Raw genomic sequence first — 62,634 nt, 5'->3', positions numbered from 1 at the left:
TGTTTTTTTAAAACTGCTTATCCATAATCATATTTTCAAAAGACTTCCCATCCTTTGTCTTTGCAAACCTAGATTACCATTGTCTTGATGAGAACATTCTAATCAATGCTCCTTTGTTGTCATTGAGAGAGATCCTAAACTTAGGTAAGATGTGGGAAAGCAAGTAATGGCAGATCCCACCAGATCTTTTCCTTTACTCCATTTTTCCTGCAACTTTGTAGTTTGCTGCATTATCTGTCACAGTAAGGGCAACATTTTCTTCATGAATCTCCACAACAATGTAATCTATCATCTTAAAAAGTCTGTCAACTGTTTTTACAAGTGGAAACAAGCCAACTAGGCTTGAGCCTAGCCAAGTTCATGATTACAAAACCCGAGTCTGACTTTTTTAATGTTACAGGCCAATTTTTAAGGCCTAGCCTGTTTGAAGGACTAGCCTAACCTAAGTCTACTTACATGGCCTGTTTTATATAAGGCTTATAAAAAGGCCTATGGGCCTTTAAAAAAATAATATTAATGACTATATCTTTTTATATTATTATTTGGAGAAGGGAGGAGATGGAAAATGAGGGAGCTAAAACCCCTCCCTTCTAACATTAGGAGGATTTTGAATTGGAAGGGGAGTGAAACTGGTTTGTAATTTTTAAGAGTGTACTAACAAAATTATTCTTGAAGTTCTATTTCCCTTTCTCTTCCCTTCAGTAATTCTTATTACTATTATTTTCCCTCTCCTCCCCTAGCTAACCAAACAAGGGGAGGGGAACCTCACTTCTCCCCTTCAACCAAACCAAAAGAGAGAGCCCTTTCTTTCCTTTCCCTCATTTGAATAATAGTGTAACAAAAGTAATATGGGCCTCCATCTTTTGATGATCCACCCATCCATCATTATGGTACATTTCATTTTCTTTCAATGAGCTCTACATTCTTCAATAGCTTCCATAGTCGTATTCATTATTCTTTAAAAATTTGACTCTACAATGTTATGGTAGGATGGTGGCTTAAAGTTAAACTGTATGCTATGTCTTGCAACAAATTCCATCAAACTTGTCAAATTCATCACCTAACCATATTGAATGGCCTGGCATCCTTGTAGAAAAAGGAAGCAATTGCGTTCTTCTTCTCTCAAATCCTTCTTAACAATGTTATTGATGGTGGAATGACTGCTTTCTCCCCTCTTAAAAATATTTCCCCAATGGTGGATCGATTTCTTCCTCCCCTCTTCAAAATGTTTCCACACCTCTCAACCTCTTCATTCCCTTTTCTTTTTTCCCTTAAAAATGGTATTGGTTTCCTAATTGATTTCTCTTGCAATAATAAAACAACTTCATACATTTTTTCCTCACTTTATCTCTAATAGATTTGCAAGACCCAACATTTTTGTGTTCTGGCCAAATGATGCTTCAATCAATAAACCCCACCAATTATTACCGTCTACATTGTTTGCATTTAATTTTTTGGGAATCCCCATCAACTGAGATAACACTTTCCATCCTACATCACTCCTATTTCCAGGAGCATTTTTCTGCATTTAAAAAACCCCACTCTCACACTCTCGGCGTCATCAAAGCGACCAGCAGCACCTGCAACACCATTAACTCTCACAGCACCACTACTCCCACATGAAAACATTTCAAACCAGCATGATACAACACCAAAACAAGTCAAAATTAGAGAAGCAAAGGAGAGAACAACTTTACAAGCACTTAACCCAGAAGCAAAGAAGAAAGCAAAAGCAAAAGAGAAACCAAACAACAGAAGCAATCAAATAAAATATACCAGAAGCAGTTGAACCAAAAGCAGTCCAACAACCCAATCATATAATGAGGCGGAAAATTAAAGAAAATGAACCTGGTCAAATGGAGAAGATGAACACAGAACAAAAATCTGAACGGTAAATGAGAAGTGGCACAAAGAGGTCAAAATGAGCAGGAAAACAAGTTTGAGAATTTTGATAATGTGGGGCAAGGGTGGGTCAAATAATGGATCTTTTTTTTCTTTTTTATGCCAAACTAGAATCAGCCTATTCTAAGATTTTAAGCTCACTATTATGCAATCTGACCAACCACCCCAAAACAAATTCAGCACAGCATAGGATTGTAGGGTGCTTGAAAAATCATAAGATCATGCAATCCTACACAATTTTTAACAAGCTTTACAAACCCTCTTACACCAACATCCATATCTGTATATTAAACAAAATACAGGACACTGTAAAGCAAAACAAATCTACATTGAAGTTTAAACTATACTTTAACAAAAACATTTTTTACATGGGACCACACACAATTTAAACAATAAACACAAATTATTGTTAAAAAAGAAAGAAAAAAACAAAAACTAAATGCAGAATGCAACAGTGCATTTATACAAAAGAAGACCACAAAGCAAAGCATTGAACATGCTTCAATAAATACAAAAGCAAAAGGGGTGTGGATTTTGCATTAACCTCAAACAACTCCCCCACCCCCCATCCCCCTTACATCAAAACTCCACCCACAACAAGATTCATCAACTCAGAATGGGATTGGAAGTTAGGCCTTTGTATGAGAATGGGGTAAATCAGTTTAGAGGAAATTTTGGGGGAGGAAGAGAGATGTTTATTGTTGGCTTTGTTGTTATTTACATGTGACACTTAACATACCAACAACAAAGTGTGTTGTTCATTGCTCCAAACAATAGCCATCCCATGTTTAGAACAAAAAAAGACAGACATATGCAATATTTGAGGACCTCCACATGCATATTTTTTAGTTATAAACATAGTGGTAAAGTTAATAATAAGATTATTTAATCAATCAAATCAAACTAATTGAGAAATTTATTTAATATTGCTAAGCCAAAGTTTCAACAAGTTAAAATTGGCCAATTCAAACATATTCATATGAACTCAAACCTATATGGACAAAACTCTATTATCAATGAGGATGGCCAGAAAAATATAAGTTAAAGGATACATCAGCTTTCACTAGCCACCACCAACTTAGAAACATAGGTCAAGGATAGAGAGAAAGGAGGCAAGTTTAAATAAAGCTATGCAAAGGTAAGTTTTTTAGAAAAGAAAAACAAATAAAGACAAAAAATAAAGAAAAATAGTGCTTTTGTAAACAAGAATTTCATATTCTACAATTATTCATCATAAAGCCCACCACCATGAAAACCGTTACCATTATCTTGATCGGCCAAAGATTTGCTCTTAGGTTTTTCCGATTTGCTAGATTTTGAAGGTTTCTTAACTTTTTCTGCTTGTAATTCCAACACCTTCTCTGAAGGTTTCCGCTTTCTTTTCATGCGCCCAGCATCATCTTCATATTAATAGAAAAATAAAATATTATTATTAAATGGATAAGAGGAGTCAGAAGTTCGTATCAGAAAAAATGCATAGACAATACATTGGCAACTCAACCACCCATTGGGGATAAAAAGGGGGACTTTTAAGTCTAATCTAAATAAAATTGGGGAGACTTTGAAACTTTTTCGAAGCATAATTAGAGACTAAATGAACTCAGATTCTAAAGAACTCAAATACTAAGCAACAAGCATATAATTCAAAGCATGCCATTACCTTCAAGAGGACTTGATGCATGATTCATCATATGTCCATTTGGTCCAGCTTCTTCTGAAAGAGGGGATCCAGTGTTATTGCTGTCCAACAACTTCGAAGAACTTTCTACACACTTCTCTTGCTGCTCAGGAACATCATGACTAGGGGTTGATGGCAAGTAACATAACTCTTCTTGAGACATATCAGAATCACTGAAAGTGGCATCTTTCTCCACGGTTACAATGTCAACTTCCTCATCTTCATCAACATCAGGTCCTTTAACCTGCAAGCATATAACATCAAGAAAGAATGGGCAAAAAGAAAGAATGATGTCCATGACCAATCGAATAAAAAACCTTTTACCTTCTCAGTCTCAGGAATCAGATCAAATTCATCTTCACGCTCTACATATTCCTCATTTTCCTCAAGCTCCTTGAAATCAGGAGCAAATGCACTCCAGTTCTCAGTATAATCTTTTGCCCATATATAAACTAAACCATTCAGCGAAACAGATACAACAATAGGATGCACAGGATGCCATGCTAAATCTATCAGAGCTTCCTTAGGTCCTTCCAGGATTTTCACAAGATGTCCAGCTCTATCCCATATGTAAATCTTGTGCTCACCTTTGCTAGCAGAACCACCAACTACCCACTCACCATCACCACTGAAACAAGGTGCTTTCCAGTGTACCTTTGTGATGGAATCTTGAAATTCCCGGAATAAAGTTAAACATTTTGATCCAACAGCCTTCAAATTCTCAATATTATTTAGATCGTTGTGGCTCCCACTCAGGTCATCAAGGGCTCTGACTTCATCTTTCAGAGGCAGAAGGTTTTCATAGATTCGTATTATTCGATCATTTGAATTCGTGAGCAGATACTGCCCATTCCTGCTGAACACAATGTTCTTTACAACAGAACCACCAGAGATCGGAACTACAGCACGCACGTCACCATTTTTGTAATCAATGACAAGAATTTCCCCTTTTGAGTTTCCCACATAAACCAGAGTCCCATACTTATTAAAACAAGCAGCAGTTGGTGTGAAGGAGGTAATTCCATCAGAACATTTATTACGTGAAGGAGGGGTTGGTCCATTGCATGTCTCTGAGACAGAAACTTTAAGTAAAGTTGTGTCTCCTGTATTCAGGTCAACAATCATTGGAGCACATGAAAGAGGACATGCTAAGCAGAGAGACGGGGTCGAGGATCCTGGATGAAGACGAGCTTGTAGAGGGGTTTGTTGCAGAACTATCCGCGTTATTTTCTTACCACTCATAACATCCCACAATAACAATGATTTATCAGCAGCAGATACAAGAATTCGATGACCATACTTTGACCAGCAAATGCTGGTTATGGGAGAAGAACATTCATCATCACGCAGAATTTTAGCAATGCCTCGGGTTTCAAAATCCCAAATAACACAACTTCCATCATTGCATCCAGCTGGTGGTTCAATTGAGCAAATCAAGATCAAAAGTGAGAAAATTGATATTGAAAATAACTCCAATAAATATTTAATAGTAGTTCAACACTTGCTATAATATTTACGCCACCCACATTCGAACAAATAGCACACAAACCCATTATTGCCTCACAAACTTATTCCAGTATAATGGTAAAGTAAACATCAACTACATCATACACACGTTTATCCAATGCATTGAGCATCAATTGCATCATTACTACGTTAGGGAAACATGTATGCATACCCTTTAATATTTCTTCATCGCCAAGCCAAGGCATGAAAAAATTAAAAACAGGACTCCGGCCTTGATGCTAGAATCCCAAAATTCCACATAAACCCCACAAGAAAAAGTGTCCAAAAAAACACCCTATACATACAATCTGAGTAAAAATAACGTCCTTTTCTTATCTGGGTCATCAGGGAAAAAGGGAATTACTCACTAAAGTTCGCTACTTCAACCTTGAAATCGACATTAAAAAACATAAAACTCAGTTTTTTACCCACAACCCATTTTCCAAAACCAAATTATTACCATAAACACAGGCTACCAAAAATCAAAAGATAAAAACTTTGCACGAAAATGCATCAAAGGAGAATACCCAGAAAGGACAGAGCAGCAGTTGAATATGAAAATAAGAGAGGCAGAGAGAAAGGGGTTACCAGCAAGAAGGGTGCCACGGCGATTGAAGGCAATGCATTTCATACAGCCATGTTCCAAATACTCCTCTATCACTTCTGGGAAATCGCCCTGCAATGGATCTTCAATATGGTGCACAATACAACGTCAGCAAAACAAAAAACAAGGAAGATGAGTGAAGTGTAGATAAAAGAAAAGGGTGCGAGAAAAAAGAAAACGAACCAATGATGGAGGCGTTCATGGTTTGTTGTTGCTGGAGAGAGTGTCAAGATGCACAACACAAGTGTAGCAGAGAAAAAAAGGGAAGAGAGAGCAGCAAAATTGAAAAAATGAGGGAAAGAAAGAGGGAATGAGCGAGAAATAAAATAAATAAATAATATTTTGGTGTTGCCGATGATGTCTATATCTTTGGTAAAAAAAAAATAAAAAAAATTAGAAATAGGATCCCGGACAAAAAGGACTTCCAGTATATTTTTTTTCAATAAACAAAAATAAAAAAGTGGACTAACGAGATTATATTTTAAATATAAATTAGACTAAATACGAACTAAATTATATAAATATGCATACTATTGTTTATTTTATTCATTTAAGGATTTTTTTTTTCAAATTAATTATCAAAAAAATAATAAAAAGTTATTTAATATGTGATTGGTTATCAATTCAAATCATTCGTAGTCTATAACAAAAAGTGTGTCCTTGTTTTTTAGGTTTTCGAATCTCATTTGCCTTCATTTTTAGGTTTAAAAAATTAACAAAGTTGTATTTTTGGTCTCCCATCTTATCTTCAGTTTAATTAAAAGATGAAATACATCGTTGTTTTCATTAACCAAACAGAATATAATACGTGACAGTCATCATTCAATAAGAACGTGACATGTGACAGTCAACATCGCTTACTAATAGTCAACGTCCAATTGTAGTATGGGGAACAAATCCGAAACTGGAAGACAAAAATACAATTTTGCCTAAAAAATAGAAGAAGACGCAGAAGCAAGGTATTTGTTGATGTTAGAAATCCAAGTTTAGAGTGACGCCTTATGAAACATGCTCAAAATATTACTTCTCCACTAAATAACAAATTTAGCTTTTAAATTTATATTTCTTATCATTTTAGTCTCTGAATCTAATAAAAATTCAAATAAAATTTTGATTTATTTTTAGATTTCATATGAGTCTCTAAAATTAATCTTTATCTCTCATTTTAGTCTCAAAATTTTATTATTATTAACACTCAAGTCCCTAGAGTTGGACCAAAATGAGAAAACTAGTTAATTTTAGAGACTTGAATGAAATGATGAAGGAATTTATTTGAATTTTTCTTAATTTCAAGATGTCAACTAAATATAAATCCAAAGATTAAATTGACTATTTACTATATATTGAAATGTGTTAAAGCTGGTTTGCAATGATAAAAATAGGTTCACAAATATGTTTTCAGTAGTTTAGACTATAATTTTTTGTCGGGCAACAAACACCACATTATTTTTGTCACCATAATATAATAGTTTTTGCCTTGTAACAAAAACTATCCCAAACCAGAAAATAATTTCTCTTTACATTTTTCAATAATTAGTTTGAAAAAATGCCTTAAACCTTCTTCCATTACTTCTTTCTGCATTGTTTCAAAAACCAAATTAAACATAAGGTGCTTAGGAAAAGCATTTTACCCCAAATGAAACATATCGATACATAAGAGAGACAAAATAGCTTGATCACACGATTATATGCTCTAGTCTTGCATACAAAAATCTACATAAACACAAACCAATGAAGATAAGTTTTTTTCAGCCCAAAGCAATTAAACTTAAGGTCATATCAAGGTATACTTGCTAATGAGCGTGGTTGGAAACACGTCTTGGATCCACGTTCAAGCAGCAAAACCACGTCAAAATGATGCAGAAGTTACATTTACTTGCTTCTATATGGACGGAACATGAATCTAATTCAGACACGCACTTAGTCTACATATAAAACAAATCATCAAACTGCATGCACCCAATTGTAAGACAAGTTCTGGCTACTAGTTTGAGGAAACAAAATAAAAATAGACAAATCATTCACTTCCACCTGCAGGACCCACAAGAACCCCCTGAGCAGACCCTTCCTTCCTACCAGATTCATCCTTCACCTCAGCATCAGCCTTCCTTATCCTGATTTTATATTTAGCCTCAAACTCAGAAATTTCCTTTTTCTTCTTTTCCAACGCCTCGTTAAGCCTTGCCACAACCTCTTCGAGTCCTTCTTTATTTCGCTGCACAGCAGGCAAGACCTCTTTGATGGTTCTCTCCACAAGCACCCCTCCAATCATACGATAGCATCGTCTAGATTGGTCAAGTGGTTGAATGGCATTGGTAACCAATGTGTGCTCACTAACTTCCATCTCCAGTTCAGTTATTTTGGAGTAAATTTGGTTGAGCTCAGACCTCATTGCAGCATACATATTTGCTACTGCTTGTTCATTTATTGGTTCCTTGCCACCTTCAGCTTTGGCCATGATTCTACACAAATGAAAATAAAGCATCCTCAAGGTAAAGAAAGAGAAGTGTAATAAGAATAAACACAAGTATACTAGGAAAACATTTCAAATATTATTAGCCTTTTCTTTCTATTAATTCAGTATAAACCATTTTTTACAGTGCTATCCATTATATGAAGAGATATAGAGTAAGATGCAATAACATCAACAAATAATATGAAAGCAAATCCAAAACAATGCTAAACTTCACGTGTTTTGCCTATACTTTCTTGTAAAACTCTATATAAGATGAACCGCAGACAGATAGAGTTCATTTATTTCTCAGTAATTAATCAAATTAACCCCTGATAATGAAAATTGTCTACTAACAAGTTTATGCATTCAGCAATTACATTTCAGTTGTCACCAAATTATCCATCAAGGAATGAACTTTGGAAAGTAAATCTACCAATAACCAACTTGGTGAATAAAAAAAGACAAGGGGGCACAATTTTTTAACTAGCACAAACAGACGCAAGAAGAGAAAACAGAACTGCTGAACAGATTTGAGACTAAATATTGTTATAGACCATACATCATTGAAAGAAAGAAGCTTTCACAATAATCCCCCAACCCTTGACCCTTCATGGGCACACCCAACTCAAGCACACACACAGTCAAACCCCCTTCCCTCCATGCACAGAAGTCAAATTAATCACTACTGAGCAGAGATTGGGAAGATGCAAGCGGTGGTGGTCTGGTAGGTGAACGGTGGGGTTCTATGCTCATGAATCTTGATGACGGGTGAAGCTACCAACTAAAGGTTTCAATTCTAAAGAGGCAGAAAAAAGTAACAAAACAGTGTTTTCCGAAGCCGTGTTGTGGCCGCAACTCTTTTCACTCCATAATACCATCCTGTAACGGTATCGCTGATGGGAAAAACCATTGCACTCGTTTTTGGTGTAACAGAACGATATTTAAAACCTTGAATGATCCTTTAGATAATTTCTACCCTCTGATCTATTATCCTGATTTTAGAACTTAGATATAAATGGAATAATTATATCAGTTAATACTAGCTTTTTAGTAAAAAATAAAAAGGTACTCATCTCTTCAATGACGAGAGAAAGGTGTCACAGGTTCTCAAGAAGGACCATTTTGATATGCAATCATAAATAAGAAAAGGATGTTAGTTAGTTCATTTACAGACCAAATATCTAAAGGCCAAATGCATTGCTTGGTGGGTGGTGGCCACCACTAAAAACACTATAGCAGCTGGCATAGTAGCCACTTTAGCAAAGAAAGTGAGAGTAACCAAAAACTTCATAAATTTGTAAAAACAGACATTAGATGGTCCAGGGAGTATTAAAAGTTAATAACTTTTATTTTATACCTTAGGAAGAAAGAAAAAAATAGCAAGCCAGATGGAAGAGGAATAAAAAAATAAAACAGCACAACGATCACACACACAAAAAAAATCATGCCTGGGTTAACTATATTATTATGAGCATAGCAGTAAAATCTAAAATCGCATTCAGCAGTAGTTATTAGTTATTACAAATACAAACAAATGACATGACCTATCCTTTGAACAAAAGGGAGGACAAGTACATAGACACTGATTTCTGATCCCTAATTAGTTTGAGGGTGTCAATGGATTAAAAGCACCTAATTCGTTGCAGAGCACTGGAAGAAGTGGATTAGGTTAAAGCAAGAAGTTTGACACCTCATAAGAGCATGATTCCATGACAGTTGATATCAAATGAGTACAACAATTTATGTAACAAATTTTCCACTGATCAAAGAGATAACAAGTTAGTAGCTTAATCATTAACTCAACTTCAACAGTAAAGTTTGAAACTTTAGATGAACAAAAATCAATCATGCAATCCAATACACCTCACAAGGGCATAGAATTAGATTTCAACGGCGAAAATCAATATCCAACAAACTCAAAAACCACAGAACCTCATCCATCAATTAGATTATTTCCATTCACGCAGTGCCTAACCTTCAACATGGAATCAACACTAAAATCTTTTCACGTATCTGAACACACGGTGTTCAATTGAAAATAAATTAATAAATAGAAGAACTTACGAGATTGAAGGTCAAAACGCAGAAGGGGGTCGTCGTTCTACCTCGCCGTTCAACACTGTTTTGTTTCAGCCACAATAGAATAACAGGAACGCTAGGGTATGCGGCACCAGCGTGATCAATTTCACCGAACGATCTTAATCGTACGGTCCAATAGAGCCTAACTCTTTAGGGAAAAGAAAAAAAAAACTAACTTTGATAACTATTTATTTTGAACCATAGTACTTGTTTCACGAAATATTATTGATTTCTGAAATCCGGAGATCAAAATATATATTTTGATGTTTGTTAAAAGGTTATAAAAAAATATTTTTGTTCAGAATTCATACTACACAAGTTTCTTTATCTTTCTAATTCCTATTCATTTAATATTTTGTTTTAAATTAAAAAATTCAAAAATATTCCTAGAAATTAAAAATAGGATAAAGTATGTTTTTTCATCCTTAATTTTTTTAAAATTTATTATTTCTGTCTTGAACTTTTCGGCGACAAGTCTTAGTCCTCAAACTTTTTATTTCATTTGGTGTTGTAGTCATTTTCTTTTATTTTGGATGCTAAGTAATTACATGACATTTGTTTTATTACATTTTTTTGATTAAAAATTGCATGAATAATGTATTCTTGAAAGGATTAACAATTTATGGAACCTTATAGCAGCCACAAATTGCAATGATCAAATAAAAAAAAAACCCATTTAAGCATCATTTCCTCAAAACACATTGTTCCCTCCTCCACCTTTCAATCTCATAACACATTATTTCTTTCATTCTTGAAACCCAAACCTACTAACCATTCACTACTCGAACTTGTCCCTCCCATCCCCACCCTTGAGTCCTCACCATGTATTCTCACACATACAAATAAGAAACACAATGCAGAACAACATAGCATAAACCTTAATGGCATAAAGTAAGATGAAATAAGTTTAGATCATTGACAACGACTTTGAGGTCGTCAGTAGTAGTGACGATGTCAACAGTGTTGTCATTTTAGTTAGAATAAGGTTGGACTAGACGCGGGCGAATAATGTGCTTAAGATTGAGCGTATTGGAATTGTAGGGCAAAAGAGGCAATGTATTATCAATGTGGTACTTAAGAGAGGAATTAGGATGGTGCATTTGAGGATAGGAAGAAGAAGTACCCCAAGAAGATCTTCATTGCCATTTTAGATCAAAGTGTATAAGGTTGGTGCATTTTAGATCTAAGCATTTTTTGTCTTCTTTTATGCAATTGAATAATAGATCTAGAGTTGTGATAGTAGTTTTGAAAAGTTCAAATGAAGCCCTTAATGTTGAAATAATAGATTTGGATTTTTGAATTTGGTTTTGGTGCTTAATGGGTTAAGTTTCTTGTTATTTGTCAGGGATATTTTGGCAAGTAATGTCATGGATCAGTCCATATATTGTTTCCCAAGAGACTCGTACAATATAAGTAATGCAACAAACTATTAACTTAGGCTTAAAAACAATACAAGAAAACACTAAAAACACAAACTTCAAGGAAGATTTGTGAAGTAACAAACATATCAAGTGATAAAGCAAGAAAGTATATACTTTTTATGTGGTTTTAAAACAAGAAAACACAATTAAAAGGATGTTACACGAATGGTAGAAGTTATTGCATGGGTCAATTTCACATATTCTTTAGTATCTTCATGCATTAACATGTCATACATACCTCATTCATGCTTTAATGTAAAAATCAGTCAATAATTTTTTGTAATCCTAATTCCCTAGGTAGAAAGAGCCTTAGATACCTCCCCTGAGTCAGGATTCCTAAAAAACTTAATGAAGGCACTAGCTTTAAGCTTTGTGATCATAAGCAAGGGCAAATCCAAATGGGTTCTATGTGCACAGGTACCTAATACATCTCACAGGAAAAACCCACCAGTAAGCTCCCTTTGAGAAGATGTTTACAAACTCTTTATGGCTAGATAGATTTGGCTCCAAATCAAGAAAGTTTGGGCTAAGGAAGCCTAGTATCAAAAGCTGAAGATATATATTTACAATATGAGTTTTGATCTATGTCATCTCTATACTATTTTCCTTCCTAACAAAGAACTCTAGTTGTATTTCAATCTCCTTATATAGGTTCAACCTTCTTATATAGGCACTTTGAAGATTACCATTGCACCTTGTCTCATAGGCCAAGGATATCCTTTGTGAGTTGTCTCCAACACACAACTTGTTCTTCCTCCTTCTTTTCGTTGTAATAGTTTGCTCAAAACTTTGAATTTTGAAACATGTTTGTTGGTGCATGTTGTTGCTCAATAACTCATGACTTCTCTTTTTTCCAGCATAGTCATGGTGAGGCTTGCCACTTCTTTAGAAAAGTAAGTCTTTTGCAGAATGGTGTTGATCTTTTCTTGATTGTTATAGATTGTGAGAGACTACATTTCACCTTCATGGTTGCCTTTCTTTTGCAAATAGACTCGTTAGATTAAGAAAGCTTCACTAAGCCATGTGCATCAGTAAACTATTACGTGACATAGATCTTCATAATTCTTGGTCTGTGCTTCTCGACTGTGTAGAAATGTTTGTCTTCACTTATTTCCTTTAACATTGCATCTTTTTATGATCCTTGTCATGTGTAGCATTTGATATCTACCCCTTGACTTAAACTACCTTCATAATCATGCTTATAGTCATGTACTACTTTTGATATTTGGGCTTTGACATAGAACTCCTAATTGCCCTTATGCTTCTGATGTTGGATATGCTTCATATTTAAGAATCAAGGTCATAGGTTGTTCACTGGTCGATAAGTGTACTGATTCGCACAAGTAGTATAAAATGACAAGATCAAGTATTGTATCCTCAGAGAATTTGTTTTACCTAGACCATGTACATTCAATATGTAAACACTCATATGGATTAAAATAAGGCAAATGTTGAGTTCTGAACTAGAAATTCTATTTGAACATAAACTAAATATCTAAAGCTATAGAAAGTGAAAACTATCAAGTTAAGAGCGTTGGAGGGTATTCTACTGAATTTCTCTTGATGTCTAAAATGTGTTTTTCTCTATTTAACGTTATTCTAGTGTTCTTATGCTGAGAAATTACTCAAACCATAATTCTTCACATGAATGAGCCTAACTCTCTTTAGACTTCGTCCTTAATCCCTCAACAAACTTGCTCTAAAAGAGTTGCACTAAGCCTACAACATAAAATGGACTAGATCATCGCACTTCATTCCTAGACATACAGATTTCTAGCTTGCACTATCAAGTTCTAAGGTTTTAAAGCATTTACCAAAACTAAAAAACCTAACTACACATACAAATGGGTGATCAAGCCACAAGCATGTAAAATAAGTATAAATAGAAACAATGAATATAAAAAAATAACATTAAATAGATAGCAAGAATATTACATCAAGATTGTTCAGAAGAACTCCCCAACAAAGAAGCTTAACATTCCATTACAAGCAAAGCTTCAAAACTAAGAAAGAAACTATCTTTGGTGAAACAAATTGGAAGAAGATGGTGGAGGATGTCTCCTCCAGCCTCTAAACCCTAAATCTCTCTCTTTTCTTGAACTAAGATCTCTTTGTTGCTCTAAACTCGTCTCCCTTTTTCAAAACTCCGTCAATCTCAATGTTTTAAAGGCTCTTGGACTATTAAACTTCTGAAGGCTCGCATAGCGAGCATGGCTCGCTAAGCGAGAGTTAGTGAATTTTCGCTTAACGAGAGTGGGCGCGCTAAGCGCGAGAAGAAACAACATTCTCGTTGGGCGGGCTGGTTGCGTGCTGAGCGCACAGATCTCTGACTTCTCCTCTTCTAGGGTTTCCCATCCGCTAAGCGGGCAAGATGTCTCACTAAATGGATGCATCTCGCTGAGCGGATATGCTTCGCTAAACGAGTCATCAGCTGCTTTAACCTTCTCTTCTTTGGCCTGAAAATGAGTTGGATTCAACATTAGGTCACAAAATTGGAGTTCCTAACCTATAAAATCACATAATAAAGAAAATTTGTACAATTCCTACAAAAAGAATCATAAATAGGAGGCACAATGCTATTTCTTTGCAAATATTCAATACCAAACTAACTCATGAATAATAACTAACATAGGCTAATGCTTCACAACTTTTCTTCTTGCTTCTTGATAAGTCTTATTTTTTGAAAGCACTTCAAGCCAAAATATTAGTAGCAAAAGTCTAAAGGACATAAAATTTATTTCTTTAAAGTTTGTTTCATTAAAACATGAAAATCATAAAAGGGTTATGCTTTAACAATATGTTTGATTCCTTGTCTAACCTGTTCGATTGACCAAGTTGAGTTGGGTTTTAAAATTGTTATAAATGTTCTTAATGAGTATTAAATGCTCTTAATATATAGGAAGATAAATGCTCTTAATGACCTATTAAATAAGAAGATAAATGTTTTCAGCTCCCGTTGGTCCGTTTTGTTTTACATTTCAACAAAAAAAATCATTAGATTATCATTTTACAATATTGATGAAGCATTAACCATTCTTTAAATCCTTAACCATTTATTTTGGAGCGAGAAAATAAAAAAAAATTATAGAAGAGACATAATCTATTGAATATGAAAGACAAGAGATATATTAGAAAATTGCATAATGTTTTATATAAAAATTTGAAATATTAACTAAGGAGGTGCAACTTAGTTGTTAAACCAATATTCATGAGTTATTCTAAACCAACTATTACTTGAGTTTGATTCTTATGGATTCAAAAACATTAATTACATTTAAAATCATGCACATTTTTTTTTAATTTTGACAACTCAAGTATGATCTAATAATTAATTTATTGTTCTTAGAATTTGAATAATAAATGTATTATTTTTTTAAATTGAAAGAAAAAAACTAAAATCAAAGGTGGACCACATTTTGCCATCTCTTTGACCTTCCCTCGTTTTCTCTTCAAGAATATTCCTCTTTTTCCCTATAAAAACCCTCAAACCTTGGTCTTCATGCTCATTCTTAGCGAGACGACATGAGGAAAACCAAAGTTAGTGACAATTATCACCTCATTAGCATGTCTATTATTTCAATTTCTTCTGGTTTGATCTTTGGGCTGAGATTCCGTTTGACAAAATTTTGTAGAGGAGAAAAGACAAATGACATGCATGTAATACAGTCTATACAAATTTTGTGTGAAAGAATAGCTAGAAAGTCATGTCAAATAGTCTATTACCTTAATTTTTTTGGATCAGCATCTGGATCTAAATTAAGACCTAAATCATACATGTGTTTTGTCTATTTTTTTTAATGATTTTTTGGGTCTTGATTTTGACTCAAAATTGATCCAAAGAAATTTACGCAATAGGCTATTTGATCCAAAGAAAGTCATGTCAAGTAGTCTATTCCTTCTAGACTTTGTCCACATCACTCGTCACACTATGGGAGCTTGCTGATAATTATCATTTAGTCCTACATTTGGTAGCCATTTTGGCATAATTATGTGATGTCTCTTATTCTTTTGAACTTTTCTATGTTGATTTTTAGTTAAGTTTTAAATAAATATTTTCATAGTTTAAATTTCAATTTTATTTCTTTCTGCACTTGATTTTTTTTTTTGAAGGAATTTGCCGAAAAACTAATTTGAAGAGGAACTTGGAGTACTATCAATGACATTAAAGGAAGATTGAAGGGGCTTGGAGAGATTTAAGCAGCAAAAAAGAGCTTAAAAAGCATTGAATTTAGCCCAAGAAATAACCACACAGGTGTGACAAGTCCCCACAACAGTATGGGTGTTGCTAATGTTAATTGTTATTCGTGAGTTATTAGTGTATTGAACAATTGTAAGAAAATAGCCTATTCACGAGTTATTAGTGTATCTTATCGTTTTATATACTACTTGTGCACATCGGTATACTTGCCGGTAGACGAACAACTAACATACATTTTCTACAGATTGAGCCACAATGTTGTGGGCAATCTTGACATGCATTTTCTCTTCTAGTGCGCCTTCCATACTCTTGTGAGCGTACCCACACCAATGTGAGGCATAGGCACAACGGTGTGGGGTGTGTCAGAATTATGTTTAAATATATTTTAATTCTGTTTTTAATTGGGCTTGGACCTATTCCTTATTTTTAGGCTTTTAAAGAGACCAATTAAATAGATAAAAAACATTCTAAATTGAACTCTCTTGTGACAACTTTGGACGTGTAGGGACTTATCTCCCATTTTTTCTCCAACAAGGGATTCTTCCCCTATGGTTCTGAGCAATTATCTTATCTTTCATTGGAGTTTAATGTAATTGGATCTACTTTTATGTAATTCCTACATTATTGCTATTTAATAAAATGTTGTTATTGTTCTTCTTCCTTTCTTATACCCCACAATGGCATATAATTAGATTTCAATAGCAAAAATCAATATCCAACAAACCCAAAATTAATGACGAAACCATAACCCCATCCATCAGTTAAATTATTTCAATTCATGCAATTCCTAGCCTTCAACATGGAATTAAGACTAAACCATTTCATGAATATGAACAAATTGTTTGTTCAATTAAAATAAATAAATAAACTTGAAACATTGAAGAGTTTCAAAATCGAAGGTCAAAATGCAAAAAAGGGTCATTGTTCTACCTTGTCGTTCAACACAATTTTGTTTCAGTGACTATAGAATAACATGAATGTTTCTTCTTCTTATTCTTCTTATAATCTATGTTACTTGTGTTGTGTGATGTTGTTGTAATTAGTATGCTAGGGTATGTAGCACTAGCATAGTCAATTTCACCAAACAATCTTAATCATTCGATCCAAAATTGTTGGGCCTAACTGTTTAAGGGAAAAAAGAATAAATATCCATTTTCGTACCTAGAAGTGTCAAGTAGTAACAAATTGATCATTGAAAGATCAAAAACATTAATTTTTAGTCCTCAAATTAAAAAGAAGTGACATATTTGTCCTTCCATTGACCCACTATCGTGAACCTTAATGTGAGCACACACATGGAATTTGGGTTAGTTACGTACCAGTCCTTCTATACAAACTAATTTAATGTAGAAGTTTTTCTTACTCAAACCAAGGAGTGAAGATTATAAAATACTCATTATTTATATGTTATGTATGGTGATGGTTTGTTATCTATTGTGGCTAGTTTATGGATCTTGTAACTAGTCCCATATTGTGTGGGTTGTTGTAATGAGGTAACACGGGAGCGATGCAAAAATATTTAAAATGGAATTACCACCAATATTTTTTATCTTGAGAGAAAATATTGGAAAACCCTTTTAAGAAATGGTCTTTGAAATTAAAGATCCGTTCGGGAGTCACTTACGCATAAAGAAGATTTTAACACCCTACAACCCTGTTAAGAAAATGATACCTATAAATAATTACACAAAATCTAAACAATCTCACAAATATTTATTTTACCCCAAAAGAAAATATTTTAGTTTTTTTACTGTCATTTTTATCTTTTTTTATATGAGAGAAATGATCTTTGCACAAAGATTTAAGCTAGCAAATTATTTAAATTTTCCAAATCAGGTAACATTGTTGCTTACTCAAATAAAATTATTTATTTTGTTAAAATAATAACTCTGTACCAAAAGCTTAGATAAAAAATGGTTATTTTATGAACTTTTATGATTTAAGTAAAAGGTAGAATTGCTACTCAATTAATATCACAAACCATTGCATAAATTAAAAAAAAACGTTATTTTTATTTGGAAACACAAACAATATGAATTAAGAAAAAAAGTAAAATCAGAACTTTTATACTACAAGGAAAATTATTCATCACTTTCTAACAAAAGGAAAATGAAAAAAAAAAAAAACATGTCCGTGAAACTAAATCATGACCTTGTATTCTTGTTTTTTTTTTTTAAGAAAGAAAATCAAAACTAAACTAACCTATACAAAGAAGCACATATTGCAAAGGACACAACCTTACATTTTCTTATCATTATTTTAATATTTCTAACTTAAAAGATAAAATAGCAAAAGCAAAAATAAACTTAATGAATAAAAAAAACCTTTCGTGCCTCTTGTATCCTAGAGTTATCATTATTTCTTTATCTTATAAAAAGTTAAACTTTCTTTTTAACTACCAAAACAACATATTTTAATATTCTAATCCTAAAATAAGAAAGAAACACTGCCTTTTGACTCATAATACAAAGGTAAACATGTGGTCACAATATATATATGTATTTTATTCAAAAAATAAACCTATGGGCTGCATACATACACGAATTCATGAAACCAACAATTAAATGAAGAAGCCAAACATAACAACATATGAACGAGGGAAAAGAAAAAGAACAAGGACTTGATCTAAAACATGTAACAGTAAAAGAAACATGCAAACTTGGACTTAATTTAGGATTCGGAATAAGGCGCTATTGACTTATGTTGCAAGTGTGGAACTACTTCCTAATTTTGTATATCAATTAGCCAAAGTGGAGATCGAATGTATGAAGATGAATGTTAGGGACACTGTTCCTCGTATATCAATTAGCTGTAGTTTCTTAGAGACAGATTGCTCTACCTTTAAAATTAAATCTTCTTAGTGCTTAGTTTGGATAATTTTTTAAATAAATATTTATAGAAACAGAAAATAAAATAAAATAAAATTTTTGTATAAGTTAAAATTGACAATGATTTTTGTATCAAGAACAAATCTTTGTTAGTAGTATCTAGAAGATATTCTGTTATTCTATTTTGTCCATTTCCTAATGCTGCCTCCTTTGTGGTCTGCTACTGTGGTATTGCTATCGGCATCTTCTACTTTTAGTTTTAGTTTGTGATGTTGATTCATGTTGCGGTGAGCTGATGATGATACTCATGTCCCATCTGTTGCATCATCAAGTAGGACCACAGGGAAAGACAGAATTCAATCATCGAGAAATAGAACATGAACTCATTGTGGAACCCAAACAACTGAACAAGTTAATTATCATGTATAAGTGATTTGTTAGCTTGTAGCTTCCTCACAATATATTAAAATAATACTACTAGCATAAAAATACTTGGTCCTACAAAGATCAGAAATAACTGAATGTAACATAATAATTAATATGTAATGATTTAGTCCACATAAAATGATAAATTAAGTTCATATGAATTTCTCAAGAAAAAGGAATAACACTAACAAGTTAGTTAAATACTATATGGTGGTAGGACAGGACAACTTGGACGTTCCAAGCCAAGTTAAAATCATTGTCAACTCTATAAATTTTTGTATCAAGAGAACCTTTGTGTTTCATTTTTTATTTCAAATACATAATAAAGCTCATGTGCTATGTTTACTTTATGTTAACATATTATCAAATGCCACAAAAAATATACTATGTACACCATGCAACCAAAATAGCATATTTCCCAAAACATAAAAATACTACAATTCCGTGCCTCTATAAATTTGTGGGTTGATTAAAGGGAATAGTTATAAGAATATAAAAAATTAAAAAGGCAATTTTAGAGATAAAATGATAAAAAAGTATATATAAAAACATCATATTATTCTCTATTCTCAACATAGATTATAAAGGAGAAAAGGGGGGAGAGGGTGGGTATTGCTTCACACACACAAACACAACAGTGTCTGCTGCACCCTACAATGGTTTCGCTACCAACATGGTTTCGCTACTTTCACCACAAGGTCGGATACTCCGTTTCCCTCGCCGTGAAGGTTCTTCTTCCCTTCCTTTACTCTCTCACCCTTTTTTTTTTCTTTTTTTATTGTAATTTTATTCTTCCTGATAATTGTCAATGGTAGTCGTTTATATTTGTTGTAAAGTTTTCCTACTTTTAATTTGCGCGATTCCTGCTTAATAAAAGGAAAATAGAAAGCGGTGTGCTTGCTATTACCCTTGTTTATTATTTGGTGGAGAAATTTCATTTGTGAGAATATCTGGATTTTATGAAGAGGGAAAGAGATTAGAATTGAAATTGAAATTTGCTTCGTTGTCAAATGGTATGGTGTTCTGCAGAATGTGTTTGTAATGTTTTCGTTTAGGTTCTGGTTTTTAATATTTTCAGTCTAGTCGCAGATCATGCCCGATGGTCGTGTTAGAGGATTTTTTATGCACACATGAATCTAAGCATGTGCCTTGATGACTAACCCTTAAAGCCATTCTAAATGGGATAGAATTCACTGTGCCTTGGTGACTCTAAATGCAATTGTGACTGGATCTTTTATGATGCTAAATACAATTCTACAATGAATCTAAGCACAATCCTCAATGGTTCTAAAATGCAATTACAATATGAAAGCAAACATGAATCTAAGCATATGCCTCGAAGGCTGGCCCTTAAAGTATATTAAACTGAGATGCATCAATGGCTTGGGGAAGACCAGACTTGCAAAGTTGTTGTTCAATGATAAGAGGATGGATGAACTTTTCCAATAAAAGATGTGGGTGTGTATCTCTGATTACTTTGATAAGAGGCAGATAATTATTAAAATCATCAGTTCTGCTTTGGCTTCAGCTCCAACTAGTGCTCTTGCTAACCAAGAAAATGTTAACAGCTTAGATATTAAGCAGTTACAAATTTATCTTAGACACAAGCTTTCTGGTCAGAAGTATTTACTAGAGATGGATGCTATATGGAATGATGACAGTGCAAAATGGATAGAGTTGAAAGATTTAATAAAAGTTGGTGGAATGGGAAGCAAAATCTTGGTGACAACAAGAAGTAGCTCAATTGCTTCAATGATGGGCACTGTTCCCTCCTATGTTTTAGTATCAAATGGGCATTCACTTTAGGAAGTTCTCTGTTCTTAAATTTTGATTTAGAAAGGTGGGAATTCGTACGAGACCATGAGATATGGAACTAGAAACAAAAAAAAATAAAAATGATGACATTTTACCTTCTCTTAAGTTGAGCTATGATCAAATGCCATCCTATTTGAAGCACTGTTTTGCTTACTCTTCCCTTTTCCCTACAGATTTTGGCTTTGCTGGTGCTCAAATTTCAAGTCTTTGGGCGGGACTTGGATTGCTTCGATCTCCAGTTGGAAGTCGACAGGTAGAGCATATTGCAGCACAATATATAGATGAGTTACACTCGAGATCATTTCTGGAGGATTTTGAGGACTTTGGCCACATTTACTATTTCAAACTACATGATTTGGTGCATGATCTTGCTCTGTATGTTGCAAAAGAGGATCTTCTAGTGGTAAACTTGCGTACTTGCAATATACCTGAGCAAGCAAGGCATTTATCAGTTGTTGAAAATGATTCACTTAACCATGCTTTGTTCCCCAGGTCCAGAAGTGTGAGAACTATACTGTCATGCCTTGAATTTAAATCACTCCCACAAACATTCTAACAAAATTAACAACTACCATTAGGCGATGAAAAAAGGGATCAATCATAACCCATCCTGCAAGCTAAGCAAAAGAAAGCATAATTCTTTCACTAAAAACTTCAAGAAATAAGGTCCAAAACGACAATAGATTAATGGCTTGTTTGTTTCCACGTGTAACTAAGATTCCAAACGGCCATTTAAGCAAAGTCGATGCCTTAGGGCTTTTGGTATTTGGTAATCATGCCTGATGCCTCAAAGGCTCAAACCATGTGCCTGCTGCTGCGAACAAAATCATTGAGAAATTAACTAACATGGGCTAAGACACTTTGTTTTCGAGCCATCATGAGCAAAGTTCATAAGAAGGTTTCAGGTGCACATTCTTAACCTAAAACCATAATGGATATTTCTTCCGACTTTATGCTTGCACATGCATTATATGAATGACCATAAAAAATCTCACAAACAAATGAATAAAGGAGATAACCAAAATACTACGACAATGATGTAATCTCTCACTAGCCAGATAGGTCATTGGATCACATAATAACCAAATGCCACAAGATATCATCCCGGGAATATAACTACAAGTTCAAAAATTCTCCGAGGCAAAGATATCATAATTACTCTAATAGTATAATGTTCCACAAACTCTCAACCTCAAGTACTTGGAAAAATTAAATTAGAGTGTGACAAAAAAAAAAGAACACAAAGAAACATCGGATAGAATGTCAAGTCAAAAGCAAGAAAAGAAAAAAAAAATCTATTTTACTATGGCATGTGTTGTTTTGTCCCTTTTTCTTCTCGTATATCATTCCATCAGAATCAGCTCTCAGTTAGCAACTCCACGAGGTCACTCTTCTTCATTTTTGAGAATCCTTTCAGGCCACGAGTCTTTGCAAGTGCCCTCAATTCAGACAGCTTCAGTGCACTCAAATCCTTGTGTTGAGCTGCCGGCTGCTCCTCCACACTCTCATCATTATAGGTTTGCTCAGAATCATCATCCTCAGACAATTCAGCCATCCCTATGTTTGGGAAGAAAAACTCATCCTTTGAATCAACATCCGATTCAAAGTCAGATTCAGCTTCGTCATCAAGCTTCAAATCTATCTGATCCTGATTGTTCTCTGTATCCTCACTACCTACTGGCACTACAGTCATTTCATTCTCATCGTTAGAGACATGCTGGTATTTTAAACGAGGAACGGGAGACCTTCTTTGGAAATTTGACCGAGGCCTGGCTACCGAGGAAGAGAAGACAATGTCCTCTTGGGGCTCATCCTTTGGAGAACTATCTAAATCAGAAATTTTAGAGTTCCGTCCTCCATTGTATTGGTTACTTTCTTGCAACTGGTCTGAACTAAAATCTTTTCCTCTGCCTCCACTACTTCTCTTCACTTGCTCAACTGAATGTTTCTTCAGTAGTTTGAGAAGGGAATCCACAGTACTGTTCTCTTTGCTTTGTGCTCGGGAGGCTTCAACTTTCTTTTCTTCTTTGGAGGCAGCCCTCTCACGCAACCGAGCCTGGACCTTCCTAAATAGCTCAACAATCTCCTTCTCCCTAGGACCAGGGGCTGAAGTGGCCTGGAATTTTCCTGAGGTTGAAAGAGACACAGGTGGTCCATTTTTTAAAGAAAACATATCGTCGTCAAAGCTCTCAAAGCTGTCTCTCCCATCACTATTCCGATTTCTGCTTCTGGAGGACCCATGCTTGTTTTGCCTTGAGAAATCTGGGTTCCTCTTTGCTTCACATACAAAAGATGCACCCCTAAAGCCACACTTTAGTCCTCTAACTTGGACATGGGAATGAATTCTGCGATGACCTAGAGAAGAGTAGGAATATACAGCAGCAGTTCTTCCAGAAACACCTGAACATGGGAGACACTTGCCTTCTGCCATTCCACATCCTTCAATAACACCAAAATAATTTAACACCACATATATAGAGGTATGAGAACAGGTAGAAAAAAAATAGAGGAACACACTCTTATTGTTTTGAATTTATTGAAAACCACAAAAATGTGTGATGCTCTTGAATCCTGATTTTGTAATTTCCAATAAATTCTAACCAGTAGCAAAGAGTGAGTTAGAGAGTATGTTCCTAGCACTCCTCAAAAAATTAAAGTGCAAAATGACACAAAACATGGTCTCAAGCAGTCAAGCCAAATAAACCCATGATAACACACCGAGTACTCAAGCTCTGAATATTAACATGGAGCCAACTCTAGAAAAGCCAGCTTAGAAACAAACTAATCATGATACAATCATTATGGCTTAACACTATTCTACAAGCAGCTTGCAGATAAAACATGCACATCCACATTGGTTCCATCATCCAAGAAAACAAAAAGGCAAATGTTAAGTTTGGTGAGTGCCCCTCAAAGAGTCATCAACAACATGAAGCTTGTTCCCTACAGTCAATGAAGACCAACATTTTCATTATAGCACTTTGATTGTTTACTTTCACAAAAAAGAATGCTGATAACCATGGTGGAAAATGATGTAAATATAAAAACTATCAACAACTGCAACGGACAAAGGGTGTATATGGGTAAACAATTTAGTTAAGCACTAATTCAATAAGCTCTTATTACATGATAACTTATAAATTTGACCATGAAAATTATTGAAATAAAATAAAAAGAGCTTATTTTGACAAACTATACCAAGAAGCCCATTAACAAGTCATAAGCCCTTCCAGACTGGAGAAAGAGCGCTTCAATTAATAACAGAAGTGAACAATTGCTATGGCTTACCACTCACAATGATCATTTAAACAAGTAGTAATATTATATCTACACACAGTTACTTACATGTAAATTATTAGTTTGCCTCGTTTATCGTTTGCTTAATGTTTTATGTTCATTAACATCTCAATTACCAAGAGAAATCCTGGTGTAGATATAACATTACTGTTCAACAAATAGATAGTGGGCAATATGAGCCAGCTTCAAAACCACAAACGCACAGAACATTCTATCATCAACCCAAACTCAAAATATCATTTTCCCCAAAAGAATGAAGCCTCAAAATCCCCTTAATAGCCACGTCAATAACACAAGTAACAACATACATGGTGGGGTTAAGAAACCACTAAAAACAACAGAAAAAAAAAAAGAAACTTTCAATCATAATTCATAAAGCTACGGATTTCATTGAAAAAGGACAAAAAATTATGTCACTAGAAACAGATATTGAAAAACCCCTAGTGTTTAATTTGTAATTTAAGCTAAAGAAATGAGGCGGGGTTTTGAAGCTGAAACACTTAAGCGTGGCTAAGGTTTTGTTTAGTTTTGTATTCTATAATAACGAGAAAGAAGAATCATAAAGCAGAGAGAAGAAGAGGGAACACTAACCAAGGTTTTTGGCGACGAAAGCGTGCAGCGTTGTTTGCGACATTGTTTGAGCAGAAGAGAGGAGAGGGAACACTCTCACTCAATGCCGCTTTTCATGCGATTCGTAGGTTCTTTTGTTTGATAAGGGATGTTCTCGGAAATATGTAATCTTTTAGGGGTAAACTTGTAATCGTGTGACATTTTTTTTTGTCATCAGTACAATTAAAAAAGGCCAACAATGGCCCAACCACAGCTATAGCAGCTATAGTAGTGCAAATATATGTTTATGTTTCTTTTTTTTCTCAACGGACACTTTAAGAACAGAAATGATAGAGTTTTATTCTCTAACACTCTTTTTTTAACATATGTTTTTTTAAAAAAAATTATTAAAAATTAAAAAATTTAATAGGTTTTATATTTTATTTAATTAATGATTTTTTCTCCTGATTTTATAATTTTTAATATATTTTAACCAATAATTATGGAGGAGTGTATTGGCATTACTTCTCATTTTAAGAAAGTCACCAGTTTCTTGCACCCATACAACTCAAATAATATCCCTTTTCGTTGTGACTTAAAGGATAAGGGGGTGGTGTTTGAGTTTTATAATGTAGGAAGAAACACGTACATATACAGAGAGAGAGAATTTGCTAATTGAGATGTAGAAATCAATAAAATAAATATAACATTTTTTTAATAAAGCCTTTTGTATACACATGATGAAATTCTTGGTTAATATTTTGCATTATTATAGGTGATATTCTCACATTTAGGCCATCTCCATCCCAGGTTCTTAATATGAAACAGCGTCTGTCAAGAACCACTCATCAAGCTCGTTTTAGTTAAGAACTTATCAAGCATCAAGTGTTTATGTAAACACCGATGCTAAACTTCTTTTTTTTTTTACATTTTTATCAAATAATAATAATAGTATAGTAATAATTAGTGTTGATGAATTGTAAGGATGTGTGGTTTTTGTGGAATCCATTTAGTAAAAATAATCAAGTTGTTGGGTTGGAGAGAAGAGTTACTTAAATTGTAAAGAAATAAAAAAAAAAAATTGTGTAACGATGAAATCCATTTAAAACATGTAGAAAAATGCATGGATGATCTTACACAACATAGAATCAAGACATCAACACAATAGAGAAATATATTATTATTTTAGTTTTTAAAAGATTTTTTTTTATGGAAGTTTTTAAAAGATTACTTGTAACTTTTTTTTTTATCACACTTAGGGGTGGTTGTATTGTGGGAGAGAAATTACTATTCAAGGGAAAAATTTTAAATATAATACGAATTTCACACCTATTTTAATTTAAATATTTCTTTTTTCTTTCACACAATCAAACCTATCCTTTAGATCTTTAACAAAGTAATCGAATGACCCAAAATATGTAAGAACATATCGTAGTAATGCATGCAATTGCCATAATGATTCATAGCTAGCATGATGGCAATACATGACTCCCAAATCGAGAATGAATGTTTGTGAAGAAGTGATAATCCATAATATCAACAGAGGATCCAATAAATCAATTCCGCCTTTGCATGCTTCATGTTAATGCAGGTCATTAACTAACCACAAATTTTGACGCAGAATAAAAACAAGAACTCGTTTGTGTGCGTCTGTGATTCAATCAAGTTTCACTTCAACATTCTTTTTTATGAACTCACTTAACTGACTAAAAAGAAAACAGATATCAAAGATTATCGCCCTTGAAATTCAAATGGCATGTGAACCCTTTATCATTGTCATTGAGCAGCCAACAAAATGAAAATATCTGAAACCATTGTTTCTAATAATGCAGCCTTTTATCTTATCATCCTCGAGCATTAACAAAACAGACCAAAATTTGGTCAATTTTGAACTTAGCATACATTAATGTGGAACTCAAGCTTTAACACAGACAGCTTCAAATTTCTGCTTGGGAAGAGCTAGCCAATTACCTAACATGCCGAGGACATCCACATAACACCACCATCCCATTGCAACAATTTAAAAATCATACATTTTATTCTTCATCTGTGCTTCAAGGAAAATCCACAAGAACAAAAGTTCAGGCTTTGTGACTCTTTGCCATATCATCAACATCAAGTTTCACTTCCAGCACCGGTGTATCCTTTCGCATGCTGAAATAACTGGTAAAGGGGTATAGTAAGTGGTGAAATGAGAGAAGTATATGTATAATTCTTAAGTGATTTTCTATATTATCAATTACAGGAAACAATACATTAAACAAATAATGCATACTTTTCTCCATAGGAAGACTTGTACTTTCTCCATAAGAAGACTTTCTCTCTCAGGTATTTGATTTCCTTCTGAAAGAGGAGAGAAATAAGATTTGACTTTTTTAGACTTTTTTGTCTCTCTAGGTTCGTGATGGGTGACTATGGATGAGAGATAACACTTTTCTAAAAGGAGACCTTATTTCAGGTTAGTGGGTATTAACCCCTTTTATAACCATTACTCCCATCAAATAACATTTAATCCTACAAACTTCTCCTATGCCCAATTACAATTTAGTTCTTAATTATTATTTATTTATTTATTAGTTCTTACATACATTAATTCTAACAGTATGTTACATAAGTCAAAAGAGTAGACGAAAGGATTTTTAATGTCTAAAAATATGTGGTGGCAATGTCACATTTCACGTGTATGTGCGGAATTTAAATAGATTGTTTTCTACGGAATGCTTATTTAAATATGTGGTGGCAAATGCAAAATATGCAGTTCAAAAATATAACTATATTTAATCTGTGTACATAGTTGGAAAAGAACATGATGTTAGCTGAACAAAGCAGCACAAACTAGATTTAAAGGCAAGCAATCAAGCACACAGCAGAAAGACCAGGAGTTATGCAGTTAACAAACTAACCATACACGGAAACTTGTGATAGAATGAATATATTTTATACTATCAGTGCATAGTCTATTTTCTCAAAATTAAGAACAGAAGATGTTGTGGGGTGAGATTTCAAACTCAAAGGAAAATGATTTGGATCATAGTAGTGGATAGCTTACAGTAACGTCCAGAAGCTGAGGGTGGAGGGTTCCGTGTGTAGTGCCCTCTGTCATGACTGCATATTTGTGCCTAACATTTTAGTTTTACTAACCGCATCGGCGACTGCATTCGGAAAAGGAGGTGGTGCCCTTCTCTTGTTTCTCCAATGGATAGGTGTTTGATGTGAGCAATGAAGGACCAGTAATTACCAGATTGTGGTTCAAATTTTCTATGCTCAAACCTTAAAGGGCAATGAGGTGATGCATGTCACTTGGCAGACACAACAGCAGAGAACAGTTAACAATATGAAGCATCTTAAGATGAGTCATTGTTGTCAGCCACTCGGGAACCATCTTAAGACTATGAGAATTTATGATTAGCAATGTCTGCAGAGTGTCAGCGGCTCCTAGAATCCATTGAGGCAATGTCTGTTGCCTTGGACAATGCTCAAGATGCAGGAATTTCATCCTCAATTTATGGATTGCACTTTCACAGTTCAACGACAGATTTAGCATCTTGCAGTGTCTTACAGACAGAATCTTCAGTTTAGGGAGAAACCTTCAAATTGTCACAATACTCAAAAGTTAAAGTGTGAACATTGCTCAAGCTTGCAAAATCTTCCTCTGACAGAATAGATTGCTTTGTGGTTAAATGCAAGTGTTGATGGCTGATTAACATCCCTAATCCTTTAGGCAATGTTTCAAGCTGCACATATCCTCTGAGTGACAAAAATAGCAAATTTTGGAGTTTGCATATAGAATAAGAAAGCCTTTTTATTCTGCGATTATTTTCAAGTTTGAGAGCGCAAAAGTTCCAATTTAGCAATTGAATTAGGTAGAGTCTCAAAAGAGGAATCACCTAACTCTAAAAGCCGTAAGTATATGTATCTTGTTATCCATGCATCCAAGAGAGCTTCACTGCCGACACCCATTCCATCAATGGGAAATAGTATAGTTCTCACACTTCTGGACCTGGGGAACAAAGCATGGTTAAGTGAATCATTTTCAACAACTGATAAATGCCTTGCTTGCTCAGGTATATTGCAAGTACGCAAGTTTACCACTAGAAGATCCTCTTTTGCAACATACAGAGCAAGATCATGTAGTTTGAAATAGTAAATGTGGCCAAAATCCTCAAAATCCTCCAGAAATGATCTCGTGTGCAACTCATCTATATATTGTGCTGCAATATGCTCTACCTGTCGACTTCCAACTGGAGATCGAAGCAATCCAAGTCCCGCCCAAAGACTTGAAATTTGAGCACCAGCAAAGCCAAAATCTTTAGGGAAAAGGGAAGAGTAAGCAAAATAGTGCTTCAAATAGGATGGCATTTGATCATAGCTCAACTTAAGAGAAGGTAAAATGCCATCATTTTTTTTTTTTTTGTTTCTAGTTCCATATCTCATGGTCTCTTACGAATTCCCACCTTTCTAAATCAAAATTTAAGAACAGAGAACTTCCTAAAGTGAATGCCCATTTGATACTAAAATATAGGAGGGAAGAGTGCCCATCATTGAAGCAATTGAGTTACTTCTTATTGTCACCAAGATTTTGCTTCCCATTCCACCAACTTTTATTAAATCTTTCAACTCTATCCATTTTGCACTGTCATCATTCCATATAGCATCCATCTCTAGTAAATACTTCTGACCAGAAAGCTTGTGTCTAAGATAAATTTGTAACTGCTTAATATCTAAGCTGTTAACATTTTCTTGGTTAGCAAGAGCACTAGTTGGAGCTGAAGCCAAAGCAGAACTGATGATTTTAATAATTATCTGCCTCTTATCAAAGTAATCAGAGATACACACCCACATCTTTTATTGGAAAAGTTCATCCATCGTCTTATCATTGAACAACAACTTTGCGAGTCTGGTTTTCCCCAAGCCATTGATGCATCTCAGTTTTATATACTTTAAGGGCCAGCCTTCGAGGCATATGCTTAGATTCATGTTTGCTTTCATATTGTAATTGCATTTCAGAACCATTGAGGATTGTGCTTAGATTCATTGTAGAATTGTATTTAGCATCATAAAAGATCCAGTCACAATTGCATTTAGAGTCACCAAGGCACAGTGAATTCTATCCCATTTAGAATGGCTTTAAGGGTTAGTCATCAAGGCACATGCTTAGATTCATGTGTGCATAAAAAATCACTAAGGAACATACTTGCATTAGGGCCATCAAAAGGACTACACTCAGATTCATTGTACTATTGTATTTGTCATCATCAAAAACTCAAGCACACCCAAGCAAAGGTTGCATTCAGAATCACTAAGGCACATACATGCATTAGGGCCATCAAAAGGACTACCCTCAGATGCATTGTACTATTGTATTTTTTATCATCATAAACTCAAGCACACCCAAGCACAGGTTGCATTCAGAATCACTAAGGCACAATGCATTTCGTCCCAATTTAACAATACGAAATTGCTTTCAGGGTCAGGCGTCATGGCACATGCTTAGATTCATGTTTCCATAATTATAATAGCATTTAGGACCATCACAGTTATGCTTGGGTTCATATGTACTCGTTCCAACCATCCTCATTTAACACAACGAATCAAAATATGAATTTAGGATCATTATGGGCTGAATATTCCATCAGTCTTTATCTTGCAATCGTATTCAGGGTCAGAGAGGCTTCAATCCTGCTTAAAAATTATGAATTAAAAAAAAATCATAATCGTAACTGTCATTAAGCTGTCACCGAGACTCATTCCCACTTCAAAAATATTAATAAAAATTCACATTGCAGTCGCCATTAGGCTAGGGTCACCGAGGATCATTCTGAATTCATAGAGAATTCAAGATCATGGAATAAAGATTTCATCTTGAATTCAAATTAGGGTCATCGAGGCTTCGAACTTTGAATGCAAAATTCATATCGTAATTGCCATTGGGCTAGGGTCATATTCTGAATTCATAGAGAAATCTCCGAATCCGAGGATCATTCTAAATTTGTGAAGAATTCAATATTGTGGAACGGAGGAATTTAAAATCATGAGAAATTTTAAATTTTAGAATGTGTTTGGACGAAGGAATTTAATTCAATTAAAATTATTTTATTTTCAAATTTTTGTGTTTGAATAAAAAAAATTAAAATTATAAGGGTGAAAAAAAATGAATGAAAAAAAAGAAAAGATATGATTGGTGTGTTAGTTTTACATGTTCTTCTACCTCTAGACCCGATCGATGTTCCACGAGTCCAGACGGTATTTCTTGGAGAAGATGGTAACAAGAGAATTTCAATTTCTCTATAAGGAAATTAAAATTCCAAATTTTTAGTTATTTAAAATTTTGTTGTAATTCTTCACAAAAAAAAACATCCAAACAATGAATTCTAGATTACAGAAATTCAAATTTTCTAATAAATTACTTTTCTCAGTTAAATTTTTTTATTCAAACACACACTGAGTGTCATTCTGAATTCATAAAGAATTCACCGAATTCGAGGATCATTCTAAATTTGTAAAGAATTCAATACACCAGGAGTCATTCTGAGTTCGTAAAGAATTCGCCAAATCTGAGGGTCATTCTGAATTCATAAAGAATTCAATACGCCAAGGGTCATTATTGGATCATGGAATCTAGTGTTACCTATGCTATTCTGCATCTTCTGCTATTTTGTTTCTAACTACCTTATGTTATTCTGTTATAATTTTGTTTTGATGCATTTAGTTATCTCTTTTTGTTTCTCCTTTTATATACATGTGTATAGCTTATAACCAGAGGAGATATAGTTTTTGTAATTTTTCCTGCAAGTTAATCAATATTGATTCTGAGTTTCCTTAGCATCCTTTGTTTCTTTCTTCCTTCTTGCTTTTTTCTTTCCAAGTTATTACAAGGCTAATAACTTCAATATGATATCAAATGAACAACATTCTCTACGATCCTCTTCCTCAATGGTCCTATGATCTTCTCCTTTGTATCTTCTCCTAATCACTCTCCCATCGGCTTTTCGGTTTGGATTCATGGCAGCACCAGTTAAAGATTCCAGTTAAGATCTCTCTCACCCACTATTTCTACATCATTCGGATGGCCCAAGACTCATCCTTACCTCCCAGCCTCTTAACCACAAGAACTACACCACATAGAGCCGCGCAATGATGGTAGCTCTTTCGGTGAAGAACAAGGTGGCCTTCATCGATGGATCCCTCCCGATGCCAACCACAGTCAATCCTACATATGCTGCATGGACTCGTGGTAACAATCTTGTCATTTCCTGGCTTTACAATTTTGTTTCTAAAGATATCATTAGCAGCATCTTGTTTGCAAACACGACTAAGGAAATTTGGGACGATTTGAAACACGATTTTCCCGAAAGAATGGCCCAAGAATTTTCCAATTGAGAAGGCAGCTAATGTCATTACAACAAGGAAATGATGATGTTAGTACCTATTATACCAAATTAAAATCGGTTTGGAAAGAACTCTCAGGCTATAAACCAACCTTCCAATGCACATGTGGCGGGTTACAAACTCTACAAGATTACAATGAATCTGAATATGTCATATCCTTTTTAATGGGCCTAAATGCCAATTTTGTCAAGTCCGGGGTCAAATCCTCCTCTCTGATCCTCTTCCCTCCATTGGTAATGTTTTTTCTCTTGTTATTCAAGAAGAAGCACAAAGAGAAATTGTTGTAAACCACATACTGTGTCTAAACTCTAACACTATGGCCTTTGCTATCAACTCTATAACCAAGAACCCTACTAATGGTAAAAGTAGAAATGCTAAGAAAGAGAGACCTCAATGTGCTCATTACAACTTGTTAGGTCATACAAAAGACAAGTGTTACAAACTTATTGGCTATCCTCCAAGTTACTTCAAGAACAAGCCTCAGCAAACTGCAAATCAGGTAACTGATCATGATGAGTCCCCTAGTCAAGGTGCCACAAATACTTTGTCCATTACTCAATGTCAACAGTTGATTAGCTTCTTAACAAATCAATTGAAAACAGAGAACAATGTTGATACTCTTGCCATAAATGTTTCAGGTATATGCATGAACAATAGTTTTGATTTCAATGAATCTTACCATTATTGGATTATCGATTTAGGAGCAACCTCACATATATGTTGCTCGAAAGAACAATTTAATTCCTTTAAATGTTTACATGATTCTCATGTTTTATTACCTAATTCCACCAAGGTAAAGGTTGAAGGGATAGGAAGTATAAAACTAAATGATGACATCTTCCTACACAATGTGTTATTTATTCCAACCTTTAGATTTAACTTATTGTCCCTTGGGTCTTTGATAAATGACAATTCTTTCTAGTTTACTATGCAACCTAACAGCTTTGTTCTTCAGGACCTCAAGACATTGAGGAGGATTGGCACCGCTAGGCAACATCAAGGATTACTTCTTTTTTATTTCCCTAAGTCTTCTTTTCATTATACTAGTATACAATCTTGTAATGTTGTCACCTATGAAACTTGGCACCACAAATTGAGCCACATACCTATACATGTGTACAAACTGATTTGCAATAAAGTTCCTATATCGTATATTGATTCCAAATTTTATTATGAAGTTTGCCATATTGCTAAACAAAACAGATTCACTTTCACTAACCAAAACAATTTTAGTGCTGAATTGTTTGATTTAATACATACTAACATCTGGGGACCTTTTAGGGAAGTTACCTTTGATGGATTCAAATATTTTTTAACTTTAGTAGATGATAAAAGTAGGTTCACTTGGATTTACCTTCTCAGAAATAAATCTGATTGTCTCTTCATTGTACCACAAATTTTCTCATATGTGGAAAACCAATTTCAAACCACCATCAAGAGAACTTACCTTTCAGATTTCTTTTCACATAAAGGTGTCTTACACCAATTTTCCTGTATGGAACGCCCACAACAAAACAGTGTTGTAGAAAGGAAACACCTACATATTTTAAATCTTGCTCGTGCCTTGCTGTTTCAATCTTATTTACCATTAAAATTCTGGGGTGAATGTGTCAAAACTGCAGTTTTCTTGATGAATAGGACCCCTAGCCCCATTCTGAAAGCCAAGTCACCATTTGAGATTTTATATGCTAAACTTCCGAACTATGCTGATTTCAGGACCTTTGGAACATTATGCTATGCCTCCATTCTGATATCAAGCAGGCTTCAAGATCTTGGTTCAATGCTTTTAGCAATGCTTTACTCAGAAGTGGATTCAAACAATCTAAGTATGATTACTCATTGTTCACTAAAGGAGAATGAGATAATTTCATAGCAGTTTTAGTTTATGTTGATGACATCATCTTGGCCAGCCCAAGTCAAGCCATCATATCCAGAACTAAGACCATTTTGAAAGAGCACTTCAAACTCAAAGCTTTGGAAGACCTACAATTTTTCCTCGGCCTAGAGCTATCTAGATCAAAGGAAGGCATTTTCATGTGTCAGCGAGATTACACATTGTCTATCCTCGAAGATTGTGAAATGCTTGCCTGCAAACCTTCTTCAATTCCTATGGAAGCACATAACAAATTGCCAGCTAACTCAGGAACAAAACTTGCCGATCCAGGATCTTACAGGTGGCTCGTTGGTAGACTTTTGTACTTAACTATATCTAGGAAAGATATATGTTACTGTGTGCACAAATTAAGTCAATTTGTCTCCAACCCCTATACAAACCACATGCATGCTGCTAACATGTTACTTCGGTACCTTAAAAACACTGTTGGTCAAGGTATTCTTTTTCGAGCCAACTCAGACACAAAGTTACATGCATATGTGGATGCATATTGGGGATCATGTCCTGAAAGTAGAAGATCAACCACTGACTTTTGTATCTTCTTAGAGAATTCCTTGGTTTCCTGGAAAGCCAAAAGACAATAAGTAGGTCCTCAGCAGAAGCAGAATACAGATCATTGACTTCTGTTTCTAGTGAAATTACATGGATTCAAAATTTACTCACTGATTTCAATGTCAGAATTCCCTTTGCTGTTGTCTACTGTGATAACCAAGCATCAATCCATATTTCTTCCAACCCCACTTTTCATGAGAAGACCAAACACTTAGAGATTGATCTACATTTTGTCAGGAAAAAGGTTTCTCAAGGAGTTTTAAGGCTCATGCATGTCAGAAAGTACCACCAACTTGCAGATATTTTTACCAAAGCCTTACTCCGAAATACATTTCTTAGTATCATTGTCAAGCTGAGTATTGATAACATCTTCCTCCCATCTTGATGGGGGGGGTATTGGATCAAGGCGTCTATTGCTACTTCTGCTATTCTGTTTCTAACTAGCTTCTATTTTTCTATTAATTCTATTATAATTCTATTTTGCTGTATTTAGTTATTTTCTTTTGTTTCTCCTCTTATATATATGTGTATAGCTAATAATCACAGGAGATATAGTTTTTGTAATTTTTCGTGCAAGTTAATCAATATTGATTCTGAGTTTCCTGAGCATCCTTTATTTCTTTCTTCCTTCTTGCTTTTTTCTTTCCAAGTTATTACAAGGCTAAATAACTTCAATTGTCATTCTAAATCCATTAAGAATTCTCAAAATCCAAGGGTCATTCTAAATTCATAAAGAATTCAATATACCGAGGTTCATTCTGAAACATTGAACACAACAAAGCACGGAGACAACATTCGAAACTCAAAAGTTTGTGTTGCGTGATCGATACGCTCTCTCTCTTGTATTTCAACTTTCTAGTGTTCCTGTTGTGGTCTCATGTCATATTATTATATGGCTGTGTTTCCAATTGTTTTAATTTTCATTGTGTATATTCATGTTATTTAAGTTTTGTTGTGTTATGAGTAAATTTTAAAGTGCAGTCTTACTCAATTAAACGTAATGCTGACAATTAAATATTTTAATCTATAGTATAGGAATAAATTTATAACAACTTTTTTTTATCACGTTTAATATCATTAAAGAACTAATTTAATGACCCAGAATATGTAATATAACACGGTATTGGATATTATTTTAAAATATCAATTAAAGGTTTACTTTGTTTATTAAAATAAAATATATAAAATCATAAATATATATATAGTCATAACTAATTCAAAGCAATTAAAATTTAAAATTGAAAAAAATGATGGGTTAACTTTTAAAAGAAAAAAAATACAGAATTTATAAGTCACGCAATAATAAACTTAAATTTAAAGAAAAAAAAACATTATATCAGTTTATATTTGAGAACAAAAAGAACAAAATTTAATATAAAAAGGTAAAATTGAGCATAGGTGATAACTTTTTTAAAATTATATACATATATAAATAAAAAAGGAAAATGTCACAAAGAAACTTAATTAATTTAAAAAATATTTATAAGAGCACTTTGCGTATTAGAAAATGATAAATAAAAAATTGTCTTAATTTCAAGTGTGGATAAAAAAATGAGTATTTTTTTATTACGTTGGAATTTTACCAATTACCATAAACGTCTGTGAAGTGATAATCTATAGTCTCAACAGAGGATCCAAGAAATCAATTCCACCTTTGCAAGCATCATTCTAATGCAGGTCATTAACCATAAATTGTGACTTAAAAGTTTGTGCGTGTGATCCAGGTAAATTTTAGTTAAACGTTCTTTTTCACTCAACTGACTAAAGAGAACGGATATCAAGGATTATTCCCTAGAAAGACAATATGGCAAGAAGTGAACACTCAGTCTAGGCACTAGGTCTTCACAAAATGAAAATATCTGAAAGCATTATTTCTAACAACGCAGCATCTTTTATTATCTTCCTCGACCATTAACAAAAAAAGACCAAAACTTGGTCAATTTTACAGCCAAATGAATAGAACAAAGGGCAGAGGAGTCCTTGCTAGAACTTAGCATACAATAATGTTGAACTCAAGCTTTAACACAGGCCGCAGCCAATTGCCTAGCATGCAGAGGACATCCACATAACACCATCATCCCATTGCAACAATTTAAAAATCATATTTTTTTATTCTTCAATCTGTGCTTCAAGGAAAATCCACAAGAAGAAACTAAGGCATGCGTAAAGTAAACTAGTTAGTGTTTCTTGGGAAAAATGTTTCAGGCTTTGTGACTCTTTGCCATCTCATCAACATCAAGTTCCACTTCCAGCACTGGTGTATCGTTTCGCATGCCGAAATCACTGGTTAAGGGGTAAAATATATCAACAATCAATTCAAAAGAGCATCCCCATTTTTTGTTCATGATAGTTTAGTTAGCCTAAGAAATTTAGTTCACCTGTTTTGTACACGGCCATGGTCTACAGCACTTCGCAGGCAATATATGACTCTGCCTACAATGTCTGTCATCTGAACTGGACCAAATGTTCGGCTATCCTTCGCTTCCTGCCATTTGGGTTGGGAGCATTAAACAATGAATTGTTCCTAGTGTTCTACAAGCAATTATAGAGGGAAAAGCATAGCAAAAATATTACAGCAGATTTACTAGCCTTTGTGGAAACATTCACTTTGAAGTTTAAAGATAATTTGGTCACTTAACAAAATTCCAAAGCTGTAAGAAAATCTATGAGGTTCAAATTAAGTATATCCCCAGTTCTCACTTAACCATACAGTGCTACATAGAAAATAATCAAATATCGAGAGTCTCACTAAAAATCGTTAGTGGGTGATTTCTTTTTCTTCTGTTAGAGGTGTTTTTTGTTTCTTCTACAGGTTACAACCATGGTTATTGTTTAGGAATAAGCAATTTTGGTATTACCAGAAAAATAAAAGTCATGAATGAATTAAAACATGGATTGAACATTTCCACTTGGGGAATCAAGTCAAACTTGCTAACATATACGACCTCTAGCCATATCATACACTGAACTCCAAAAGTTGCTTGACTGAATTGCCATGATAAGCTACAGTCTTTCATTTTTATGTCTTAAAAAGAGGGGGTTTAACAGAAAAATAAGTCCGGATCCAGTCAATAGTGTCAGAATTGTTGACAAAAGTAAGTACTGGCTTACACTCCACTAAGTCAACAACAAACAACAAAAGTCTTACCTCATTAGGTGAATTCACCTCTACTAACTCATCATATAAAATTATTTTAACCAATCAATCTATTGAGGGTCTATTTATCATTCTTCTGTAACAATCTAGTTATCAAATTAATCTTACACACTGATTTCAGAAAGTTTAAATGACTAAGAGTATGTAATCAACTTGAATACTTGTATATCAATGATAACTCATTGCTTGATAAATGATGTTTTAATCTAAAACTTTTACTATGACATTAATACAATAATATTGTTCAAATTGTGGCAGAGGTGCATAATGATCCACCTAGGGATAGCAAAGTTAGGCAGCTTTTACCTTGGCATTCAATTTTTCATTTTCAGCCTCTACCCAGCATTGATCCTTCTCAAGAATAAAGGGTTCATCCTTTTCATCAGTAGAAACCACTTCATAGCCTTCAATTGCAGTTAATCTTCTGAGTAGGTAGTTATCTGGCTTCTCAGGGTCCTTCATAACCACAACATCTCCTACAAAAACACTCCTGTCAAAGAACCCAGACTATCATAACAAAAATGGAGATGATAATACACTAAATAATAAGCTCCAGATGATATCTATTTCTATGCCATTCTGCTATTTTGGATGGACACAGCACCGAAATGATGTACTATTTAATGTTGTCAAGATAAAGTGGGTAAACTTAAATTGTGTTACACAGATGTTCAGTAGTGGCAGCGGATAAACTATAATTTAACAAGAGAAAAGATTTTCAAGAGTTCACTACGACAAATATATGATGGGCCAGATGTAAAAAAAGTGGGATCTATCTCAACAGACATTGAAAAGAAAATAAGTGACTGAAAGAGTTTGTAAGCAAGGGTTGCACAGCTATCCAAGAAGAAGATACAGCATACCGAGAGTCTAAGAAAGGCATATAAAGCAAATAGAAGCTTCTTATGTAAAACATGTATATTGAATCTCTAGCTTTAGAAGGCCAATATCAAACAACTAGCAATAACAGTCAATAGATTTGCACAAAAGGATAGTGTATGAAATTACGTTGGGTCTACAGCTGGTAATTTCCGAACAAGAGTTACTGCTTTTCCATCAATAGTAGGGGCCATCTCCTCTCCTTTATTCCAGAGCAAGTATGTCAGCTTTCCTAGAAAGAAGTTTTTCCAAACAGCATCATTTATCTCTCTGGCTGTGATTGGATCTCCTTTATTGTTCTGTTCACATTAAACATTGTATAGTAAAAATCATTTCAGAGGAGGGGATTTATAAGTGCTGACAATGTGATAAACAGTTATAGAAAACAGGAAAACAGGAAAACCTTGCACTGGCACAGTTGTAGAACTTAAACTACAAGGAAAAATATTCCTATAAATGTCATTCTTTAGGATGAAATGATTGACAACCAATAGATTAGCCTTTTCAAGATAAAAGCGTAATCTTGGAAATCACATGCCCTCCAATGCCTCTTATCCAATGTTTCCCTTAATTTTCATAAAATAAGATAGAAATTGGTTTCCAAGCCACCAACACCTCTGTTAACACTGCATAAATTTAAAAGGGAGTGGAGAAGACCTATTGCTTGAACAATACCCAATGTACAGAAGAAAATAAATAAAACAAAAGGAGTTTTGTTTGAAAGGTTATGATTTCTTCTTATCCAAGGTAGTTTAGACATACAGTTAAACTTAGGACCCGTTGGATAAACTTCTCCATAAGCACTAGTAGGAGAAGAAAATAGGAATGAAAAATTAGCTTTTGCATCAGCTAATTTGTAGAAGCTCTGACATATTTGCTTCCTCAAAAACTTATTTTTAACTTATGCATGAGCTAAATTTAGCTTATGGGAAGCTTATTTCATTTTTCCTTCCTTCCTCATAAGTTTATCCAAACAAGCCCTTATTCACTTTGTTGTAATAAATAAAAGTTAAATTTCTCAGCTTAAATATTTCAGCCACCATTCTATTGCTACGAGAACACCAAATATGATTTATTTCAAACTACACGGCTCCTGATTTGAGGACAAGCAAATTTTGTTCCATTCATTAATCTTTTTTCCCCAAATCTAATTAACATACAAGCTAGAGTGCCTATTGACAGAGAATTCAACAAGGTCTCATGTTGAGTAAGAACTTTTGAATGAACTAAGAGCAAAGATCTCATTGTAAATAAACAAGACAAGTTATTAGAACAAATTATGAGAAGGATCCTACCCTAGACCCAAATTACAGAACTTTCTCATCATCGTTACCATGCCGAACACTTAAACAGCAAAATAAACAGTTTTAAATGTACTTGCAATCATTAATTCCCACTAACAATTACAAAAAAACATCATTCTCGGAACGTACTCGTATGTTCCAAATGAGAGATTCTATCATCACACCCATACCGACTCGCATTCATTTACAAGTGATGATCTCCTTAACAACACAATGAAACAACCAGTTGCAAAATCCTCTAACACGACCATCGAGCATGATCTGGACTAGACTGAAAACATTAAAAACCAGAACCTAAACGAAAACATTACAAACACACTATGCAGAACACCATACCATTTGACAACGAAGCAAATTTCAATTTCAATTCTAATCTCTTTCGCTCTTCATAAAATCCAGATATTCCCACAAATGAAATTTCTCCACCAAATAATAAACAAGGGTAATAGCAAGCACACCGCTTTCTATTTTCCTTTTATTAAGCAGGAATCGCGCAAATTAAAAGTAGGAAAACTTTACAACAAATATAAACGACTACCATTGACAATTATCAGGAAGAATAAAATTACAATAAAAAAAAGAAAAAAAAAAGGGTGAGAGAGTAAAGGAAGGGAAGAAGAACCTTCACGGCGAGGGAAACGGAGTATCCGACCTTGTGGTGAAAGTAGCGAAACCATGTTGGTAGCGAAACCATTGTAGGGTGCAGCAGACACTGTTGTGTTTGTGTGTGTGAGGCAATACCCACCCTCTCCCCCCTTTTCTCCTTTATAATCTATGTTGAGAATAGAGAATAATATGATGTTTTTATATATACTTTTTTTATATTGATCCACAAATATTCTTATAACTACTCCCTTTAATCAACCCACAAATTTATAGAGGCACGGAATTGTAGTATTTTTAATTAAATAGATTCAAAAAATTAATTATCATATTGTTTATTAGTTAAAAATTGATCCAAAAGATTAGATAAATTTTGTATTTTTTTTTCTAAGTAAATAAATAATTTAGTTCCGACTGTGTTGCATATTAATTCTAACTTAATAAAAAATCTAAAATAGTCCATATTTTTATCTTAAGTTTTGTAAAATAATCATTCGTTGTTAGTGAGATATGATAATTTTAATACTATGTACACTATCTAACTTAGCACTAAAGTATATATGACGGGACACCAAAATCTCAAATCCCTTCCTCTCTTGTGATTCAGCACATTCCACATTCCACATTCAACATGGTAATGAACATGAGCAACGCCGTGGAAGAGGTCGTACGTTTCGTCGTGATACTGAAAATCAACTTTCTATGGGCATTGAAGCTAGTTTGGAAACAACTAATGCAGAGCAAACATTTCTTGATCAATCGACATCAAGTAGTGGGCAAGTTGCCATTGATGATGGGAATGATGATATTGATGCTCTCATTCAGCCATTTGAATCATTAGCTGCAGGTTCTGAAGCATCTGCAAGATACCTTCAAAGCCTTGGGGCATAGCTCTAGGAATGGACCTCTGGAAATTCTTCCTTTCCAGCAATGGCCAACAAAGGTCCAAACATGAACTGGAAGGTTCATCTAGTAACACTATGGCTGCTCGAGGAAACGAAGCTCGCTCGCTCCGTGAGTGGTTGGAGAGTAAGAAGGGTGTTCGTTGGGGAATCGAAGCTTTGCCAAATGATGGTGGTATTGGTGGATTTGAAAGCAAGGAGAACGAGGTTGTCGTTGTTTCTTAGCTTTAGGTGTAGTTGTTGTGACGAGGAGAGGATTGCGGTTGCCCAGATCATGGTACCGCTTGCGTCGGTCAAAACGAGGTTACCGTATTATTATAAATAATAATTTATGTATTATTATTTTATTATAATTATATATTTTTTTCTTTTTCTTCTCTCTTTACCTGTCTGGTAGTATTGTATGGATGTTCGTCGTCAAATATTTTTTTTGTTTTAATTTTTCATGTTATTTTCTTGTTGACTTCATCAAAATTATTTACGCCCCATGTCTCATTATATTTGAGTGAATAGGCAATTTAGTCTCTGATATTGTAACCACTTTGCATATTAGTCCCTGACTTAAATTTTAATTCATAATAGTCCCTAACTTTACCTCCGTTATGCAAATAAGTCTCTGCTGTTAAAATCTAATTTCCTCCGTTAGTCAAATGTCTATTTGGCAAATGTAAGCATCCAATGTGGCAGGTTTGAGTCCAAGTCAGCAATATTATGTGACAAGGCAAGGACTGAATTGAAAAATTAGGTTTAAAAGAAATCAAAAATGAAGTAAACCCATTTTCCCTTTCACTGTTGCTCTTCCCTCCCCTGCATTCTCGTGATTGAGGGTTCGCGCTTTTTGTCAGGTTGGTGGTTTCATTCAATTCGTTTGCATTGTTTTGGTGGTTTGATTTGGGGTTTTACATGTTCGAGGGGTTTCATTTGCGGCATTGTCTTCGCGCTTCGTAGGGAGGTTTATGATCGTTTATTATTTTCGTTTATGATGCTCTGTTTTTATAGATGACAATGTTTTTGGTTTTTGATTGTGTCTTCGCGGTTTTTGACAATGTCAATGTCTTCGCGCTTTTTGAGGTAGGTTTTTTTATTTCCTAATATCTGACCATGTTTGCGGTTTCTGATTGTGTAGAATGAATGATAATATAACTTTAGTATTGCACCATGGAGGAAGATTCACTCCACGTGCCAGTGATGGAAAGGTTGAATATATAGGCGGAGAATTTGACGTTTGGGAGGATATATCTGCAGATTGCCTGAATGCATTTATCTTATATGATCTGGTGAAAGCTTGTAAGAAGTATAGTAATATAGGAGAATGTTTTTGGTTGATTGATAAGGACTTAGATTTTAATCATGGGTTAAGGAGTTGTACAACTGATGGAGATATATTACACTTAGTTAGGGATGCTTTTGAAAATGAGAATGAGATAAATGTTTATTTTCATCATGAAGTAGATCCAATTTTAGAAGAAGTCCCACAAATGTTGTACTTGAAATGTTATCCAATTCGAAAAGCTGTTGAGAATGAGGATGATTTAGATGATGTACCTGTTGCTGGCCATGAGGAAGGTAAGTTTTAATTCATCTGTACTTGGTCCGACATGGTTACCATAATTAATTAATATGATTAATTTTTACTTTATGACCATTGATGCAGATGTTGGTGCTGGGGAGCAGACAGATGCTGGTGAGCAGACGGATGCTGGTAAGCAGAGGGATGATGATGAGCAGAGGGATACTGATGCTGGTGAGCAAAGAGATGGTAGTGAGCAGAGGGATACTGATGCTGGTGAGCAAAGAGATGGTAGTGAGCAGAGGGATGCTGAAGCTGGTGAGGAGAGAGATGCTGATGGTGAAGAGAGAGATGTTGCTGATAGTGAGGAGGAAAGGCTCTTGTATGTTGAATGAAGTTGAAGCTGAAGTTGAGACAGATGGTTATCATTCAGAGGAGCTTAATATCCTGAAGTTTATCCTCAATATAGTCAAAGTAGTGGAGTTGGTGAACAGAAGTTGGAATTAGGGATGGAGTTTGGTACTCTAGATGAATTTAAATCTGCCTTGAGGGAGTATAGCATATTGATGGGCAGGGAGTTCAAGTGGAAGAAGAATGATAAACAGAGGGCTAGAGCAAAATGCAAGAAGGCATTTTGTGATTGGGAAATCTACTGTGCAAAGAATGAAGTTAGAAACTCTTTTCAGATAAAGACATTTAAGCATAACCATAATTGCTGCAGAGAAGTGAACAACAAACAAGCAAATAGACAGTGGGTGGTCAGTAAACTTGAGGGCAAACTCAGAATGCAGCCAACCCTTAAATGTGTTGAAGCTTTGGAATATTTCAAGCAAGAGTTTGGAGTGCACATTGAAGTTACAAAGATGTGGAGAGCCATGAAAGAAGCAAAGCAATTAGTGGAAGGGAATGAGAGGAAACAATATGCCAAAGTATTTGATTATGCACATGAATTGTTGAGGAGCAATCCTGGATCAACAGTTAAGATCAACACAGTGCCAAGTCCAGAAGGTCCACCACAATTTCAGAGGCTATATATTTGTCTTGCTGGCTGTAAGAAGGGGTTTGTTGCTGGATGTAGACCATTCATAGGTCTAGATGGATGTTTCCTAAAGAGTGCATTTGGAGGAAACTTGCTCTCTGCTGTTGGGCTTGATGGCAATAACCACATCTATGTTATTGCTTATGCTGTTGTGGACATTGAGAACAAAGACAATTGGAAATGGTTTTTAACTTTGTAGCATGAAGATCTTGGGGATTACATACAGAATGGGTGGAATTTCATGTCAGACATGCAAAAGGTATGACATGGTGTGATTTGCAATTGTTATCATAAGTTAGGTATTTAATTGAAGTTAATGACATAAGTTAGGGACTAGTCCAGAAGTATTTACTACTTTGCTACAATTTTTCAGGGACTTATTCCAGCTTTACATGGCATTAAAAAAACATGTAACATAATAAAAGATTAAATTTTGTTTAAGAGCTAAAACTCAAAATTTTAAAAAATTCAAAAGACTAAAAACTTAATCACCTTTATAATACAACAATAGCTTAATTATACATTTGATTTAAAGTTCAATTTGATCTATTAATTATTAAAATGTTGAATTAAGTTCTAAAAACGCATTAATTATAACCTTTCTGTAAAAAATTTCACGTTGACTTACAGTCAACCTCTTTCTTTTGCTTTCTCTAACCTTCTACCCTAAAAAACCACCCACAACCATGACTAGTACCGCCACCCATGACATTGCCAGCATCATACCGCAACCACGACACCGCCAACCTCCGCAAAGCCCAAACAAGCACCACCGCGCACCACCAGAAACCACCACAACCTCTGTGGACCCAAATCCACACTCAGCCCAAACAAGCACCATCAACCTCCGCAAAGATCCAAACTCCACGCATATACCTCCAACCACACAATCGCGCTCCATTGTCTGCGCACACCACCAACCACCACCGCACCCCCAGGAACCCAGATTTGCACCCACCACCCAAACCAAATCCACCAACCTCCGCACGCAACCTAAACCACAAGTCCAGATATGATGCATCCACCTCCTAAAACAATGAACCAAATTTGCTCCATTGTGAGCTTAAGTTGTGTTCACGAAGGGGATGGGTGGGTGTTGGGGTTGGAGAATTAGACGACGACAACCCATTTGCTTTTTTCCAATTTTTTTTTATGATTGTGCTCCAATTGTGTTGACTTGAGGTGATTAGGGTTCTGATTGTGTTGGTTTGGTAGTGGTTAGGATTCTGATTGTGTTGATTTGAGGTAGTCAGGGTTTTGAGTGTGTTAATTGGGGGATGGTTAGGTTCTGATTGAAATTGATTTAGGAAAATCTATGGTTTTTTTAAATTATAATAGTTAAACTGGGGCTATTACGTGATCATATGAAAGTTAATTCTATTTTTAAGCCGTCACTATTTACAAATTTAACTCGCCCCAAATTAGAATTTAATGGTATAAGTTATAATTACTAAAGTTGTAGCTGGTGGACTATTACGTGATCATATGAAAATGTTATTTTCTCATTCTCGGCAAACATTGGGAATTCTAGTTTGTTTCTTAAGCCCCTTTCATTCACAAAAGAAAAAGTTATAATTGAACGAAAATCACATGATTGTTACGTTTAAAGCCTAATTAAGCATTTTAATGAATGATTAACTAAATTAAATTTTAAATTATAATTGAAAGACCAAATATATAATTAAGTCTATAATCATAACAATAAGTCAATTATATGTTTTATTTTTTTGGTTGAGTGAGTATATCAAAGCCTCTTTCTATCGCGTTAAAGCTTTAAGTCATTCTTTCTCTACTGGCTACGTAACGACTAACGACGCACTCTACTCTCTCTTAGGGTTTCTTCTCCCGCCAATTTCCCCTCTCCCCCATTCAATTCCAAACCCTAACCTCACTCCACCCTTGCCGGAACCGCACCTTCGATTCGACCTAGGGTTTCACAGTTTCACTCCGAGCACGCACGCACGAACTTCACGATGCCGTCGCTACTCTCCCCGGGCAAAATCCACTGCCTCGAGGTGGAGAATTTCAAGTCCTACAAGGGCTTCCAAGTGATCGGTCCCTTCTACGACTTCACCGCCATCCTTGGCCCCAACGGCGCCGGCAAGTCCAACCTCATGGACGCCATCAGCTTCGTCCTCGGCGTCCGCACCGGCCAGCTCCGTGGCGCGCAGCTCAAGGACCTCATCTACGCCTTCGACGACCGCGAGAAGGAGCAGAAAGGCCGCAGAGCTTTCGTCCGCCTCGTCTACCACCTCGCCAACTCCACCGAGATCAAGTTCACTCGCACCATCACCAGCGCCGGCGCCAGCGAGTACCGCATCGACGAATCCCTTGTCAATTGGGACACCTACAACAACAGACTTAAGTCCCTCGGCATTCTCGTCAAAGCTCGCAATTTCTTGGTCTTTCAGGTTCTGCTTCGCTTCTTTTCCCCTTTTTGTGCAATTAACTTTTGTTGAAGCTCTATTGTTTTACTTCTCCAAAAGCTTGAGGTGAATATAAGTTTCTATGGAGAGGCAGCGTTTTTTATATCCCTGAAAAATGCTAGAGTGGGATAGTTTCTATTGTTAGTTATTATACAGAGATAAATTCTCAAAAAATCATGACATTCATAATTCATAATTAACAGTAAAAAGTCATAATAGGGACCTTAAGCAAAACAAACAACTTAATATCAACAAAGGTCAAATACTAGTTTCTTAGATAGGAATCATCAATCATCATCTTTAAAATCTAAGCCTTCTTCTTTATCATTTTCACTCCTATTATAGTTGTACATTTCGTTTTGGAAATTGAAATCCCAAGAATATCCCCCTAAAAAAGCCCTAATTCTCTATTCAAAGGAATTTTCTGGAAACAACTCATAGCGCCACTATCCTGTCTGCTACAGACGCTATTTGGTCCACTACAGCTGTTACACTGAAATGCTCCGCTATGGTGGCCCTTGTAGCCGCTCCACTCTGGCACTAAAGCAATGCTATTTTAGACTCTGAACTGAAGTTTATCCAAGCATGGCCTATATCTGTTACAGGTGTCAATTGACAATGGTAAATTGTGCAGGGTGATGTGGAGTCTATTGCGTCGAAGAATCCCAAAGAGCTCACTGCACTGGTGGAACAGATATCCGGCTCTGACGAGTGCAAGAGGGACTATGAGCAGTTTGAGGAGGAAAAAGGTGCTGCTGAGGAAAAATCAGCACTTGTTTATCAGAAAAAGAAGACTGTGGTTATGGAGAGAAAGCAGAAGAAAGAACAGAAGGAAGAAGCAGAGAAGCATCTCTGTCTGCAACAAGAACTGGTAATGGGATCTGTTTCAATTTATGTTTGTTTATGCTTGTTGTGTATGTGTGTAGGTGTAGGTTGCCTGTTGTTCCAATTGGCCTGTTTTAGTTTGATGTAGTTTCATTTGCTTGGTTTAGCTTTAAGATTATGTTTTTATTGTACTTTCTTCTGCCACATGGCTAATTGGACCAAGGCAGGGTGGTACTTCTATTAACTATAAAAAGTAAAAAAAGTAAGAGTTTCACTTTCAGTTTTCCTATTACCCTTCTTACATCAACACTTCCACGACTTCACTGCTTTTCTGTGTTCTTCCTTCCTCCATTGCTCCATTGACCTGGTTTGATACTTGATAGAGATTGTTGATTGAAAGTGGAACTTTCTCTTGAAGATCCAAAGGCTACTGACAAAAAATTATAGGTTCCGCTTTTAGTGACCTCTACCTGTCCCCTGTATCTGTTTCCCCTTCATTGGAATTGCTTAGGCTTTGTGTGGGTGTATAGTTTCTAATTTCTTTGATAAATAATCTTTCTACCCGAGTTTTCGACAACCCCTGCAGTGGTTGAAATTGGTGGCTAATTATATCACTATTAAGTACCTATAGATATTTTTTTTATTTTCAACTGAAGAAAAAATATGATTACATTGCTGGACGACATTTCTACTTCATTTTCAACTAGGAGTCATGTGTGCTTCCTAGACCACCATTTCATGCATTTTCTCTCTTGATCTTGATCAGTCATCAGACTTATTGTGGCAGGTGAAGTTTTCAAGTATCTCTTTGTTTTTTTCTCTTGCAGAAATCTATGAAGGGAGAACATTTCTTGTGGAAGTTGTTTAATATACACAACGATTATGCTGAAACAATTAAGGATCTTGAAGATGAGGAAAAAAGTCGTGAAGGTGTTGTTAAAGAACTAGAATACTTCGAAAGTGAAGCTAGTAAAAAGAAAAAAGAACAGGCCAAATATCTGAAAGAGATTGCACTACGTGAAAAGAGAATTGCTGAGAAAAGCAACAAGCTTGACAAGAGTGTAAGTGTTTTTTCTACATTTGCGGTGGGGTTATAGTTAAGATCATTGTCATCATACTATTATCAACTCCAGCAATTGAACTTTTTACTTAGGTCGATTCTATGTTCTACTCTTTGAACTTTGTTGCTTCTGGTCATATTTATTTTGAAGAAAACTGGGTTTAAAATTGCAATTTTAAGATTTGGAAAATGGTTTTGTTAATCTGTGAATAGCTTGGGTGGTAAAGATAGCAACTCCTTTAGACACAAAATAGAGATAAAAAGATTTGGGAGTACCTGAAAATCATCTAGCTAAAATCTTTTAGTTGTTCCCATAATCCTATCGTTGATTGTATTTGTTATGCTATGAAATACGCTATACACTGAATAGTTTATGGGATTGTTTCTCTGGTTTGCCTCCCTCCTGGCAGCAACCTGAGCTTCTGAAGTTAAAGGAGGAAATGACTCGTATCACTTCAAAAATTAAAAAAGGGAAGAAAGAGCTTGATAAAAAAAAGGTTGAACGAACGAAGCATGATGCTGATATAGCATTACTACAGAATGACATCCAGGATCTTACAGCCAAAATGGCAGACCTTCAGGAAAAGGGACGAGATGTTGATGACGAGCTTGATTTGCAAGGCAATGACTTGGAAGAATATTTTCGCATGTGAGTGTTTATTTGATGTAGATGTTTGCCAACTACTGCCTCTCTTTCTCTCTCTATACATACATACATATATATATATATATATATATATATATATATATATATGTATATATATACATTTTTTTCCTTTTTTTAGGAAACAGAATACTTGCATTGTGCTCAGAGAAAACTTTAATGCTATTGAGTTTTGGCGTGCACTTAAAATCATGTCTGCCACTATACTGTGTACTCATGTTATTTGATTATTCCGATCTGTTGAGATAATTTGTGAGCTAGACTGTTAGGGATACAAGGTAAAACTATTTTGCTAATTCTGTATATTATTTTCTGTTACTTGAAGGAAAATCCTTTATTTTATGTGGGTTAAAATTGTGCATTAGTTGGATAATGTAGAAATGAAAAGGAAAAAGAAAACAAGTGTCATTAGCCAGAAGTTGGAACATTTACTCATGGTGATTTTGACTAATATCAGCCAAAATTGTGTAGATGGTGTTGCTTGTATATGGTATTTCATTCAGTAACCAATTACCTCTCATTAGCAGTTTGTCCATGTGTTCTCAATTGGAACTTCCTTATTAGCAACAAAAATATTTTTTTCATAATTTGCTCTGAATTTCATCAATTCTGTCTTCTGGTAGCCTATTTGTTCTCCCTGAGCAGTTAAAAATTTATTTGTCAGTACTTTGTAGTTATCACTTATCATGCATGTTAACTTTTAATTTGTTATTACATTTTTCTGTTTTGGAATTTGTAATAATGATGCTGCATTACAGCAAAGAGGAAGCTGGGATGAAAACTGCAAAGCTTAGAGAGGAAAAGGAGCTTCTAGATAGGAAACTAAATGCTGATAGTGAAGCTCAAAAGAACTTAGAAGAAAATCTTCAACAGTTAAGAAACAGGGAGTCTGAACTGAATTCACAGGAAGAACAGATGCGAGCAAGGCTTGAAAAAATTCTTGATAATTCTGCAAAAAATAAAGTTGGCCTTGAAAACTTGAAAAAAGAACTACGCGTGATGCAGGACAAACATCGTGATTCCAAGTAATTCAACATGTTATTCAATGCTTTTTTTTTTAAAAAAAATTGTTAAAGCTTCCCACTGCGTTAAAGTACTTTGCCGATGCTATTTTTGTAATGGTGTGTTCTACTTTTGATCTGCAGGAAAAAATATGAAAATTTGAAGTTAAAAATTGGTGAATTAGAAAATCAACTACGTGAATTGAAGGCTGATAGATATGAGAATGAGAGAGATGTTAGGTTGTCTCAGGCTGTTGAGACTCTGAAACGCCTGTTTCAAGGAGTTCATGGTCGCATGACTGATCTTTGTAGGCCAACACAAAAGAAGTATAACCTAGCTGTTACCGTTGCTATGGGTAAATTTATGGATGCAGTCGTAGTTGATAATGAAAAGACCGGGAAGGAATGCATCAAGGTCCTAATAAGTTTTCCTAATATTTTTTTTCCATTTTGCTTTATCCTTTTGATTTTATGATTACCAAGTTATCTTTTAGAACTCAGATTCTATTTAATGGTTTTTGCTGCTTTTGATTTGAATACCCTTTTTGTCTCTAGTATTAGTGATTACACAGCATGAATAAGTAAAAAGAAAAGAAGCCAAAGCAGCATTAATTGATACAAGATGCATATGCATAGGAACACTCCTTGAGCTCTGAAAAAAATACAAAAATAAAATAAAATTATTATGGACTTCCAAAATAGCAAAATGTCATGTGCTACATAAACCTTGTTAACTGAGGCCCAAGTATTAAGCTTGTTTGGTGCCTTCAAACTGGTGGACCTTCATTTTTTTGTCTTTTCATCCTTGATACTAGAATTCACTTTCTGCATCTGTCATTCCAGTGGAATTTATGTTATGTTTGACACGGCTCTTTGGTTGCACTGAACAGATTGCTATAAATATTCTTGATAGCTAGAATTTGGTGTTAAAATTGCAATTTTGCCTGTTTGAACATTGAAGCTCTATAATTGGTTTCATTTTGTTATATGTATTGATATTGATTGGAATATTTTTCTCTGCTTTTCAGTATTTAAAAGATCAGAGGCTTCCTCCCCAGACATTTATTCCTCTGGAATCAGTTCGGGTGAAGCCAATAATGGAAAGATTGCGCACATTAGGGGGTACAGCAAAACTGATTTTTGACGTGATTCAATATCCTTTTTTCTCCAGTGGCTACTTTGAAGAATTTGGTTCTGTTCGTGTTTGCAGATTTGTTATTTAAATTTGTGCTAATGAAACTGAAGTTTTCTTGATATTTACCTTCTGTAGATAGCTTGTCCATCATGACTTTATTGTTTTGAGTTTTGACTAATTTAAAAAATTAGCAATGTCTGACATTAACCACATTGCTTGAAAATTTCTGAATCTGGGAAGGCACAATGGTGATGGGTTGACCACCCATCAGTACACACATTACCTTTTTATGAACTCCAATTTTTTGTACAGCCATTGTATAGTTATAAAATATTTTTTGCTTACATGCTTCCTGCTTTGAGGTCAATGGCGATGTGTGATCCATGTAGTTGACCTCACCAAGTGATATAAGGTTGTTGTATGCTTCATACTGCGTTTGAATTGTATGATCAAAATCCTAAAGGAATGTGCAATCTCCTTCTCATGCAAATGGCTGTTTCTGTGGGTGGAGTAACCATGTCTGTCATTGTGATGGATTGAGCTGCTGTCATCTTAACATCATCAGAGTTTGCTTGTTACTGGGTTTTGGTAGTTTTTAACAGTTTGCTATTATTACATTGTCCTTTCCCTTCTTATTGTGTATTGCTTTATGCTACAGCTTCTGTTGTCAGTGCTGTTTCCTGTAGCCCACTAAAATCAAAGCCTTTCCCTAATAGGATATATAATTATTTTTTTTCAGATTTGCAGATTTTTTTCAGTAGTTTCCTCTCATATCTCATCAAAATGCTATTTGACTTACTGTTGAATTAATGAATTTCTATAGTGACAGATGCATTCTTGGATTATAATTAGGTGGTCTATTAAGCATTGAGCATAAATCATTCTTGTACTTTCTCTTCTTTCCCTTCTCATGAATACCCCATCATAAAGTTTAATTTCATGCTTTTTGTCAAACCACTTAATTATACACATCTAAACTTAAGTGCTTTAAGCTTTTTGACTTAACTAGTGCAAGTTTGATCCCTCCTTGGAGAAGGCAATTCTCTTTGCTGTTGGGAATACTCTTGTTTGTGATGATCTTGAGGAGGCCAAAATTTTAAGCTGGAGCGGTGAGAGGTTTAAAGGTAAGAAGACCTTTTTTCTTTCTATTATCTACAGGTGCTTTACCTTCTTACTGACATGCCATTAGAGCTTAATGATAGTAGTTGGATGTTGTTCCATTTTGATCCCAATGTACTTTTCCCTCTGGCTTCTCATTCTCCTTACTTTTTTTGGCACCCAGTTTATAACTTTTACTTGACTCTGGTTTTTGCACGATTTTTCTTTGTTTTTTTGTAATTTTGTTTCTTATCTAACAAACCTTTTGGCTTCTGGAGAATCCTATTGTGTATTTATTATGCTTGTGATGCATTCCTGGTGCATTTAATACAATCATGCTTGTTAGATTGCAAATTAGTGAACATTGTTCTATGTAATTTGATTTGCTTAGTTGTAACTGTGGACGGAATTCTGTTGACAAAATCCGGCACAATGACTGGGGGCACTAGTGGTGGAATGGAAGCAAGGTCAAAACAGTGGGATGACAAGAAAATTGAAGGTTTTTATCATTTTTTTTAAATTTAATTCAAAGCTTTTGCTCTTGCAATAATCATGTTGTTTTCTCAGGACTTAATAAAAAGAAAGAGCAGTATGAATCAGAATTGGAAGAGCTAGGATCAATAAGAGATATGCACCTTAAAGAGTCTGAAGCATCTGGAAAAATTAGTGGGCTTGAGAAGAAAATTCAATATGCTGAGATTGAAAAGGTACAATCAAACATGGAAGCTGCAAGTCTTTTAATTTCCAACTAGGATACAATAAATGACCAAGTAAAGCAGGGCTCATAGGATTTTTGGCTAGTTTATATGTTGAGGATGCATAAGTTCCACCCAAACTCTAGTAGCACAAACTTCATCCAATTGTTTATAAGTTTTTAGATTTGAAATTTAATAATTATAGGCATTAAAATATCAGCATTAATTAGCTGGAAGTAATTGGTCATATTCTGTTGGCTATAGTTTGTTTGTAGGCATGAGAAATCTAACTGGTCATATTCTGTCCTTGCAAAATTAGTTAAAATTGTATTTTTTGTGGTTTATTTTTGAAAACATGCACCAATCAAATGCAAGCTAACATTATTTAAGGATTGTGTGTTTGAAGTTATGTCTTTTGTTCGTTTATTTTTATGCTTTTAATTTTGCCAGCGAAGCATTGAAGATAAACTTTCAAATTTGAGCCAAGAAAAAAAGACCATCAAAGAAAGAATTGAATGCATCAGTCCAGAACTGCAGAAGGTGGCATTTACATTTCCTTAGTTCATTTTAGCAATGTTCTTCTATATCTAACTGGTTACTTGGTGTTTATGCTCTGCAGTTAAATGATGCTGTTAACAAGAGCAATGCAGATGTACGTAAGCTTGAGAGGAGGATAAATGAAATTACTGATAGGATATACAGGGACTTCAGCAAGTCAGTTGGGGTTGCAAACATCCGTGAGTATGAAGAAAATCGACTCAAGGCTGCTCAAAGTATAGCAGAGGAGAGGCTGAACCTGAGTAGCCAACTTTCAAAATTAAAATATCAGTGTGTTCCTTCTCTTTTACTTTAATTACACCTTGTTATTTGTTAACATGACCAACATAATTTTACATGTGTGAATGCATTTATGAGCTTGCAAACAAATAATATGTATGTGCTTTGCTAGAAGTGTTTTAAATACCAACAACTAGTACATTATTGAAAGAGGAAAGAAGAAAACTACAATTGTTGAAGTTCAACCAAGTCTAGAATGCTAAGCTATCTTTTTTTTTTCTTTTAAAAAAACTAATTACTATATTATCTTGGGGATAGAAATACTAGTTGGAGGATTATGTGTTGGAGACTAGGTCTGTATATTTGTTTCACTGTTTAAGTGGGGGTGGTCAGCAAATGTCTGATACCTATTACCTATTTTGTTGTTAGGATCTATTTCACATTAGTAATTTTAGATTCATAACTCTTGCGGGTTGGTTCATGGTTCAAATCATGGATTATGTGGTAGAGAAGCCAAGAGTCAATTATGATGTACTGCATCAAAATTAATTCTTCAACTGAAGCTTTTTGTTAAGTGATACGGAATATGGCCCTTGTTGCATATAGTGTTCTCACTTTCCCGAAGTTTATTGTACTGCATCTCCTTTTATGTCCAGAAGGTTTCCAATTACCCAAGAGAATTGATAAAGAGCAAAAAAAGAGAAGATACTTGGAGCTCAACTTCAAGTTATATTTGCCATCTAGCTATTGATTTGTTTGTATTTTTGGAAAATATTCTACAGGTTGGAGTATGAGCAAAATCGGGATATGACTTCACGAATTCAAGAATTGGAAGCTTCTCTTGGCACTTTAGAGAAAGATTTAAAACGTGTACAGGACAGAGAGGCTGCAGCAAAGTTAGCAGCTGAGAATGCTACAGAAGAGATTAATCAGCTTAAGGAGGAAGCTAAAGGTATATTTGGTGCAACCTGTGTTGGCTGTATGATATTGATAGAATACCATGTGACAGTTGTTTTTCGTTGGATTTGCTATCTTTTTTTTTCCCCTTGTGGATTTGGGGTGTTATTGGGGTGAAAGCTTGGTTATCTGGGTAGTCCTTTGCTGTTTGCTATTTGAAATTGATGGGAACACAGACCCACTATTACTTCAATTTGTTGTTTATTTTTCTTCCATGGAAATCTTATTCTTTCTCTGTTCTCTTTTTACTCTTGTAGAGTGGAAATCAAAGTCAGAAGATTGTGAAAAGGAAATCCAAGAGTGGAAAAAGAAAGCTTCTGCAGCCACAACAAACATATCCAAACTTAATCGTCTGATACACTCTAAGGTTAGATGAGTACAGTTCTTGTCTCTTGTGTAACTTGCACGACATAATATAGATAGCCAACATCTTTATTGTCTTTACAGGAGGCACAGATTGATCAGTTGAATGTGCAAAAGCAGGAGATATTAGAAAAGTGTGAACTAGAACAGATTAGCCTCCCAGTCATACTGGATCCTATGGATACTGATATCTCAGTTCCAGGTCCATCTTTTGATTTTCATCAACTAAATAGGGCACTGAAAGATAGGAGACACTCAGATAGGGATAAAATTGAGGTAGAGTTTAAGCAAAAAATGGATGCCTTGATATCTGAAATTGAAAGAACTGCACCAAATTTGAAGGCATTAGACCAATATGAAGCTCTGCTAGAAAAAGAGAGAGTTGTAACTGAAGAGTTTGAAGCTGTCAGGAAAGAGGAGAGGGAAAAAACACAGAGATTCAATGAGGTTAAGCAGAGAAGGTACAAGTTATTTTTGTTTCATTTGCCATTACTTGTATTTTGTATAACATTAGTACCTAGCCAATAGTTTATAGTGTGCATGGTTTAGGTGGACACATTAAGGAATCTTAAAATTACATCAGAAAACATGCAAAGAAAAAATGAAATGACTAGTTGTTTGTATAAGTGAGGAGTGGTTTTTAATGCCCTGTTTGGTAGAGGAGAAAATAGGGTGGATGAAAATAAAAAAAGGATGAATGGAAATAAGTGAGAAATAAAGTGAAAATTAAAGGTGTTTGGTTAGAAGAGAAATAGAGAAGAGATGAGGAGAGACATGGAGAAATTAGTGGATATAAGTGAGAAATATTATACTGTCACAACAATTATATTAATTTCTCTCTAAGTCTCACCTACCAAACACCAACCCATTTCCTTCTACTAAAAGTTATTTCCTTCCTTCGTACCAAACAAGGCGTAACAGATGATGCTATACTAAATTGTGTGATTTATCAAATTTGAGTAAATGCTGTAATGTGCTACTCCACACACATATTTGTGTGCTTTACTCTTTTCGTTTTCAATTATTTTCATTCTAGATAATATCTTGCTGCAGGGGCTGCCTCACAAGTCACAATCTACTATGCCACTATAGCATTTTGGGGGTGGTCACCCATTCACTGGCTTCCACCATTTACTATTTTGGCATCACATCATAGAATTCAGAAGAACCTTTATGATCCCTCAGAACTGTGATAGTAACATCAACATCCTTTAAGATCCAATTTGAAATTGTGATGGTAACTTCACAAAAAATCCACAAAATATGATCTTATGTTAAAAGATTCCTAATAAAAAAGGTCAATCAGCTCCTGGTCGACTTGATTATTTGATAATTTCACTGAAGGGGTTGTGGAAAAGTTTCTGCTGAAAATGTATTGTCCTACATTTCCCCTTGCGAATCTCTCTAATTCTGAAAACTATGACCTTATGTCATCCCCCCCAACCCAACACACACACACAAAAAAGAAGAAAAAGTTGACATGCTTTCCTTATTTGACTTCTATGTGTATCTTTGATTTCTAGTTACTTATTGTTCATATTGAGATATATGGGAGTTTTCTTTGCCGTCTGTTTTGGAGCTTGTTTTGAATAGATAATTGTTGTATCTTATCTGTCCTCTGAGGAAGCCAAAGTTTGTGTTGGATGCAGGTACCACTTGTTCATGGATGCTTTCACCCATATATCTGGTAATATAGATAAAATTTACAAACAACTTACAAAGAGCAACACGCATCCACTGGGTGGAACAGCATACCTAAACTTGGAAAATGATGATGATCCCTTTCTACATGGCATCAAGTACACTGCTATGCCCCCAACAAAGCGCTTCCGTGATATGGAGCAGCTATCTGGTGGGGAAAAGACAGTTGCTGCACTTGCATTGCTATTCTCCATCCATAGGTAGTTGTTTGTACTAATATTAGAACAAGAATATTTTGTAACTACTCTGAATTTGTGTTTAATAACACAAATTCATCTAATATACTGACACATCTCACATAAGCCTAAAACTATTTTGCTGATATCTGATCTTCATGTTCCATTAACATGGTTCCCTACTTGCTTCTTGTTTCAGTTATAAGCCTTCACCATTCTTTATATTGGACGAAGTTGATGCTGCATTGGACAACTTGAATGTTGCCAAGGTTGCTGGCTTTATTCGTTCAAAATCTTGTGAAGGAGCAAGGACTAGTCAGGATGCTGATGGTGGAAATGGTTTTCAGAGTATAGTGATATCACTGAAAGACACCTTTTATGACAAAGCCGAAGCATTAGTTGGGGTTTACAGAGACTCTGAAAGAGGGTAAATTTCTTGATATCATTAATTGATTTAAATAGTATGTTTATGGCACTAGCTCAGTGTATTGACCTGGTTTACTTGGAATTTGCAGCTGTTCGAGAACTCTCACATTTGATTTGACTAAATACCGAGAGTTCTAAAATTCATCCATAAGGTACAGTTGATAAGCCGCCTGTTATATGTACCGCATTCAGAGGTTGGTTGCATTTTTATTTCTTGTCTGGAGGTGGCCAAACTAATGTGAATCCTTCTTTTCACCCCTCTTCAATTTCTTGTGTTTTAAGTTACCAGTTGGGTTCTTTTTAAAACTATTGTAAATAGGATTTCCTCAGATTATGTAGAATACAGTAGCTAGATGTCCAAACGTTCGTTCTTGAATTATATTTTATTCATTTAACTTTTTCTCTGGCTTGACTATTACTTTCTTGCATGTGATGCATAGCCCTAAAGCTCAAATAGGCATAAGGATTGAAGCATCTTTATGAACTAAATGAAAGAAGAGGCCAAGTTTGTCAAGTAATTTGCAAAGAAACAATTGTTGAATTGTCAACCTAAAGTAGTGGCCTTGTTTATCACTTGTACGAATTTTTTGCTTATTATGTTTGATTTTTAGAAAATGATATTTGACAATATGATAATTAACTAATTAAACTCGTGCGGTTGGTCAAGTGGATACTAATCCTTTGATTATATTTTTTGCTTTCGTCACTTCTTTAGTTGAAGAGAACTATAATTAGAAAATTCTATCATCCAATTTATATATTTTGTTTCCCAAGCAGACTGATTGATTAGGAGAGTTTGTACCACAAAATTCTGATTGGTGTTTATGTTAAATTTTAGTGTAAAATGTTTTTTGTTCTTCATTGATTTTTGAATTTTGTTTATGGTTTAACTTTTTGGTTACAATTTTTTATTCACATAATATTATCTTATGTTTATCTTTTTTCTTATATTATCGTAAAAGAAATTATATAAATAAACCTTACAAATACAGTTTAACGCTGACACTAACATTTATAAATTGAACGGTACCAACAACTGGTTAGTTCGTGGTATATGTTATTATTTTCTTTAAATAAGTCTTACATTGGAATCTATAAGAAAAAAAAATCTATGAAAAAGCTAGTCCCAGGATCAGCTGACATTTATATAGTATAACGTTTCTTTTATTTCTGATGTATATAGAAAAATATAGTTTAACATTTCGTACGTGCATACCGTGCTGGTCAAAATTAGGAAGGTTAATAATGCCTACCTGATAGGTGCACGGTTGAAATCATCATATTCATTCTTTTCTTGCCTAATTCTATTATTTTATTTTATTTTATTTTTTAATTTATAAAAAATACACTATTTTATTTAATTATAGTAACATAGACACTTATAACACGTATACATATTTTGATTAAATTAATCAATTAAAACATTAAATCTTAAATAGATATTGGTTTATAATTATGGCAATTTTTTTTAATATCACGTGTTTTCAATATCACTTTTTAATTTATATAACACAATATATTCTAATTCAAAATTTTCAAATTTCAAAATCTTAAAAATCGCTTAAGATTTATATCAATTTCGTGACATAAATATATTACTGGGATTTTATATATAAGTTGACAATTAATCTATTTTTATGATTGATCATTGGTAATTTGAACATTTTAAAATACATAATTAATGTGATTATTGTAATATATTATTATTATTATATATATATATATATATATATATATATATATAATTAAAATAACATATATTTTATTCCGAATTTCAAATTTATAATGGATTCAAATTGAAAAAAAAACATTAAATTTATGATAATTTTGTGACAAAAATATATTATAGGATGATAATCTCGCATTACTATCTTTGAAAATTTAAATAAGTTAACATATGAAAATCAAACTCTTTTGAAATGTATAATTAAACTAATTATTACATATATTATTTATTATTATATTATTATATTTATAGTAGTTATAGTAATTATGTATGCTCAGTATAAATATTTTATTATAGTAATTATGCATATTTTGATTTTTATAATATAATAATTAATTTATTATAATTTCTTTTTTCAAAATATATTTATTTTACAAATATAACTTTTATCAATTTTTTTTTATTATAAAAGAAGTGTTGTTACGTAGGCTATTTTAAACAATGTATATTCTATTTTAAAATCAAGGTAGTTATAATATACATTAATTGAGGTAAATAAGATTATTTTAAAGTAAACTAATTAAATTAATCTTTTTTATTAGGGTAATTATAATTATAATAAATATATATTCTACTTCTTTTTTCCTTAGACAATCAAAAGGGTGATAATGGATAGGACTTGGGTAAGATTTACATCGTGTTTAAAAATAATATCCGTATATGATCCTATACTATATATCCTTATTGGTATTTATGACTCATATAAAATTAATAATAATAAATCATAAAAATATTTAAAATTTAATTAAAACAAGCAAACATAATATTGGTTTTTCTAAACTCATAAATAAATAAAATTACAAAAATAATCATCCAATATAACAATTGTTAAAGTCAATATTCTAATAACTTAATTAAATGTTTGATATTTTTCACTCTTATAATAATATTGTTAAAGATTAGAGACTTAAAATATTAGTCATAAAAGAATAATTATTTTTTACAAAATATATATATATATATATATATATATATATATATATATATATATATATATATATATATATATAATATGTGCAAGGCCAAACGAGTTGGATACTATAGGTGGTATACTATCCATACCCACACTAATACACATGAAAATTTATGGGTATATATCCGTTCTTATGAGTATATATCCGTTTTGTATCCAACTCTAAGGATAATTTTCATCCTGCTAGCGGATATTTTTATGAATACCCGTAGGATCTGGTGGCACTTTTGTGATCCTAGACAATCCTTGCACGCATCATGCTTCTGTGTTTTCTATTACTCTACTGTTAGTTTTTCCAGTAAAGGCTTATCATTTAAATGACATGATAAGGAAGAAATTATGGGTAAGTTTATGTTTCTTTTTACTTTCTTTACCATTCATCTCATTTTTCATACTTTTATCACATATTTTTATTTTCCTTTGACCACGCCTTGCATATCTCATCATTTAACTTTTTTTTCCCTTCACTTTTAAGTGTTTGATGAAGGTCAAATGTTGAAGACAAATAATTTTATGAGCAAATCCAATATATTTTGATTATATATTTACACTAAAATAATTTTAAAAATACTTTGTATATTAAAATTTCAACACCCGTGCGTGCAAGTGCAAGGCCCTGGTTATTAAGCTATTGGATATATAAAAAGTTGATCCCTGATTTTTTTTTTTGAGGCAGGTTTTAAGATCGCAAAGAATGCAAAGATGTGATATCTTCAACACTGATATGCATATAAATGAAATATATATATATATATATATATATATATATATATAACATAAAATCTAATTAAATTAATTTTATTTAATAAAATTGTAAGTAAATTCACGATGGGTAAAGGATTTAGATTCACTCTGCTATTATCAAATAAAACTTCTTTGAAACATTTTCGGCTTAAAATAAGGCCGTTCAAATTTACAAAAGAACTCAAGTTTAGTGATAAAATAAAATAAAATAAAATGACATGTTTGGAACTTCATACAATTAAAACAGAAACTCATATCCCAATATCACATCTTATCAGAGCATTATATCCTGACGTCTTTCAGTACGAGGCTCCTTAAAACAATCCACCTAGTCATACACAAACAACACACATAGTGAATTATCATATTCCTAAACAGGTAAAGATGAAGACACATGTATATGATATAAGTATAACAAACTCAACTTAGCACAATTCACATCATTTTACTACTCATTGCGTAACATCACTTGTCTCAATGATTTAATTACAAAATCACATTCCACACCTTCACATTACAAATCTCAAGTACAACACAATATTTCACACTCACATAATTTATTACCCACCATCATGTAGAAGTCACAATGATCATTACACAAGTGTTATACAATAAATACACTAAGACTCAATCCTATATGTAATGTGGTATCATGTCAGTTATAAACAACACTAGAGTGCATAGGAGTAGATAACAAGACACATCATACAATGAGTATGTTAGGTCACTCTCACTAAATGAAATCATAAGGTGACTAGCCAAGGTCATTCTGTTTTATGAAAATACTCTAACTATATAGATCAACATAGATTTAAAAGAACACTCAAATAGAGTATATTTACCCAGAAGGCCTAAACTTCGAAGAATCCATTAGGATCTCACTTTCCTAATTCAGGTCTAACCCTTAAAATAATTTTTGCATGCAAATATTGCTAATGAATTATACAATACACTCGACCTCACACTTTTTTATTTATTTTATGAAAAAAACAGGATGTTACAAGTTTGTTGTGATTACGACGAGGTTGGCCCGTGTGAATTGATTTTGTTGCATGAAAAAGAGCGTTGTCCTCTTGCCATGCCAACTTGGTTTAAATCATTCAAAAACATTATTTGCCAACGAATAAGAAACCAAGCCATTACTTGTGATCTATATTTGGCGCTACTCACCTAAACTAACGGTTGAGCATTCTCAATTTGAGGGAAGTGATCCATCATCACTCAACATTATTGGGTTGTCACAAATTAACAAGGCCTTCTCATGCATGCATGCATCTATGCATGTAATAATGTAATGTAAATGCCACCTTTCTTCTCTTCTTTCCTTCTCCACCCCCTCCCTCCATCAAATGCTCTAAGGTTTTAAATATCGGTCACCGTGGTTTCATCGCGATTGTTGGCATCGTGGCAAATCGCGGACAAATGCAGCTCATGTGGTTCCAATTGCAGTCGCGTTGAGTTGCTGATAGTTAAAAAATCTTGATATAGTAGTCCAAATCACGATTGTGGAGCTCTCTAATCTAGGAGGAGGAGGAGGAGGAGGATCGGTGCATGCAGGAGAAGAATTAATTACAACATTTGAGTGGCAACCATGAACGACGCCAATGAATGTTGTTGCAATGATGAATATGGGGAAATCGTTGTTGGGGTACCCCTGGTTATCAATTTCTTTGATAAGAACAACAACAATGATGAGAAGAGTCTCAAGGTCCAAGAGAAGAAGAACCAAGAAGATCATGATTGTGATCAAGAAGATGATGACGATGATCTTGATGCCACAGCTTTGGGAGACGCGGGGGCGCCTAGTCCTGCTGAGATTAAACTCAAGATGAAGAAGTCATTGCTCGAGTTTCGTTGCAAGGTTGAGGATGCCATTCTTGGGAACTATTTGTTAGGAGAA

At 34.3% G+C, this 62,634-nt stretch overlaps 8 protein-coding genes, 1 long non-coding RNA gene and 1 other non-coding gene across 14 annotated transcripts in view; 4 read left to right on the top strand and 6 right to left on the bottom strand.

The window, feature by feature from the left end:
- Positions 1-2,477: 2,477 nt before the first annotated feature.
- Positions 2,478-6,031, bottom strand: LOC100816297 (protein RBL). Its single transcript, XM_003541308.4, has 5 exons — positions 5,874-6,031; positions 5,675-5,773; positions 3,905-4,992; positions 3,563-3,824; positions 2,478-3,302 (listed from the first exon to the last, which is right to left on the bottom strand). The coding sequence occupies exons 1-5, from the start codon at positions 5,890-5,892 to the stop codon at positions 3,127-3,129; spliced, it is 1,644 nt and encodes a 547-aa protein (XP_003541356.1). The 5' UTR covers positions 5,893-6,031; the 3' UTR covers positions 2,478-3,126.
- Positions 6,032-7,315: 1,284 nt separating this feature from the next.
- On the bottom strand, positions 7,316-10,380 carry LOC100786369 (putative prefoldin subunit 2). Of its 2 annotated transcripts, none has more exons than XM_006593354.4 (2): positions 10,121-10,205; positions 7,316-8,152 (listed from the first exon to the last, which is right to left on the bottom strand). In XM_006593354.4, the coding sequence occupies exon 2, from the start codon at positions 8,146-8,148 to the stop codon at positions 7,708-7,710; it is 441 nt and encodes a 146-aa protein (XP_006593417.1). In that variant the 5' UTR covers positions 8,149-8,152; positions 10,121-10,205; the 3' UTR covers positions 7,316-7,707. The 2 variants fall into 2 exon arrangements, with proteins under 2 accessions (XP_006593417.1, NP_001241303.1); NM_001254374.2 differs by lacking the exon at positions 10,121-10,205 and adding an exon at positions 10,210-10,380 and having other exon boundaries at positions 7,366-8,152.
- Positions 10,381-15,351: 4,971 nt separating this feature from the next.
- On the top strand, positions 15,352-15,510 carry MIR9725 (microRNA MIR9725). Its single transcript, NR_126757.1, has one exon. It is a non-coding gene; the product is annotated as a microRNA MIR9725 (primary transcript).
- Positions 15,511-18,323: 2,813 nt separating this feature from the next.
- LOC121173301 (uncharacterized) lies at positions 18,324-21,122 on the bottom strand. Its single transcript, XR_005887819.1, has 2 exons — positions 21,008-21,122; positions 18,324-19,074 (listed from the first exon to the last, which is right to left on the bottom strand). It is a non-coding gene; the product is annotated as an uncharacterized lncRNA (long non-coding RNA).
- LOC102665798 (putative disease resistance protein RGA3) lies at positions 19,070-22,014 on the top strand. Its single transcript, XM_006593960.4, has 2 exons — positions 19,070-19,825; positions 21,086-22,014. The coding sequence occupies exons 1-2, from the start codon at positions 19,771-19,773 to the stop codon at positions 21,466-21,468; spliced, it is 438 nt and encodes a 145-aa protein (XP_006594023.1). The 5' UTR covers positions 19,070-19,770; the 3' UTR covers positions 21,469-22,014.
- Positions 22,015-22,029: 15 nt separating this feature from the next.
- LOC100305743 (rho domain-containing protein) lies at positions 22,030-24,946 on the bottom strand. 2 transcript variants are annotated; one of them, NM_001249174.2, is made up of 2 exons: positions 24,801-24,946; positions 22,030-23,351 (listed from the first exon to the last, which is right to left on the bottom strand). In NM_001249174.2, the coding sequence occupies exons 1-2, from the start codon at positions 24,841-24,843 to the stop codon at positions 22,270-22,272; spliced, it is 1,125 nt and encodes a 374-aa protein (NP_001236103.2). In that variant the 5' UTR covers positions 24,844-24,946; the 3' UTR covers positions 22,030-22,269. The 2 variants fall into 2 exon arrangements, with proteins under 2 accessions (NP_001236103.2, XP_006593341.1); XM_006593278.4 differs by having other exon boundaries at positions 22,047-23,336; positions 24,801-24,918.
- Positions 24,947-28,577: 3,631 nt separating this feature from the next.
- LOC106795634 (putative disease resistance RPP13-like protein 1) lies at positions 28,578-29,117 on the bottom strand. The gene has a single exon (XM_014766245.1). The coding sequence runs from the start codon at positions 29,115-29,117 to the stop codon at positions 28,578-28,580; it is 540 nt and encodes a 179-aa protein (XP_014621731.1).
- Positions 29,118-36,573: 7,456 nt separating this feature from the next.
- LOC100785852 (mitochondrial inner membrane protease subunit 1-like) lies at positions 36,574-40,664 on the bottom strand. Its single transcript, NM_001254337.2, is given in 5 exon segments — positions 36,574-36,876; positions 36,972-37,078; positions 38,057-38,240; positions 38,759-38,928; positions 40,556-40,664. Coding segments are annotated over 5 exon segments (615 nt in total). The 5' UTR covers positions 40,628-40,664; the 3' UTR covers positions 36,574-36,794.
- A 3,998-nt stretch (positions 40,665-44,662) lies between these two features.
- On the top strand, positions 44,663-57,691 carry LOC100785315 (structural maintenance of chromosomes protein 1). 3 transcript variants are annotated; one of them, XM_006593957.4, is made up of 18 exons: positions 44,668-46,398; positions 47,048-47,284; positions 48,066-48,299; positions 48,709-48,947; positions 49,721-49,987; positions 50,108-50,378; positions 50,992-51,116; positions 52,113-52,222; positions 52,588-52,695; positions 52,764-52,903; positions 53,342-53,431; positions 53,511-53,719; positions 54,451-54,620; positions 54,883-54,992; positions 55,073-55,449; positions 56,638-56,889; positions 57,065-57,292; positions 57,381-57,691. In XM_006593957.4, exons 1-18 carry the CDS (start codon positions 45,961-45,963, stop codon positions 57,427-57,429), a joined length of 3,654 nt encoding a protein of 1,217 aa, XP_006594020.1. In that variant the 5' UTR covers positions 44,668-45,960; the 3' UTR covers positions 57,430-57,691. The 3 variants fall into 3 exon arrangements, with proteins under 3 accessions (XP_040863986.1, XP_040863985.1, XP_006594020.1); XM_041008052.1 differs by lacking the exons at positions 57,065-57,292; positions 57,381-57,691 and having other exon boundaries at positions 44,663-46,398; positions 56,622-56,831; XM_041008051.1 differs by lacking the exons at positions 56,638-56,889; positions 57,065-57,292; positions 57,381-57,691 and adding an exon at positions 56,042-56,168 and having other exon boundaries at positions 44,663-46,398.
- A 4,512-nt stretch (positions 57,692-62,203) lies between these two features.
- LOC100815233 (patellin-4) overlaps positions 62,204-62,634 on the top strand; it is a 2,136-nt gene continuing 1,705 nt past the window's right edge. The window contains exon 1 of the mRNA XM_003541307.4: positions 62,204-62,634. This exon is cut by the window's right edge and continues 573 nt beyond it. Within this exon, the coding sequence (XP_003541355.1) occupies positions 62,326-62,634 (309 nt within the window). The 5' untranslated portion in view covers positions 62,204-62,325.

The sequence above is a fragment of the Glycine max genome, chromosome 13 (genome assembly GCF_000004515.6).
Source record: "Glycine max cultivar Williams 82 chromosome 13, Glycine_max_v4.0, whole genome shotgun sequence".
Taxonomy (NCBI): Eukaryota; Viridiplantae; Streptophyta; class Magnoliopsida; order Fabales; family Fabaceae; genus Glycine; species Glycine max.
The sequence above is the reverse complement of the archived record's forward strand: the minus strand, read 5'-3'. Positions and strand labels throughout refer to the sequence as shown.

Excerpts from the sequence above, each read along its gene's own strand:
- LOC100816297 (XM_003541308.4), bottom strand. Across the intron at positions 4,993-5,674 it reads CCGTGGCACCCTTCTTGCTG|CTGGATGCAATGATGGAAGT; the intron begins GTAACCCCTTTC and ends TTGAACCACCAG. Across the intron at positions 3,303-3,562 it reads TGCATCAAGTCCTCTTGAAG|ATGATGCTGGGCGCATGAAA; the intron begins GTAATGGCATGC and ends ATTAATATGAAG.
- LOC100786369 (NM_001254374.2), bottom strand. The coding sequence starts at position 8,148 with ATGGCCAAAGCTGAAGGTGGCAAGGAACCAATAAATGAACAAGCAGTA.
- LOC102665798 (XM_006593960.4), top strand. The coding sequence starts at position 19,771 with ATGGTTTCGCTACTTTCACCACAAGGTCGGATACTCCGTTTCCCTCGC. Across the intron at positions 19,826-21,085 it reads CCGTTTCCCTCGCCGTGAAG|ATTTTGGCTTTGCTGGTGCT; the intron begins GTTCTTCTTCCC and ends TTTTCCCTACAG.
- LOC100305743 (NM_001249174.2), bottom strand. The coding sequence starts at position 24,843 with ATGTCGCAAACAACGCTGCACGCTTTCGTCGCCAAAAACCTTG. Across the intron at positions 23,352-24,800 it reads TTTCGTCGCCAAAAACCTTG|GATGTGGAATGGCAGAAGGC; the intron begins GTTAGTGTTCCC and ends GTGTTATTGAAG.
- LOC106795634 (XM_014766245.1), bottom strand. The coding sequence starts at position 29,117 with ATGCCATCCTATTTGAAGCACTATTTTGCTTACTCTTCCCTTTTCCCT.
- LOC100785315 (XM_006593957.4), top strand. The coding sequence starts at position 45,961 with ATGCCGTCGCTACTCTCCCCGGGCAAAATCCACTGCCTCGAGGTGGAG. Across the intron at positions 47,285-48,065 it reads TCTGTCTGCAACAAGAACTG|AAATCTATGAAGGGAGAACA; the intron begins GTAATGGGATCT and ends TTTCTCTTGCAG. Across the intron at positions 54,993-55,072 it reads ATCGTCTGATACACTCTAAG|GAGGCACAGATTGATCAGTT; the intron begins GTTAGATGAGTA and ends TTGTCTTTACAG.